Source organism: Notamacropus eugenii, chromosome 1, assembly GCF_028372415.1.
Source record: "Notamacropus eugenii isolate mMacEug1 chromosome 1, mMacEug1.pri_v2, whole genome shotgun sequence".
NCBI classification, from domain to species: Eukaryota; Metazoa; Chordata; class Mammalia; order Diprotodontia; family Macropodidae; genus Notamacropus; species Notamacropus eugenii.
Window position 1 is genome coordinate 441,633,940 of NC_092872.1, and position 72,089 is coordinate 441,706,028.

The window sequence follows — 72,089 nt, forward strand, 5'->3', positions numbered from 1 at the left end:
TTGCCCTAGACTGTGGGCTTCCTTTCCTTTAATTAGTTGTGACTTGGGTATAATTTAGGCATATACCCAATAACAGGAAGGAAGGTTAGCTGTAGCTGAAAAAAGTTCTGAGATTCTTATGCAGTCTTTATGTCTGTCACTATGTCTCCTCTTCAATCAATAGGGGAGACTGTCTAACATTGCTTCCTGCTTCCATGATGTAAGCAGGAAGGGGGGTGGTGGAGGTGTGTGAGTACTTCCAGCTAAAATCTGATCAGTCTCAAAATAAATAACCCTTCCAACTTCTGTCTAGAAGCTCTTCTCAGGCTCTGCTCTAGTAACTGTTTCAGGGCTGTCCTAGGGATTCACCATAACCTGATTCCACTGGGATACCCTTGTAAGGAAATGTTGGTGGTATACAAGATATGATTTGGCTTTTAGGGTTATTTTTCCCGAAGTATTTATACACATCATAGTAGAAAGAACCCTGGATGTAGAGACAGAAGACAGGACTGTGTTCAAGTTCCATCTTGGATGATGACTAGGTGTGAATGACACTGGACATGTCCCTCAGCCCCTCTGAGTCTGCCTTCCTTCTATAAGATGAGGATAACCATTTGTCCAGTCTCTCTCAAAGAGGTCTCATAAGGATTCAACAAAATAATAATAAAAAATAGTTTACTTTATATAGTGTTTCAAGGTTTGCAAAGCATTTTATGTGTATTATCACATTATTTTGGAAAACATTATTATCACAATTACAATTGCCCTATCAAAATGTTTCCTAAGCTTTTCCCAACTGGCAGCTCTCCTTTGGTTAAATGAATTCTGATGGTCTCGGGTGGCATTTTATTTTTCTCCAAATGGTCCCTCCATTGTTTCCTTACCTTCATGAACAGTTTCACCTTGTTCTTCTTCATCACCTGTGGGCCTACTCTGTTTCATCCCTTTCAGTCTTCCTTCTCCATATCCTTTCTTCTCCCCTTTCCAATTGCCCTTCATCACAGCCTTCTAGCCGGGGAGACCTTGCAGAACTCCCAGACCTCATAATATAAGCCACAATCTATATCAATAGATTGTCTGCTTTATGTACAGCTAGGTCTCAATTAGTGTAAACAATGAATTCCATGAATTGGTTGCATATACTCAAATTTTAAAGTTAAAATATGGTCATTGGTTCCAAACCAATGGAAATATGCAGTGCAAATTGAAATGATAAACCATTTCATGGGATTCATTATTTGTATTAATTGGGACCTTGTAATTAAAACTCACATTTCTCTAACACTTTAGGATTGACTAAGCACTTTTTTTTTCCACAATAACTATTATTGGCAAAGTAGATACTAGAACCCAGGTCTGTTTATCTCTTGAGAAATGTCATTTCCACTCCCCTCTTGTCCCTGAGACTGTCATTTCAGTAGGATTCATACTTCATCTTATTCTTACCTTAACTCACTCTCTGGTCTTCTTCTCCAGTAAGCACTTAATAAATGCTTACTCTGTCTATATCTATTCATCTATCCGTCTGTCTGTCTATCTAGTCAAGCAGGCCAGAAGGCAAGGGACAGAGAGTGCCCCAAGCTAGCATAAAGTAATTGCTGATTGCTTAAAAGAGCACACACCAACTATGAATTTGAACAGCATAATGGGGATGAGGGTGGGATGGGGATAATACTTCCATCCTAAGAGTCCCATGGTAGTAGCCAATTTACTGGACCCCAAACAGTTCCTGTGGTGATGGTGATGATGGTGGGGTAGAATTGTGAGATTACTGAAGTGAGTAAATTGAAGTTCAGAAAGTTCAATCATTTTTTGCGCAGGATTACATAGCTGGTGGATCATGTGACAGGGGGCTTGAACCCAGGTTTTTGGACTTTTTGACTTAAACCAAACCTTCTTCATGTCTAAGATGTAACTTGTTCTGTGTGGCTCAAGATAGAACAAAGAGCAGTAATTGGAAGTCACTGAGAAGGAGGTATAAGGAAGAATTTCCTAGTAACAGAGCTGTTCAACAATGGAATGGTCTGAGCCATTAGAGGTAGTGAGTTCCCCATCACTGGAAGTGTTCAAGCAGAGCCTAGATGACCACTTGTCTGGAATGCTAAAGAAGAGATCTATGCAAGGCTAGATGGCCTCTGAGGTTCTTTCCAACAGTGAGAGTGATTCTTTCCATCAACTTCTTTCTAAGTGTTTTCTTGTTCTGGCGTTCCTCTAAGGTCTGGCTGGGCCTCTGTAGCTCAGGTTTATGAGTTAGTTTCTATAATACACTTGAGGAAGACCGTATCATCTTTCACATAGGCATGTTTGGGGGACTGTAGTTTGTTCAGTGGGAAGAACATAGGGCGACCACTGGCTATGTTGCTTTCCCCCTGAGGCCTCTGGAAGGAGCCTGAGGCCGGGTCTGGGTGAAAGGAATCGGTAACGTGCTCTCTGTTGTTCTGGTCCAGCAACATGAATGTGACCTAGAGAATGATGGGAGAAAGACTGTAAGGTGCTGTGTTGGAGTCCTCAGCTCAACGCTAATCACTGTCTAAAAACCAGGCTTGCTGCAAGGGGAGTTACTGCTCAGTGGATGGAGACTTAGGGTGAGGTAGGAACAGAGGGACATGAAGAGTGAGACCATGAAGAGTGTTTTTTGGGTCAGGTAAGGCTTGACCTAGATGATACCCACATCCCTTCTATTCCTGGGAATCTATGCTCAGTGTTTAAACAGCCTCTGTTCTAAGATGCTGTTCCAGCTTTAACATTCTGTATTCTATATTCTCTGTTATTTGGTCACTCCTACCTTGATAGTTGATATTTTAAGGGACTTTTCTAACTTTAGGATTATAAAGATCATTTTTTCAGATTCCCTTAACAGTAAGAACTGTTCAAAAATGGAATAGGCTATCTTAGGAAGTAACGATTGGGTTATCACTGGAGGTCTTCAGATAAACCCTGCAAGATTGTATCAGGGTGAGTCTGTATATGTCTGTGTGTGTCTGTGTGTCTGTGTGTCAGCACTACATTACATGGCTGTTATTCTTTTCTACCTTCTTGCACCTTATCCAACTCTTATGCATCCTATATGGAACAGTTTAAATTCCATCTGCTTCGTGAAGTCTGCTCTGACCACTCCAAATCAGAGTGATTTTCTCCCTCCTTCCTCTGAAATCCTATGCACCAACTATCTGTGGGGTTCATTGGGCATCTATCCTACATTATTCTCCCTCATTGTCACACTGGTGGAAGACTTATCTTTTCTTCATCTCTCAACAGCATCAAGCCCAGGTGACTTAGCCACACAAATTAAACATGGGATCAAGGCTTAGGGTAGACTGAAGAAACATACAAAATCAGAGAATTTAGACCTGGAAGGAATTTCAACATCATCTGGTCCAATCTTGCCTACAACCCCCATTTAACCAGTGAGTCATTTGAGACTCATAAAAGTGATATGACCAAGCAACCGGCTGGCACAGGAACTAAGTAACCCAGGTTATCTGGCTCCCAGACCCTCCCACTTCTTACACCACTTGCCTTATTCCGGAAAGGCCACTCCAGGAGAGAGTCATATTCCCCCTTCATGATCACAATAAAGAGTGAAAGGTGTGTCCCCTTTCCTGTCCCATCTCCATTTGGGTAGATCCTAAGGCATAGTTTATAGCCATATCGGGCAGTGTAGAAAGCTGAAATCAAGAAAGGAGGCTGGGGTTAGTTCTGTGGGTGCTTGGTTTTCCCATATCCCTTCAAATAATACTCAAATAATCTCCCATAACAAATTAAAAATTAATTTTAATAATAGCTAACATTTATATAGCACTTAAAATTTTTGCAAAGTGCTTTATCTCGTTTGATCTCTACAACCCTGGAGAGTAAGTACTATAATTATCCCCATTTTATAGATAAGGAAATTGGAGCAGACAGAACAGACTTGTTCAGATCACCCAAGTAGAAAGTATCTGATGCAGAATTTGCACACATTTCTCCTTGATTCTAAGTCCAGAGTTCTGTCCACTGAACCACTAAGCAAATATTTATTAAGGACATACAATACATATGATGTGCTTGGGAGCAGGGATATAGAAATTAGATCTTGGTTGTGGAGAAGCCTACACTCTAATTAACGGGGCGGGGAGGGGAGGGAAGGGCTGCCGTGGTATGGCACATATACAAGGGGAAAAGGAGAGATCCAGACAAATATAAGAGGGCATTTTAAGTTCCAAGGCTTAAGGCCTTAAGTGGAGGGGCCATTAATGCCAAGCTAAAGGATTTCTATGTTACAGGCTAATTGGGAACCACTAAAGGTTTTTGAGAAAGGCAGTGACATGGCCAGACCTATACATTAGAAAGATTACTTTGGCAGTTATATGAAGAATGGATTGGAAGGGAGGCTGTTACACTAGCCTGGGAGAGAGACAGCGTGGGGCCTCTTGGACTTGGGTTAGAGAAACATTCCAACAGATGTCACTGTAAATAGCAGTTTCTAGAGGGCTGGGGGCAGAACCTTTGGTGGGCTTGGGGAGGGAGGAGGCGAGGAGGCCAGAGGAGAGACTGAGGCAAAGGTTTGACTCATCTCTAGTTTTTGAATAGCAGGAAGCCCGAGGCACAGTTTGTCTTTTCCCTTTTTGGCAAACCTCAACCTAAAAAACTGCATGTGTGTGGGGATTAGAGCTGTGTCCTGTCTGAGGCTGTACCGTCCCTGCTGCTGGGGCCTCCTACTCCAAGCTTGGAGCTGCCATCAGCTCTCTTGGCAGGACCACAGACTTGTATACACACATGCTTACAGACTCCTTCATACACATTTCTATACAAAAATACATATATGGGGAATATAGAGCAGTGGAAAGGGTCCTGAATTTAGATTCATGAGACCCAAGAAAGAATCCCTATTCTGTACAACTATACTTAGATGATCATGGGCAAGTCCCTTACCCTTTTGGGCCTCAATTTCTCCATTTCAAGATGAGGGGGTTGGACTAGATTACATCTAAGGTGACCTCTTTCAGCTCTAGCTCTATGATCACATGACCATATGATTATATATGTATATATATATATATATATATATAAAATATACATACAAACACGTATTTATGTACACTCATTCATTAGTGCATGTACATAGATGAATAGATTTCTATACATGCGTACATGCATATATAAACACACAAACATACATATATATGTGTATATATTTTTATATATATATATGTGTGTGTGTGTGTGTGTGTGTGTGTGTATTTGTATGCAACAACAGTAGGGCATATCTAAAGCTAAGGTTTCCTGGAGCTTAATATTTTCCCTGGTTTTAGAGAGAAACAGAAAAGCACTCACACTCGTTACGTAAACATAATCTATATACTCACACACATATAAATACATATATATGAGCATTCGTATACAAGCACAGAGATACAGACAACAACATTCAGACACCGCAGAGGCATGAGAAACAGGATGGTGCAGCAGGAAGGACAGTCGTCTAGGAGTCAGAAGACTGGTTCTTTCACTAATTAGATTGTGTAAGTCACGTCCTCCCTATGGATCTCAGTGTCTTCATCTAAATTGCTTTTCCTCCCAAAACCCTGTGAGATGGGTAGTGAAAAGTGTTATTATGGCCATTTTACAGATGAGTAGACATTTGTGCAAAGTTAGGTAACTTATCTAAGTTATCAAAAATGGAAGAGCTGGATTAAATGATCCTCCAAGTCTCTTCTAGCTCTAAATGCCTGTAAGTCTAAGGATTCACTCAGTCACATCACTTAGGGAATAGATAAAGCAGTGGGGGCAGTATATAACCTGAAATTCTGTAATCCTCAGACTCTTCAAGGTAGCATTATTATTTAACATTTATACTGCGATGAAATATGACTCATGCCATCAGAAATTATGAAATAAGCAGAACTAGGAAAACGGTAAACTCAATGATTACAACAATGAAGAAAAAACAAACTAAAAGCATGAAACTGACCAAGACACTTGAACCTGGAGAAGACTTTAGAGAATGTATCCCCCTCACTTCCTTCCTGAGGTGGGAAACTATGGGTATGGCATATTGCGTATATTGTCAGACTTAATTGGTATCTTTGTAGCTTTTCTTGAATTGCTTTATCTCTTTTTTTTCCTATCTTTGTTAAAAGGGATGGCTCCCTAGATAGGAAAGGGGGATATGTATGTATGTATGTATGTATGTATGTGTGTATATATAAAAATATAAACATATAAGTACATATATATGTGTATATATATGTATGTATTTGGGAGAGATGATGTTGCAAAAACAAAAGATCCATAACAATGTAATCTAGTTTAGAGGATCCTTAAAGCCAATCTCTGAATGATTGACTTTTTTGGCCAATGAGGAAGCATTGAGAGCCTTGAACAAGGGAATGAGGCCATCAGAGACTCATGTTATGCAGATTAATCTAGCGGTGGTATATGAGATGGATTGGAAGCGACAAGGGCTAGAAATGTGGAGACCAGTCAGAAAGCTATTGTAATATTCCAGGTGAGAGGTAAAGAGGGTCTGAACTAGGGTGGTAGCTATATGGATAGAGGAAGGGGGAGACAGATCAATAAAACTTGATAAAGGGATGTGGAAATAAAAGGAATAGGCATCAGAAATTACCCTGAAATGTTAATCTTAGATATCTGGGAGAATGGAACCACAAAGAAAACTAGGGAAGTGAAAAGTAAGAATGGGGTTATTTTTTTAGTGGTAGAATACAGGGGAATCATGAAGAAATATGAGTTTGGTTTTGGACATATTGAGTTTCAAGTGCTTATGGAAAAGGTAGGTGTAGAGATGTCCAATTAGGCAGCTGGAAGTCTGCCAGTCCCTAAACATTTCACTAACCACATTCCTAATAGGACAGATTTTACTCCTGGGCAAACTTATTAGCTAAGGATGATCTCCTCATCTTTTCCTTCCCAAAATCCCAAGTATATTCCCAGTGAAAAGTATCATCATGCTCTTTATTCCATTTGTACGTCCCAATTAATGCCACCATGGACATGTCCAGATATGTTAGAAAAGAATTTCAGAGATACTTGGTTTTTTGGTAGGAAGTGTGGTGTCTTGGAATCAGAAGACTTAGGCTTGAGCTGTGGTTCCATCACTTTTGAGTAAATCATTTACTACCTCTGGACCTCAGTTTTCTCATCTGTATAATGATATTTGTACCATCTATCTCATCAGGTTGTTGTGGAGAAAGCACTTTGTAAACTCTAAAGCACTATGGAAATGTGAGCCCTTATTGTTTTAGAACATGCTTCATACTAAAAAATTGTGAAGCTGTTACCTGGTGAGAACAGACTGATTATCCTTCCACATGCAGACTCATGGCATCTCCTAGTGAAGTTGGTGATCTTCCATAGGTAGACACCATCATAGGAAGCCTCCTCCAGGAGATGAAGGCTGTGCTCCAATTTGGTCAAGGCAAGGTCTTTCTGGGCCAGGGTCTGTTGCAAATCCATGACCTGGAATATAGGGACCCCATCCCAAATCAACCTCTGCAACTCTGGAGGCATTCCAATATTATTCATCATCTGGTGAGCCTCATGGCTTCTTGGGAGCATGGTAGAAGTTAGCAACATGGTGGTGGAAAAAAATACTGTACTTGGAAGTTAAACTACCTAGGTTGAAGTCTTGGCTCTCACCAGTCATGTGACCATGGACAAGTTTTAATTAACTTTCTGAGCCTCAGTTGCCTCATGTGCATAATAGGGGAAATAACACCTGTGAGATTGTTATGAAAAAAGAGCTTTGTAGTAAATTGTAAAGCACCAAGGAAATGTGAGTTATTAGAAAGGAAATGGAAAAAGTAGTGGTTCTGATCTAAGTTCAGTCTTATCTCTGCTTCTTTCTAGCTGTGTGACCCTGGGCAAATCATTCCCCACTCTGAGACTCCGTGTCCTCATCCACAAAATGGGGATAATAATATCTTCACTATACACCTTGAAATAATCCTGTGGGGAAAGTGCTCTGTGAGTCTTCAATCATCATAGCTGCATATGCCGTTGTTATTACAATTTCTGATACACACAGAGCCTAATTGGTATCATAGTAGGAGCACACATTCCTATAGCACTCGAAGGTTTGAAAAGTGCTTTCTTCCCAATTACTTCAAGAGTTGTATCATTCCAGCTGTTAGTTATCATATAACTTTTTGGGAGTCTATGCCTTGGATTTCATTAGTGTAGGAAACTCTAAGTAAGGAAATTCACTTTATCCGTTCAGAGAGGCAGCTCATCTGCAACAAGTTTTAGGGAATTACCTGGGGCATGGAGAAGTGAAGTGACTGACTCACGTAGGATCATACAGCCAGTATGTGCCAGAGGCTGAACTTAAACCCAGGTCTTCCTGCCTGAGGCTGGCTCTTTATCCTTGTGCCTCAATTATACAAATAACATAACATATATTATGATAACTCATGTTTACGTAGCATTTTCAGATCTACAAACTGCTTTCCTCACAAAAACCTTGTGAAGTAGGTAGTGAAAGTATTATTATGCCCATTTTATAGATGAGGAAATGGATTTGCCCAAAGTTATATAACTAGTGTTTGATTTGAACCCAAGTTTTTCCAGACTCTAAGTCCAGGACTTTTGCCTCTCAGCATTCTAACAACATTCAACAACTATTTTGTAAGTACTATATGTGTTCAGGGTGCTGTGCTACGGACTGAGGGAGATACAAAGTTTAGATAAAATATGCCTCTTTCCTCGGGGAACTAATAGTCTAATAGAAGTTAAAGCATAACTATGGTACATGATATTACATGATAAATGCTTTAGAAATGGCCAAGAGAAAGTACTATGTAAAGTCAGGGCTAGGATGAGGGAGGAAAAGGGGTTGCCAACTGAGGGCATAAGAGAAGACTTATCATATGTAATTAAAGTAATATAAATTATTTTATATGATGATTTTAGTTTTATAACTAGAATGGCCCTTGGAGGTCGTTTAGTTCTATCACATCATTTTACAGATGGGGAAACTGAGGTAAAGTCAAGATTTTAACCCAGACCACCTGACTCCAAATCAAGCATTCTTTTCCAATGCTACACTTCGTAACATGCAAATAACATAATATATAACACGCATTGATATGCAGTAGCATACACTATATAAACATACGTATGCTTGCATACAGGTGTGTGATTGTGTATACATACATATAGAATCATTACTTCTTTCCATATCTTATCTCCCCCAGGTCTCCCTTATCGCTGTGTCTCCCCCAGTGGTTGGCATAAGACCTTGTTGGCACCTAACAAAGGTTTTTGTGCCTAGAACAAATGAACTTGGCCTGCTCTAGCTTGTCTCTGGCTGGCCCAGACTGCAGGGCTGGACCAGCCGTGACATCTTACCCTCTGCTCTAAGCTCAGGATGAGGTCCTGGGTCAGTCCACTCTGGTGCAAGGAAGCAGTAATGGCTAGGTGGGAGGCCTCCACCTCCTTGTTCAGGACAGTCACAATATTCTCAAACACGTTCAGCTTCTCCTCCAGCTCTGCAAGCAGCTTCTCTTTCATGAACCTCTGAAGGGCTAGCTCCTCCTCAGAGTCAGAGGAGGCAGCGTGGAAATAGTCAGCCTCCAAGTCACCATTGACCTCCACAGCTCCTTGGAGTTGTAGGTCAGACAGGTTTCCCTCCAGGGGATTCACGCTTGGCTTGATGTGACTGAGACCTGATTTCCTTTCCCCTCTGTTGGGATGTGACTGGGCCTTCAGTTGGCTCACAAGCTGTAACAGCAAACTTAGGTGGTCCCTCAGTGAGGAAGCCTCATGCTCCTTCACCATTTCCTGGCTACCCTGCTGAGAGAAGGGAGGGAGGTGGTCAAGGTGAGAGGGTAGAGAAGACTGAGGGACAACTCACATCTGGGGAGATCCCCAGAGAAACAGCTTGCTGCTTTATTCCTAAGGGCAGAACTAGCTCAGGAACTGGGGTATACTCCCACAGGTGCAAAGAGAAGGGGCTGTGATTGAAATGGAGTGGGGGTATCAAGCATGCAGAAGAATGTCTGAATGAAGGAGTGAGACACTCTGATGTTATATTTTAGGAATGTTAAATACAGAGCATCCTATCAGAAATGAATAGACCGAAGATTTTCAATATTTAAAAGATCTTTAAAAGACTACAGAAAATGAGAGAAGTAGAACAAAGCAGTGATGTCATGAGGGATCTTCTAGATGACAAAGCAGCAGTGAAGCCTTAAATAATCTCAGCATTTAGAGTATTCTCTAGCACCTAAGTTCAGTCTTGGGTACCACATTTTAAGGACATTGATAAAGTGCAGTGCTTTCAGAGGAGGGTCACAACTGCAGAAGATAAGAAAAAGTAATAGTCAATTACCCAATTTACAGATAAGAAAAGTGAGGCCCAGAGAAGTTAAATGGCATTAGCAAGGGTCACACAGGTAGAAGGTAGCAGGGCTGGAGTCTGAACCCAGGTACTCTGACTCGGACGACTGAATAACAACAATGAAGGAACATCATCAAAGCTGTACTTTCAGATCAGTCTGGTAGCATGTGAAAGAAGGATGAGAGGAAGTAGTGGGGAGAAAGGGATTGGTCTTGGGAATCAGTGCTATTTGTTCAGCCTACCTATTCTTATGTTGGGATCCAAGTTCAAAATGATGCCTACCTTGAAGGAACAGCCAATATCTGCGAAGGAGCACCTACCCTGGACCTCAGCTGACACCAAACCATCCTGGAAAAAACAAAGTTCCATCACTTGGGTAATTTTCTTACAGATCCTTCCTCGTCTGTGGCAATCACCAGAAAGAACTACTGTTTTTGCATTTTTGGAAATTCCAGGCTCCTTCACGGCACAGGCCGAATCATTGTGAAACTCTCCCTCCAGAAATGGTTGCAGCAAGCTAGAGACAGCTCTACAAAGTCTAAGTGAGCAAGTGGATGTAAAGGATCCAAGGAAGAAAGGAAGGCATCTCAATGGTCTTATCTACCTTCTCCTCTGCGCTGATCTTGGTCACGGTCTGCTTGGGGTCCTTCAAGGAGATTCCTCCACATACATGTGTCTGTTCATAGGTGAAAAGGAGACTGTAATGAGACCATTTCGCTAGAGGGATCGTGGAAAAGAAAATTGTTGGAAATTAGGAACAAAGATTCCTTTCCTCTTCCCCACCCCACCCCCATCGTCTTTGGTTTATTTGTTGCTTCTTGCACCCAAGACAAACAGGGTTGCTAATACTGGGTTTATAACCAAGTCAGCCATCACAGAAAATGACTTAAGGTGTCTTCTAGTCAGTGGATAAAGCACTGGGCTTGGAATCAGCAAGAATCATCTTCATGACTGCAAATCTGGTCTCAGACACTTACTAGCTGTCTGGCTTTGGACAAATCACTTAACTCTGTGTGCCTTGGTTGATCATCTATAAAACAAGCAGGAGAAGGAAATGACAAAGCACTCCAGTATCTTTGCCAAGAAAACCCCAAATGGGGTCACAAAGAGTCCGTTTTGACTGAAACCACTGAATAACAACCATCATCATCTAGTCTAATTCCTATTTTATAGATAAGGAAACTGAGGCCCAGTAATGGAAAGGGACTTGTTGAAGGATCAGAGATCTTCTTATAGGCATCTAGATGATGAAATGGAGTTGGAGTCATGAAGACCCGAGTTCAAATCCTGCCATAGACACTTACAGGCTGTGTGGCCTTGGGCAGATCACTTCACATCTGTCTGCCTGAGTTTCCCCACCTGTAAATTAGGTAAAATAACAGCACCTACCTTATAGGGAGGTCACAGATCAAATGAGATAATGTTTTGTAAAGTGTTTTGCAAACCTTAAATTGCCATATCAATGCTAGCTATTATTTGTAAATAGACAAGCTGAAATTGAAACTAGTATTTTTCTGACTTCTATTCAGTGCTCTTTGAGGCACTAATGTCTGGATGCTCAAGGATCTGGCTTTTCCAGCAAGTTCTGATGTAGTGGATAGAGTAAGTCCTGACTGCCAGTTGCTGGCTGCTCAGTCTTGGGCAAGTTTACTAGACCTCGTCTGTAAAATGAGGATAACATTCTCTGCCCTATCTATCTCACTAGTCTGCTGTGAAATCAAGTAAGAGATACTTGTCAAAAGTGCTTTCAAAACTGACAGGAACTCTAGAGATGTTGAGTCCCTTGATAATCTGGCCCCCATCTATCTGTTGAACTCCACCTCCCATGAGGCCCCCCTCCACCTCTTACCCCCTAGTCTCAGTACAGCCAAGTCCGGTTGTTCTATAGGGCCCAGTCCAGATGCTACATCCTCTCTGCAGTCTTCCCTGAGCAGCCCTGCCCCCACTGAGCTCTCTCTCCTTTGAACTCCTATCCTATCGTGCAAAAGATGGCACTCATTGAGTGCTAGAGTATACCATGTCTGCCTGGTATTGTTTAATTTTCCATGTGCATGTCTTGTCTCCCTGACTAGTCTGTAAGCTCCTGGAGGGGAGGGGGCTGTGCTTTTCACATCTCTTCTGTACCCCCCTAATGCCCAACACATAGTTGTACCCCTAGTGGGCCCTCTGTAAATATTTGCGGACACGGAGCCTCTGGGGAAGACTGAAAACAAGGAAGGGGTGGAGAGGAAAGAGAAGGAACCAAATATTTTATAGGCTTTTAATTTGAACTAATCCATAGAAACACTGTTAGTTCTCCTTCAAAAGTGGAATAAGGAAAAAGCTCTGTGGACAATTAAGCAAAGTGGGTAAGGATGTGGAACCCAGCCCAGGCTAACTCGCAGGAAACCGTGTTTGGGTGCCTCCCCGTGGGCTCGGCTGCCCCTTCCAGGGACATGCTGTTCCCAACGCAGGAGCTGAAAACAGCAGGGAGCTCAAAACAGCTGTTCCGACGAGGCTTGGGGGGGTGGGCAGAGAAGGAGGGCAGTCGGAGGGGGTGGGGTTCGAGCCGAAGCAGGAAGTCTGCTATGCCTCAGCCAATCCTGGCAGGTAGTGGAGAGAGATGTAGGTACAACTGGAGGCTAATCCAAATAGTACCCTCCTCCAGAGGCGATGCCAGCACCGTGAGCAGCACGTATGTCTTTTTGCCCCCAAGGCACTGCACAAAATTCTGAAGGCACCTTTTGTGCCCTCCAAAAATCATTGGCATTGCTTCAGGTGAAGTGCCTAAAACCCATCTCTACTGAGCATCTTGAAAGAGCTGCTGGAATCGCAGCAGAACTTGATCCATACTCAGAGGGTCAGAGTAATTTAAATTTAGATTTGAGTCTAGAGTCAGTGACAGAATGATATGAGATAAGGCTAGAAAGGGAGGTTGGAACCACACTGGGGAGGACATTACAAGCCAGAAGAGGAGTTTGAGTTTGATTCGGTAGACAGCAGAATCATGGAATCGCAGCACTCAAGTTGGAAAGGAGCTTAGAGGCTATCTAATCCAATACGTACATTTTATAGATGATGGAACAGAAACTCAGGGAAGGGAAATGACTTGCTCAAGGTCACGTGGGTAGGAAGCGTCGGAGGCTGGATTTGAACCCAGGGCCTTTAACTCTAGCACTATTCCTCTTTACCTTTTGTACCAAAGTCCTCCAGAAATGACAGTGGCACACATTTTGGAAAGTCCCTGCCAGATGTGAGGCAATGTGTTTTACTGGAAAGAGGGGAGTCAGCAGACCTGATTTCTAATCCTGGCGCTGACACTAGTTATGTGTGATCTGGGGCAAAGGCACTTTATCTTCCCATAGGGGAGTGTATGTAAGGTGAATTTTAGTGTGAGTAAGGTGGATTTGAGTGTGTGCAAAGTGAATTTTTGCTATTATCTCTCAGAGTTCAGTTTCCCAGGATCCATAGCCATAACAATCTTCTGTTCCCAGGTACTAGATAGGAGTTCCTATAATTATGGTTCAAAACATCTCCTCCACGCTTGCGCAGAGTTATATAATTGTAAATAATATGAACATCCACCACAGCTGAGCAGTAAGATACAGAGATGGGGAGATATACACTTGTGAGGCTATTGCTAGCAATATGCCTTCTTTGTCTGATGCCCTATAAAGCAGGTAGTCACTAGTCAGTGAATGGGGAACCCTTAGGGTTGAGTGCACAAATGCTGTGTGTGCCTCAACTGACCCCCATTGAGGCTTAGGGGGATTTAGGGAAAGCACAACTTGTACCTGTCTTGATTGACCCCATGAGAGGTAGGGGTAGTTGCAACCCCCTTCTCAACCCCTATGAGAAGAATGATTAGGAAATATTGTAGGAGTCATGCTCCCATTATCTATCTCTTCTGAGAAAACTAGACTAGAATAAAGATTATTAACCCCTTCTTAGTGTCTTTCCTGTCTGACCAGATCAAGAGTGAACCTGTGTGCTGCGTTTATCTGTCTTACAGGGAGGCAAGACCAAGGGAGTGAGAGGAACTGGGCTCAAATCCCACCTCTGTAATGTTAATGAGTTAAAGATCTTCCTCACCCATTAATGGGCCTGCCCATTAAGGGAAGTTTGATTAGGGGAGATTTGTTTTGTAGGAAGGCCCACACCCTTTGTTAATTTCTAATACTGCACTGGTTCTCAAGGGTTGTGATGCCTTCTCCGTCTGAAAAGTGTGTATATGCTCTGAGATGAGGTTTTGTTTTGGAGCTGACTCTTGAAAATATTTGTTTGGCCAGATAAGACTCTGGGTAGCCACTAAAGACTCCCCCTCCCCCCCGCCACACGCCGCCCCTGAAAACCCAGATGTTGGTGCTTCTCTCTCTGGTAACTATGTATGTATATAATGGTCAGACAGTCTGTTGATCTGTGATGTATGTATTGCTTATGGTCACAGTTGGAAGCCCTTCTGTTGGTCTTTATTTCTGTTTGCATTTTCTCTGAAGTTGAGAGTGCTGATTTTTTTCCCCTGAACTAAGTGAATGATCTATGTGCTTGATTAGATTGTTGACCCCTCAAAAGTCGCTTTCCTTTTAGAGCAGATCTAAGAACCTAAGCAGATCCTCCTGTGTATGCCAGGGTCTTTGCTGTTATAACCTCTGACATTAACTATCTGTGTAACTTTGAGCATGTCTCTTCACTTCCAGGCATCACTTTCGTCATCTCTAAAATGAAGGGATTGGCCTCTTAACCTAAGACTTCAGTCTATGATCCTATGACCCTTCTGGGTCAGGTCTCTTTCTCTATAAAATAAGAAGGCTTAACTAGACAATCTCTAAGATTCCTTCTAGCCCTAGACCCCAGATCATTTGTCACAGCTAAGAGGAGAGGAAACACTGAAATATTTTTTCCTTTATATCCTGAGATATATGTGGAGTTTTGGGTCAAAATGTGGGCGGGGGAAGAGCCAATCAAATGTATCTTTAAAAAAAAAGTTTATGGAATCATTAAAAAAAAAAAAAAGAAAAGGGGAAAAAGGAAGGACAGAGAATGTTTTTTATCTCCTGGGTAATGGGGAGCCATTAAAGGTTCTTCAGTATGGAAATGACATATGCTTTAGGAAGATCAAATCTGGTATCCTTTAGAGAATGATTTAGCTTTTGTTCAAACCATTATAATCTTTCAGAAGGGCTCTAAACCAAACCCTAGAAATTCTAGCTCTTAATGAGAACAAAATGTTCCTGTGGGCCCCATCTTCTCTCCCCCATTCCTTGGCTCTTCCCATGACCATGCTGTCTGGAGCGCTACACATTTCATTTTCAGCTACTTGTGAATACTGTCCCTCTTGTAAGGGACCTGGAGCATACACAGGGAAAATGTCCTCCTTGGGGACTGTGCTTATGGCACATTAGCTCAACGTGTGAAAGAGCTTGATTTCTGAGCAAAAAGGCTTGGCCTCTTACCTTTTCAAACAGGAAACCACAGATACCAATAAATAGAAAAAAAAAATGTAGTAGGCAGCAACACCAGACTGAGGGATTGGGAACGAGGAGAAGAGCTAAGTATTTTTAAAAGGGGAGGGGGCTATCAAATAACAAAAGCTGGGAGAAACCTTAGAACACATAATATCAAAACACAGAATGTAGAATTTAGAATGGGTAGGGTCCTTAAAATATTCTAGTTCATCATACTTTTTTCACAAATGGGGAAACTGAGACACAGGGAGGGATTGATTTGCTCAAGGTCACACAACTAGCTAGTGTCAGAACCAGGACTAGAATCTACAAAGTATATACTATCCTTCTAATCACCAAGATTGGTAACTATGGTATCGGGCCTCAATCCCTCAGTTTGACTGACCTCAGATATCTAATCAGTTTCCATATTTTGTCCTTTCTAGCTTCACAGCATTTTCCCTGGATGGCCCCTTCTTTCCATTCATGCAGCCATCACCCTACCTCTACTGTGTCTTGCCTGGACTATGGAAGGAGGCTCCTAATTTGTCTCACTGTCTTTTTCACCAACCCAAGTCATTTCTACAGCCAGAAGATTGAATGTCCTAAATTGCAGGCCTGGTTATATCACTTTATGGTAACTAGCATGTAGATACCATGCTAAACTTTACAAAGCATTTTACAAATATTATCTTGTTTGGTCTTAAGAACCACCTGGGAGGTAGGTGCTAAAATTATGCCCATTTTACAGATGAGGACAATGAGGTAGACAGAAGTTAAGTGACTTGCCCTGGGTCACACAGCTGCTAAGTGTCTGAGACCAGATTTAGACTCAGGTTCTTTTGACTCAAGGTCTAGCACTATATCCAATGAACTGCCTAGATGCCTCAAGTGGCTCCCTAGTTCCTCTGCGATCAAATATAAACTCCTTTGTTTTACATTTAAAGCTCCTCAGGACCTGGCTACTACCTTTCCAGATTTGTTAAACCTAACAATCTGTCTTTCTTGCTTTTCTTCACGCAAGACACTCTATCTCCCTTCTCTGGGACTTTGCACTGGTTGTCTTCCCTGCCTGCAAAGGTCTCCCTCCTCCCTCCACTTTTTGGAATATATAATTTCCTTCAAGACTCAGCTTAAGCACCCCCTTTTGCAAGAGCTGTGCCTTCCCATTTGGCAGCTAGCTCTATATGTACATGGCAGCTGGGTGGTACAGCAGATAGAACTCTAGGGCAGAAGTCAGGAAGACTGGAGTTCAGATCCAGTCTCAGACACTTACTTAGATGTGTGACTCTGGGCAAGTCACTTAACCCTGTTTGCTTCAGTTTCCTGATTTGTAAAATGAGCTGGAGAAGGAAATGGCAACCTACTCCAGAACCCCAAAAGGGTTCACAGAGAGGCAGATATGACTGAAATGATTAAATAACAATTATATGTGCCTGCTGTCTTTCCTGATAGAATATAATCTCCTTAAGGCCAGATACTATTTCATATTTGTCTTTGTATCCCTAGCACAGTACCAGACACCTGAGTAGGGGCTTTCAACATGACTGCTGACTGATAAATAATTCTAATTGAAAGATAATTGATAGATAATGCAGTCTACTCTACATGGTGTGATTTGAGGACTTCCAGGAAGGCTGGGCTATTGCAAGTATCCCTAGTATATACTGGCATATTAATGTTAAAACTGGCTTAAATTAGAATGATTATTAGAATGTCATTCCTTGAGATTAAAGAACTTGCTAATAATTAGACCTATCCACAAGTAAAGAGGATGATTTGTAAGATAGTGAGCTCTGTCCCTGGAAAGGGTCAGAGAGAGGTTGACTGTATACTGGTGAGGATGTTGTAGGGAGGAGTTCTGCACTGGGATGGAGACTGGAGTAGAAGACTTCAGTCTCTGAATAGCATGTGGATAAGTTTTGGGAAAGGGAGAGATTCCACAGAGGGGAAACAACCTCCTGTGTGATCCACGTCTGTACCCAAGTGAACTTGCCCCAACTTCATGTTAGATAAATCAACATGTGGATACATCTACTCTGTGCCAAAAAGAAACCAAGGATAAGAATTCCCATAGGATCATAGTTTTAAAGTTGGGAGGAAGCTTAGGGCTTATTAAGGCCAGCCCTGAAATTTTCCAGATGAAGGAAATAAGACCCGGAAAGATTATGTTACATATCGAGGGTCACACAGTAAGTGTGTGAGGAGGGGCTAAAAATCAAGTCTTCCTGATTCAAAATCTAAGTCCAGTGCTCTGTCTACTCCATTATCCTGCCTTCCTCTGCCTTTGCTAGTATCTCTTGTTTTCTCACCAGTTTCATCACCAGTTTCTCTGGTGGTGGTTAGATAGCCTGCCAGACTTGGAGTTAGGAAGACCTGAGTTCAAACCCTGCCCTTGATATTTTTCTAGCTGTGTAACCCTGGGCAAGCCACTGAAATTTTGTCAATTTTACTTTCTTCATCAAGGATAATAATGAAATAATACTCATAAAGTTGTAAAACACTTTGTAACCCTACAAGAGCTATGTAAATACTAGCTATTTTCACTGATAAGACTGTTCTGGGAGTGAAAAGTACAGGAAGTACCTTAAAGGTGAATGAGCTGTATTAGGAGATAAGAGGTTTTCTATCCCCGGAGGTCTTCAAAAGAGGAGGCTGGGAGTAGTTACTTGCCCACTGTAGATGGGAATTATTTTAGGAATGGGATGAATTAGATCATCTCTGAGATCCCTTTCTATTCTGAGACCCTGGAATTCTGGGACTACATTGAAGCAACCTTCCACGCACTCTACTGACCTCAAAATTCTTCATGAGGCCAGTCCAGCTGCACCCAGAAATCACGCAATGCACGCTCAGCTCTGAGATCTCCTTATTAATGGCAGCATCAATGAAAGCCTGGGGAATAGAGAAGAGTAGTGACAATGACAAGAATCATAACCCCTTCCATGAATACTTTTATATTACTTAAAACACCTCTGCATCCATTAATTATCTCTTTGAATGCTTAACCAAACCCAGACAGAGGAGGCAGGGCAGGGTGGAGGACACACCTTCACTCCCCAGCAGGGCAGGGCAGGGCAGGGTGGGGCAGGACTGTGAATCTGTGGGCACTGCTATGTGACGTGACGATGTGCAAGACCTTCAGTTTCCTTCTTTGGAAAATGTGCTACCTACCTCAATTCAACAATTTAAAGTTCAATTCAGCAAACATCTATAAGTTCTTGCTGGATATAGAACACTGCACTAGGTGCTGGAGATCTAAAGACACCAAAGAAATAGTTCCTGCCCTTAAAGGTCTTGAATTCTACCTGGGAGATACTTCATGTACTCAGGTAAATACTGAGTACTTTACATACCTTTCTGAGTGGTAGATTACAATCACAACTCAGGTTTCTAAAACCCTTTAAAGTTTACAAAGTCTTTTCCTCACATCTCTTTTAAGGTAAATAATATTGATATTATTATCACATGTAACTAACTCATCCCCTTCATTTTTACAAATGAGGAAATGGAGGCACAGAGAAGTTACTTGCCATGGGTCACTCATTAAGTATCAGAGTTGAGACTGGCCTGATTCCAAGGCCAGTGATCTTTCTATTACACTACAATTCCACTCTGAACCTTAGACAGATGTATATCAAATAAACTCCAGGACAAGTTATTACGATGTCAGTAATGATTGTTGCCAGTGGTGGTGATGATATTGTCTTAGACTGCTTTATGAAAAGAAGCAGCACGGAGGTTTAGGAGACCTGAGTTCAAGTCCCAAATTTCACACTTAGAATAGCCTTGTAAACTCTCTGGGCTCCAGTTTCCTCCTCTCTAAACCAGATGATCTCTAAGGACTCTTCTAACTTTAACAATATTTGAGGTGCAGAAACTTGAGGACACTGAGCCTTCTGCCTTAAGAAAAAGGGCCTCAGGATTCTGGATCCTCCTCAGGATAGATACTGCCATTATGTCAATGGGGGTTGTGCTCAGGGCCATCAGCTGTCCCGGATACTTAGAAATCACTAAAAATAAAAGTCTGGGTGGACTTGCTAAGGTGAAAATACACACACAGACACACAAGAACATACAGAAAACATGTTCTTCTGTCTAAGCTATTCTGAATGACAGGCTCCCAGCATGTTCTCAGCAGTCCTGGAGAAAGCTACGGTTTCAGGGTCTGCTGGAGGGGGTTGGCCAGGAGTGCCTTGCTTAGGCAGGGCTGTTGCCTTGATGAATACTAGTATTATAAAGCAAAGGGAGTGTCAATACTGCTTTTGTACAGACTCAGCAACGGTACCTGTCCCCAAAGAGAATGGAGGCTCCTTGGCCCCATGCCTGAGAATTTGTCTCTCCAGAGCTGTTTACTTTGTTTGGGAACTGCCAAGGACTTTAAGGACTTCTCCTTTTTGGAAGCCCCAGTGAAGTTAATTTGGTGCCATTTCAAGGGCAAAGGAGCTCCAGGAGGATTGTGTACCTCCTGGTTAGTGCTGTCCCACCTGTACCCCTGAAAGCTCAGACATTCCCCTCTGCCCAGCAAAATCCCACCTAGCCTGTAGGATCTGGCTAAATGCTCCTGTCCTCTATAAAGCAGCCTGATGGAGTGGAAGGGAAATTGAAAGAGGGAGGTTCTAACCATGGCTCTGCCAGAATTTCAGTGATGGGCCACTGAGAGGACTCAGTTTCTTCATCTGTAAAATGAAGGGGTTGAACTAAACAAGCTCCAGGATCCCTTCCAGAATTGATATTCTATGTTCTGATATTCCATATTCTAAGCTCTCATCCGGTACTGACATTCTGGGTTCTAAGCTCTCTTTCAGCTCTGTCATTCTATTTTAAAACCCTTTGTAGCTCTTTTGTTCTATGTGCTGACATTGTGGGTTCTAAGCTCCCTTCTAGCTCTGACATTCTATGTTTAAGTTCCTTTCCAGCTGTAACATTCTATGTTCTATGGTCCCTTTTAGTTCTAACCTTTTGATATAACCTGTGATCTAAGCTCCCTTCCCACTCTACCATTCCATGTTCCTAGAATACTACAGTCTTCCCATGGAGTCAACCAAAAGTCAGGTTTGGTGGAACAGCTTAATAGACTTCACTATAATGCTTTGCACCATTAGAATGGACTCTGCTCCCAAAAATCTTGTCTAAAGGGGTTTAATTACTGAGGTAGAAAAAGCATCTTGTTATACAAAGAACTATATTTTACTTAAGACCTGACATAATACTTATCCTAGGATAGATTTAAAGCTTAAAGGGGCCTTAGAGATCTAGTCTACCTTCATCATTTTACATATGAGGAAACTGAGACCAAAACATATAAAGTAACTTTCCCAAGGTCAAAAATAGTAAGTAGCAGAAGTAGTATTCAAAGCCAGATTCCAAATCTAGCACTCTTTCTGCTACAACATTTTGGTTCTAAAAATCTCTGGAAAGAAGGTGCTCTGACTAAACATACTTCCCTTTTGTTCTACAGGAACTCTTTCTCCCTACAATCTCTCAAGTCTTCCTGTCACTTTCCCTTTTACTTTCTCTGGGGCCACTTGTAGTACTTTCACCTATGAGGAGGGAAAGGAATAAGCATTTATACAGTACCTACTATGTGCCAGGTACTGTGCTAAGTGCTTTACAAGTATTATCTCATTTAATCCCCACAACAATCTTGGGAGTGCTATTATTATCTGCATTTTACAGTTGAAAGAAATAGAGGCTAAATGACTTGTCCAGGGTCACACAAGCTAGGAAGTATCTGAGGCAGGATTTGAACTCAGGTCTTTTCTATTCTAGTACAATCACTCTATTCACTATACTGCCTAGCTGCCTCTAAGGGGCCATGATCAGAGAATGCCCAGCCTTTGTTCTTCTAGTTCAGAGACTGTTTTTTAATTGTTGTTTAAAACTAAGCTAGGTGGTAAAGTGGATAGAATGCCAGACCTGAAGTTGAGAAAACTTATCTTTGTGAGTTCAAATCCATCCTCAGACACTTACTAGTGTAACTTAACCCCAGTCACCTCAGTTTCCTCATCTGTAAAATAATCTAGAGAAGGAAATGACAAACCATTCCATTCTCTTTGCCAAGAAAACCTCAAAAGGGGTCACAAAGAGTTGGACACAACTGAACGACAAACAAAACTGAGCTAAGCAACGTGGCCAAAATAATTTCTCACTATTCAACTGAGTTTTCAGAGGGAGAACTTCAAAAGACAATCAGAGGACAGACCTGACCTTGTCTAGTCTAATGCCCTGACCCCCAATATTGGAAAATGAATCACAGGGACCTAAAAGGTCACCTAATTTAACTACCCAGTTTTGTAAATAAGGAAACACATACTCAAAGAGAGAGAGAGTGGTCTAAAATCAGACATCTAGGCAATGACTGAGCTGGGATCAGGATTCTAGTGTTCTCATGGCCATCCTAGAGCTCTCTACATCACCACTTTGAGCCCTACATGGTGGAAGCCAAGGCTCCTCGACTTTGCAAACAAATTTTCAACATCATTTGCCCATTTAATAAGGTTTAGATCTGGAAAAGACCTTAGAGGCCATCTAGTCAATGGGGTTCATTTTTTTGCAAGGCAATCAGGGTTAAATGACAACTAGTAAGTGCCAAACGTCTGACGCTGGATTTAAACTCAGGTCCTCCTGACTCTAGGGCCAGTGCTCTATCTATACCACCTAGTTGCCCCAAGTCAAAAGGTTCTTAACATTTTTGTGTAAGTAATAGGTCCCTTAGGCAGTCTGGGGAAGCCTTTTCATAATAATGTTTTTAAATGCTTAAAATTCATAGAATTGCAAAAGAAACCAATTCTATTGAAATAGTTATAAAATACAGATATTTTTAAAAAAAGCTCAGATCACAGGTTATGAATCTTTGTTTTGTCCAACTCTTTTATTCTCTAGATCAAAGAACTGAGGCCCAGAGAAGGGAAAAGCGCTTGCTCAAAATTACAGAGGTAGCAAATGACAAAGGATTCGAACCCAGGTTTTCTAATTCCAAATCCTGTGGTCTTTCCAAAGTACCATACTGTTTCTTTTGTGAGCCACACAAAGTGGGGGAGAGGATGAAAAAAGCAGTCACATGTCTCAGATACATGGAACAGTATGGGTCTCCTTGAAAAAAGCAGTTCATCACTGGTCAGATCTCTGCACAATGTACACCCTATCAGCTACTGGAACATTATTTTAGGCAAACTGACAGCCTGAAATTAATCCTTTCATGTCTGTGTCCTCTATTCAGCCAATCACCTTATGAATTCTAAGTACACTTAAGAGCAGAATTAGCTTAATGAGATAAGACGATAAGGAAAAACTGATAACCACCTGGTAAGCTATGACTTTTCACAAAGAGGTTAGTCTAAGCCACACGTATGTGGACTTTTCTGTGCTTTGATGTTGTAATGGAAAGAGGTAGGCTTATAGACAGCAACCCTGGCTTTAAAGATTGCTCTAGTTACTCTGGTAACTTTGGGCAAGTTGCTTAACCTTTCGAGGCCTCAGTTTTCCTCCTCTATCAAATGAGGCAGTTGGAGAGATGATCTTCCTTTTGTGTCCTGTTCAAAGGGACAGACTAAATCCATTATGCAAAATACTGTAATACAGTCTTGTTGCCTTCAAATCCTTAAATGTCTCACCCAAGTATAGGCCTGGGTCAGGAGTCAGAGAAGTCCCTGGTACTTCCCCACAGAGTCTGTGACTAAGACTACACCATTGGTTTCCTTCATACTCACCCAATCCAGAATGATGGACTTGAGCGTAATTTGGGGTTGATTTAAAAAAAAACTGTCCCCTTCCTCCTTAGCCCCACACTCAAAATATCTCTCTGAACAATCTGACCACAGTGCCTGGGTTTCCCCCACTAGTATCACCTTTGAGCGAGGCCCTTGTCAAAATGCAACTGGCCTACCTGGCCAGAACAGCCCATTACTAGTCACTCAGTCCTCAGTATGGAAGTAATTTAACACATGAACAACTTGAATCATCTAGCAGGGCTTTGAGAGAACAGGACATAAGATGGCAATCCAGAGCATGGGGAGGGAACGGAGCCCTGCTAGCAGTTTGGCATGAGAATTGGGAGACTCAGGTTTTACTCCTGATTCTGTCAGAGTCTCCTCTCCCACTTAACTCTTAAGCTTCACTTCTATTAATTTGGCCCTCCTCTGAGATTGCCTGGACATGGTCTACACTTATGTACAAGAAGCTATATTCCCAACAAGCTAGTGTGCGAACTCTAATGTGTGTGGAGGGGAGGGTACTGAGGAGGGAGAAAGTCATATCACTTCTCTGGACTTCAGTTTTCCCATCTGCAGAATGAGAGAGCTGGAATAAATTATCTGAAATGATTCTGCCTGCTCTTAAATAATTATTTGAATTAAAAAGTTCCCTTGAAAAGCAATTATAAATCTCTCATTTCCCCTTCAGTGCTCACTTCTCTCTTTGTACTTTCTCTCTGTCTCTTTCAGGAAACTAATACTGTGTGCCGTACCCAAAAGTTCTTTGTTCTCAGCTAAACTTTCATTTTTGATAACGTGTTCTCCATCTAGAAGGTTTTGTATTTTAATAAGGAACACAAAACTTTTGATTACCAAAGGAATAAATAGTGATAGTATAGGCACTGTGACTGTTGATGAGATAAGGAAGGCCTGTCTCATACCCTTCACCATACAAGACAAAGGCAGCATAGACATCTTTTTCATACAAGCATACCTTCTCTTCCGATAAGAAACTTTCATCTCCCACAGCCTGCAGATTTTCTTCCTTGCATCTTGAACACACAGGGTTCTTGCTGATCCTGGCAAAATATATTCAGCAAGTTTTGTTTATACATTGACAGCTTGTCCTTCTCATTACCTGTCCTGATCTCAAACTGGAAAACTTGGAAATCACCCTCTGGAACAAATAAAGATGTATTACCACTCCAGACCCTGTCCAAGGAAGATTTAGAAGCACCAAAGCTATGAAGCAAGATCAAACTCTGGGCCAAAAGGCACTATGGGGTTGTTGGGATCAAACGAGATAATAATTGTGAAGTGTAGTGCCTGAAACATAGTCAGCATAAACAAAAATTCATTGCTATTATTATTATTCAACTTGAAAATTTAAACTCATAACATCGGAACAAAGTCAAGACTAGCTCTTGATCACCCCATAGAATTATAGAAATATAGAATGTTAGAGTTTAGAGGGACGTTAGAACACAGTGTTACAGTACAAAGAAACTTTAGACAATAGACCCTTAGAGTTGGAAGAGACCTTAGAGCATTGAATGTTAACTTGTTTATCAGAGCCGTAATATGAGGAAATAGGATCCATATATTGGGATGACTTCCTCATGGCCACACAGCGTGTGGTAATGCCAGGGCTAGAACACAGATCTTTTGACTTCAGCTCTGAGGAGGAGATGTAATATCAGATATTTATAGCTGGGTATGAATAAAAGTCAGTGAGTTCCCTTTCTCAGAGACATTTGCATCTCCTAGATTATGGAGCAGGAAAAGATCTCAGAATACAAATGTTAGGATGCAGAATATCAAAGCTGGAAGTCGCTGAAAGACAAAGAATGTTGGAATACAGAACATGTACAGTATTGGTTTCAAGCACTGGTATGTAGGATGGGGGAAGGAGCCCACTGTCTCTTTTCAAAGATTGTCTCCATTAAAACCTTAAGCTAATCCATTTTCTCCCCTTCCCCTGATACCCAGGGCCCCGGAGAGATAGACAGACCGAGAGACAGACCAACCAGTTCCTCCTCCATTCCTCCCCCCTCACCTCACTATCCAGGAGAGACAGGCCGCACAGTAGCGGTGGCCACATGGGGTCTGCTGGGCCTTCTTCAGAACATTGTGGCAACCACAGCACAAGTACTTGGGCTCAGGGGTCCTCTGGCAGATACTGGTGGGATATCCAAAGGGGAATTCATTTTCATCAGGGGTAAGGCGAGGGCCGCCTGAGGTAATGTCAGCAGGGTTCTCTGCCATCTGGGGAGCTCTTGGCAAATGGAGACACCGGTCGCAGGGAGCAGGCAAGCAGGTGCTTGGAGGAGAGGTGATTCCTGTCACCTTCTGTCTGGTGAGGTGAAACGCTGATGTCTTTATTCAGCCACTTGATGAGTCTTAGCCTATGGTGAAATGTCATGGGGGGAGGAGGAGGGAGTCAGAATGAGTATGAGTAATAAATTACCCTGCTGGGTGGAAAAGTCCCCTGGACATTGAATTGCAATGGTTAAAAAAAGAAAAAAAAGTCCAGTCTTCCTTTTGATTGAAAAAAAAATCTGTCACAGACTTTAGGAACCAAGTCATACCGTCTTAGAACCTCGACCAGAGCCCCTCCTTGCTTCAGCAGAATCATTTCCCCTGAGCAGGAATTGGGCTAAGAAAGTCCCAGACAGCATCAGGCCAGAACTCCCTGTAACCACGCAATAGGTAACCCAAGAGAACTTTCCAGCCAAATGGTGATCTCATCAGTGGGGGCTGTGGCATTAAGAATATTTGAAAATAGTGATTCTATGACTGACTGTATTCTAAAGTCCCTTCTAGATCTAGTGTTTAATATTCAAATTCTAACATTCTGTTTTCTCAAGTCCTTTCTAGATCTGACAGTCATTCTCTATGTAAGGTCTTTTTCAGTTCTAACACTATATGTCATATGATCCTTTCCAGCTCTGACATTCTGTATTCTAATGACTCTGTATTCTAATAACATTTTATGTTACATGATCTCTCATAACACCAATATTCTGTGTTTGAATTCAATTCAGCAAGCATTTATTAAGCACAAACACGGTGTTAGTTGGTGGGCATATAAAAACTTAACAGTAACCCGTTCCTGTTTTCAAGGAGTTTACATTCTATGGGGATTGAAGGGGGTGGGGACATGAAATATATGCAGATAAATGGAATACAAGATTTAAAAGTGCATTAGGAAAATTTGAGGAGGAAGCTGTGCAGGGAGATCAAGGAGGGTTTCTTAGCAGAGATGGCGCTTGCACTCAGCCTTGAAGGAAGATAAAGACTATGAAAGACAAAGATGAAGTGGGAGCACATTTCAGGCATGGAGAAGGGCTTGGGTATCACGCAAGGGATAGAATGTCAAGTTTAGGGTCTAGCTAGCTGTCCAGTTTGACTGGAACATTTTCTTCCTTGGTCATCTACTTTGTTTTTCTGGATTAAAATCTTTATTTTTTTTCCTCCAAAAAAGTACAAAAACCTTAGAGGTGAGTATATCGCTTTCTAATGCTTCTCACAAGAGTGGAGGTGGGGAAGGACCTACACAAAGATCAAGGCAGTGCTTCCTTCCCATTCCCATCGAAAGAGGCATGGCTTTGAGGCAGGTCACTCTGGGTCCACAGCAACTCTTCTGAGCTGGAGCTACCAAAGTCCATGGACCCAACCCCTCGAGGAAAAGGTTGAGTTGCACAGCTAATCACGATCATCTGATATCTTTATATCTGGACTGGCATCTTCCCCGAGAGGCATGTGCTCTATTCATGCCCTCTGGGCTGAAGAGCTATAAGGAGCCCTGAATAGGGGCTTACTTCTCAGTCAGGGCCTCCTCAAGTCCCTTCCTTCTCTATTGTTCCATTTTCTAACATTCTAGGTACTAAAACGCTTTGCTGATCTAATATTCTATGTTCTATTTAAAAATTCAAGTGGTAGATCAGGTTGAAAAATCCTCTCTCAATAAGCTGACAGGGGTGATATGCCAATGTAATTTTACTGGTTCTCCAGTTCCGATAATCAGGTCTCACTATTTTGTACACAAGTAGCCAGCCTGTAGGCAGCTAGGTGGCACAGCTGATAGAGTGCTCAGCCTGGAGTCAGGAAGACAAGTTCAAATCCAGCCTCCGGCACTTACTAGTTGTGTGACCCTATGCAAGTCATTTAACCCTGTTTGCCTCAGTTTGCTGATCTGTAAAATGAACTGGAGAAGGAAATGGCAAACCACTCCAGTATCTTTGACAAGAAAACCCAAATGGGGTTATCAATCATCGGACGCAATTGAAAAACAACTAAACAATAACAAAGCCTGCCTGAAGTGCCTCCTCTTAAACCACTACCATTGTTATTCTAAGCAGCCCTGCTGCTTTCCAGGCTCAAGTCAACTCCTAGAGATCGCAGATTGCCGTCAGATTTTTATCTCTGTATCCATCTAGCACAGAGCCTTACACAAGGTACACACTTAAAAACTTTTTAGATTTGCCGAAAGAAGTAACTGAAACACAAAGCAATACAGCAAACATGAAAAATAACCAGGTAACAAATATGATAAACTACTCACTATTGAGAATGTGAGCAGTATACTTCGAACATAGACTAAAGTCCGAGTCCATTAAAGCCTAAATGGTTCCCATGCCTACCAAGGCTTCAAACTGCACTAAGACTTTGGGGACATCTTGTATTTAAGTAATATATGCGATAAAATGTATTAAATCATAATAGGAAAAACTTTAACAATGTAAGAACTGTGCTGAACGACAGGAGACACTCCTGTGGGTCTGGGGAGGAAGCACCGCGGGGGTAGTGAGTTCTAGTCTTAGTTTTGTCTTTAGTTTCCCCGTGATTTTGGCCAAATTTCTTCCTTCCTCTGACCCTTGGTTTCTCTCTCGGCCAACTGACAGTGTTCCATTGCGAAAAAGTTAAAAGATTTCTGCAGCTGAAAAATGAGATTCTGAAGGAGGTGGGGGTGGCACGGGGTAATTATGCATACTTGTGATCGTGTGAAGGGGGTGTTCTCGCAGGTGATGAGCAAAACCAGCTAGTTTTATTTCAGCCTAAAATTTTTGCCGGTTTGGTGACACCACCTGTCAAGAGCCGGCCTAATCCACATCCCGAGTGGGGTAGCTCAGGAGGCCAGAATAAGGGAGGACACAGGATTAAGGTCACCCAGATGGGGTCTGGAAGTTGAGTGGGGGTAGGGGGAAGGGTCGACAGTGGACGGAAGGAGACCAGATGTTCAGCGATAGGGGAAGTCAAGCGAGGAGGCAGAAGTCCAGATGTGTAGGAGGACGCCTTCAAGCGGGGAACAAGAGTCCAGGTGTAGCCTCTGGGCGCGACCACCGGTGTCCAGATGTAAGGAGGAAGTTGGGGGGACATCGAGGGGAGTCGTGCTCAGTCGGAGGGGGTTGAAGGGAAGGCCAGCTGTTGTCCCGTGACCTTGAGAGCACCTCAGAGGGACTAAGGAGGAGTCCCGAGGGAGCTGTCACCCCAACCCTTTGCCCCTGCTGGGATCGGGCTTACCTGGAGCATTTGCATCTCGGCCATGTGCCTGTCACAGCTCCCGGCGGATTCCCCCGTGGACCTCCCCCTCTACCCCCTTCACACCCCAACCCCCTTCCGGGAGGGTGCGGCCTGAAAAAAGGGGGCTGGGGAATGTGGAGGAGGGAGGGTTGGCCCCACTAGTCTATAGCAATCCCTGCCACCCCCAGGGAAATACCCCTTTCCACGAACTGCTCCTTTGCTGCGGTTTGTGTGGCCCCATGGAGTGGAGCTTCCCTGGCATCCGTCAAGTCCCAGCTCAAGTGGCTCCGTGTGCGGGGAGCCTTCCTTCATCTGCTAGTGCCCCCCTTCTGAAACCATCTCACCCGGCGTAATCTGGGTCCATCTTTCACCAAGCTGTTTGCCTGTTGTCTTCCCCGTTAGACTTGTGAGCTCCTGAAGAGCAGCTTGGGCTGGAGGTATCCTCAGCGCTTAACTCAGTGCCGGGAGCGTAGTAGGGTCTTCATAAGTGCTAACCATTAACCGACTACTGCAGTGAAGATCTCCCCAGACTAGGAGCCAGAAGAGAACGGGATCCTAGCCAGGGTCCTGGCATTTATTAACCCTGTGATCGTGGGCAAAATTATTTCCTCTCTCTGGGCCTCAGTTTCCTCATCTGTAAAATGCTAAGATTGTACCAGCAATTGTCTAAGGTTCTTCTAGCCATGACAAACATTTTAAAGTTTATTCCAGTGACTTTCATGACTCTGATTGTCAGGAGTGGGAATCAAGAAAATTGGCTTTATTTAACTGGTTAAATAAACTGCCTCAGCGGTGGGGAATTTGTGGCTTCCAGGTCACATGTGGCCTTCCAGGTCCTTGGGTGTGGCCTGTTGACTGAGTCCAAGTTTTACAGAACAGATCCTTTTATTAATCCAAACTTCGAAGTTTGGATTCAGTCAAAGGACTGCATTTGAGGACCTTGAGGGCCACATGTGACCTGGAGGCTACAGATTCCACACCCCTGGCTAGGTCATCTGACTCCAGTGCCCTTTTTTGGCCCCTCCAGTGCTATTTTTCAATACTTCCAAGATGCCATAGTTTCATTGGTGTGGATCTTCCTGTTGGCTAGATAGATAGGAACCCTTTCTCCTTCCCCCTTGCCCCTTCCAAACTTTAATAGATGGTCATCATGATAGGCTGTGGCTAAATACACCAAGAGTTCAGTTCTCTGGGACTGAATTTTCACATTTAGCTGAGCTGACCTTAAAGGACAGACATTCAGTCTGTCATCAGGCCTATTTATGAAGCATTTCCTTGGTAGATCCTGGTCCACCTTGAGCTCCTCTGGCATTGCTTTTGGATAATATATGTAAAGTGTTTTACAAACCTTAAAAATGATCATGTTAGCTAGCATTTTTATAGCACTCTCAAGGTTTGCAAAACATTTTACATATCTCATTTAATTTTCATAACTCTATGCAAGAGGTTCTATTATTAATAATCTCTGAATTGTAGATGAGAAAACTGAGACTGGCAGACTGTGCCTTACTCAGACTTATAGAGATAGTAAATATTTGAAACAGAATTTTAATTTAGGTCTTCCTGACTCCAGGTTCAATACTCTATTCAGTACCTCTTAGTTGCCAACAGACAAGCACTATATGAGTGGGGGGAGGCACCATCTTAGTGGATGGAGAACTTGATGGCCTCCTAGATTCCTTCCAACTGTACATCTGTGATCCTTTGAACTTAGAGGTCCAACACATATCCCACAGTCCCGGGAGGAGAACTATTGTAGAGGCTTTAAAAAGTGAACATAATTAATTTAATTAATTTTTTTTTTTTAGAGATGAGGAATTTTAAAGAATGTTACACCAACTCTTTGAAATCACAGAAGATGGACGATGTGGACTCATCAGATCAGGGAATCATTGGGTTAAGGAATATAACTGAACTTTCCTCTGAGACCTATCATTTTATTGGGAATGTTGTCTGCTTTGTAAAAAAAAAAAAAAAAAAGCCAGGACAAATACTCCCTATTCCATGTTTCTTTTGGAAACTGGAAACAAACAAACACATCTTATCTGGAACTACAATGATGTCTTTCAGTTCTTCATCTTCTGTGCAAGGCAATAGATGTTGGAAGGCCACCAAAATACCTTGACCATTTCCATTTCCATTTCTCACAGGAACAGGGAAGAAAATAGCTCAGAGAGAATCCAATTGGTATTCTAAAGACCCTGGATTCTTTCAACATCCACTAGAGATGAAAAACATTCATCAAACCAAACCAAATAAAAAGTGTTTATGGGGGACTGGATGGTGTATCTTTCCCAGAACATAAACAGATTGCCAGCTAGTCACTTTCTCTTTCTTTTTCTTTCTTTCTTTCTTTTTCTTCTTTCTTTTTTCCTTTTCTTCTTTCTCTTTCTTTATCTTCCCTCCCACCCTTCCTTCTTTTCCACTGAAATGAACTTGATAATATTCACTCCTACATAACAATTGCTTTTAAGATAATAACAAATAGCCCATTTACAGAATGTCAAGGTTATAGAATCATAGGATGTTAGAGCTGGAAACAGACCCAAGAACACAAAATTTTAAGACATCGAATGTTAGAGCTAGAAGGAACCTTAGAATATAGAATGTTAGAACATATAATATAAGACTTGGAAGATCATCATTTCTTCAACTGATCCTCCAAACAACTACAAATGAGTATTCCTAAGACATGAGTCTGATCATGTTTTTCCATCCTCAGAAACCTTCATTGACTCTTTTCAAAGCTGCTGGATCAAATATAAAATTCTCTGGTTAACATTCAAAGCCCTTCATAACCTTCTTTCCCTCCTTTTCCAGTCTTACACCTTTCTCTCCCAATCCACTTCCCGCTACCCCCACCACCTCTGCCCCAAGTACTCTGTCATTCAGTGACACATGCCCCAACTAACTTTTTTTCCTTCCAAATGAAATACGAACTCCTCAGAATGGCTTTTAAATCCTTGAACAATCTGACTCCTCCTGACTACCTTTCAAGTAGATTTCATTTTACTCCCTAAGCACACATTCTATGTTTTAGCTAAACTGTTCTGCTAGCTGTCCCCTGACTTTGACATTGCATTTCCTGTCTCTGCTCTGTGTCCTTGTATAGGCTGTCCCCATTGCCCAGGATGCCCTCCTTCCTTTCCTTCACCTCTTCCAATTCCTAGTTGACTTCATCTGGAGTGTTATCTCTTTGCTTTCTTCCTCCTTAAATTATCTTGTATCATACCATCCCTCTCTCTAACAGAAGAAAGGTAAGTTTCTGGCAGTCAAGGAGTATTTCATTTGGTTTTTGTATCCCCAAGACCTAACCTTGCATGCAGTTGTAGAGTTGGAATGGGCCTTAGAATATCGGCTCTTAAAGCTGGAGGGGATCTTAGACACCATCTTGTTCCAAGGTCCTTAACATGTTTTGTGTCATGGACTCCTTTGACAATCAAGCCACTCACTTGGGCCCCTTCTCAAAATAGTGTTTTTAAATACATAAAATAAGATACCAAGGATTATCAGAGAAATACAGCTATTAGTCTGATTCTTTTGATTTATAGATCACTCACCCTAACCCCAATTAGTCAGGTGCATTTAAGTGTTTACTATGGGGCAAGCACTGTGCTAAGCACTTCAAATACAAGCAGAGAGGACTTCAACCCCTGGCCTCAAGAAACTTCCATTCTGAGGGAGGACAATACATTAAAAGGAAGCTGAATAGGGAAGGGTACCAAGGTAAGGTCTGGGATACAGAACAGTTCTTAGGGAGGACTAGCTTGTGAAGGGTGGGAGGAGGGGACCCTAAGGATCTTTGACTCCCTAGAAACCTAAGTCTAATAATCATGCCTTTTTTTGCCCTGCAACCTTTATAGTATACAAAGTGCCTCCATTTGCTCATTTGATCCTCACAAAAGTTCTTCTGTGGAGAAGGCAAAGTAAGCATTACTATTGTATTTTTAATAGATTATGAAACTGAAGCTCAGAAAGGTTGACATCTAAGAAAACATAGCTAATAAGAGTCAAATCCAACTATTTTCCCTATTTTTTCCAGGTGGAGGGATCAGCAAACATCTCCTGGGTAAAGCATGTTTTTAGCCGGGTCTTAAAAATGGATAAGGTTTCAACAAGTAGGTTTATGCCGGGAAGAAAGAGTTTTCCAGATTTAGGGAATAGAATGAAGAAATGTCTAAAGGCAGGATGATAAAAGATCTACCTTCTAACAAACATTAGAATTCTGATTCCCAGTTCCTAGAAGGGAGGATAGAAAGAAATGAGGATAGAAGAGTACCTAAAAACAAGAGTAGTAGACTTCACAACTTTGTAGAGAGAGATGGTTTGACTGGGGTCACCATCCATCCATCCATCCTCTATCCATCCATCCATCCACTATAAATTTATCAAGTACCTACCAGATGCAAGTCAATATACTTACTGCTATAGCACAGGAACCCTGTCCTCAAGGTCATTATATTCTAATAAGGATTGAAATAGGGTTGTCACTTACTGGTGGGATTTGAGGGGCACTGGAAAGTTGCCACCTCAAAATATTTGTCCTATCGATGCCTAAAATTCTAACCATAGAAATTTACTCTTTTGGATTAAATGTTGCCTTATCTAATTATGGCCCTGCTTGTTAAAATAATTATTCCTGTAAGTATAACATAGCAAATTATAAAATCTGGTTAGACCCTTACAGGATCGCACAAAATAATCCAGGGTTTGGGGAACAAACTTTGCTCTTTCTTAGTTGCTTTGTCCCTTCAGTTTCTTCAGTCCTTAGACCCTTCCATTTTATGCTAGTCCAAGTGGACAGGTCTTTCCAATTTCATATGCCCTCCTACACTGGCAATCAGTGGTAGCTAGCTAGACCTTTAGTCAAGATACTTAGAGTCAGAAGACTTGAGTTCAAGTTCTATTTCTAATACTTATTTGCTATGAGACCCTGACTTTAGCTATCTGAGCTTCAGTTTCATCATCTGTAAAATGGGAATAATGATAGCTGTCTGTACTACCCAACTGATAGGGCTGTTGTGAGAAAAAACCTTTAAAAATGTTAAAACTCTATGGAAATGTGAATTATGATTATTAGGGGACATCCTAAGAGTTTTCACTGCCTCTGCTGAGTCAATTTCAGGCCCTGTGGGAATCAGTTTCTATTCTATAAGCCATCCCTTGTCTGAGCTCTTTGATGCTCTCCTGTTTCACCCTCCTCTATTTTAAGGACCCCCCAAGATTAAGTTGAGAAATTCAACATGAGTTTTTTGGTACTTTCCAAAATTAAACTATTTCCTCTGGTAAATTTCCTCCCACTCTCCCCCTCCCCATAAACTTAGTAAAACCAAAAACAGGATGTGGCTTATAAAGAGATTAAGATGTCATTGTGGCTATAGTGAGCTCTGATAATTGAGCACCTCTCTGTTCTGTGCTAGGTGGGGCACCTATCTAGGAGGAGTGGAAAGGGTCTCATGATCTACATTCTAAGGAGAAACCTTTGTATTGTGAGAGAATTGTTAGATTTGGGAGCAGACTCAGAGTTAAAATGGGTCTCAGAAATCAGACCATCATAGATTAGAGCTAGAAGACATTATAGAGGTGATTGACTTCAATCTGTTCATTTTTACAGGTAAGAAAACTGAAACTGAGAATAAGTTGACTTTGCTCAAGGTCACACTGTTTCACATAAACAGAAAGAATGGGGACTTGGATCCATGTGATTTGGCTCTAAATCCATAAGTGACTTGCCCAAGGTCATTCAGCTAGTGAGTGTCAAGTGTCTGAGGTGAGATCTGAACTCAGGTCCTCTTGACTCCTGGCACTGGTGCTCTATCCACTGCACCACTTAGCTGCCCCACAAGATGCCCAAAGTAGTGCAAGTATTTATTATTGTGTCTATTTCATAGAGGAAGAGACTGAGTTTTAAGTGATTTGCTTGTGGTCACATAGCAAGTGTTGGAGAATAGGATTTGTAGTCAAATGGTAGCATCTCCTGTCTCCTGATGCAAAGTCCATCATGCTTTCCCCTATACTGTCATAATAGCTCTTGGTAGCCTATTACATTTCCTGGAAAGACTTATGGATTTGATGATGTCTTCTCCATAGTGGTTGACTGGATGATCCCAGCTCAGAAATCACTCTTAATTTAAATGTATTCCTTTCTTCTTGGGGTATTTATGGCATCTTGTGGGGCAGCTAAGTGGTGCAGTGGATAGAGCACCAGTGCAGGAGTCAAGAGGACCTGAGTTCAGATCTCACCTCAGACACTTGACACTCACTAGCTGTGTGACCTTGGGCACTTAACCCCAATTGCCTCATCCTGGGTCATCTCTAGTCATCCTGATGAATATGTGGTCACTGGATTCAGATGGCTCTGGAGGGGAAGTGAGGCTGGTGACCTGCACAGCCCTCCCTCACTCAAAACAAGGTCAAGTGCAAATCTTGTCATTATTTCTCTGATGGCATGGTCTTCTTCAGCAATGAAGGATGAACACACACACATTGTGGCATCTTGTGCAGTGACTGTTTCATCTAAAAACTAAAAGTGTATCATGAAGTCAAGGCAAATCTCCATGGACAGCCCCCCTACAGAAACTAGAGTCCTCTTTTGAAATCAGAAATACATTATGATACCATTAGTGGTTAGTTTTGCTTTGATCTTCTTAAAAGAAAAGCGTCATGTACAAACTTCTAATAGCAGTCTTGAAACTTCCTATTGGAGACAAAGATGGAAAGGGTCTGGATTGAAGCATAGGGACATTGATGTTACCCCCTATAAGAATGGAATGGTCTGGGCAATCAGCCAATCAATAAACATTTATTAAGTGCCCTACTATCGTGCCAGGCATTGTGCTTAGGATGGACTGCTCTCTCCTCTGATGATTGAGAACGAATATACTCATTGAGGGGAATCAGAAACACACATGTTCAAATGTGGTCACAAAAATACATGTATTTGTTTCACAAAAAAAAAATCCACATATGCATTTGGGTATACATACATATAAATGTAAATCTTAATACACATCTCGAGAGAGGCTGCCCTTCTCTTTCTTGAGTAACAAGGTCTGTACTTAGGAGTGGAAGGCTTCTTGCTCCATTGTTTTCCCCTCCCTTTTTGGGAAAACTTAAAAAGAACCATCCCAAGGCAATTTGCATGAAACTACTGTAATGGTAAGGCAATTTGGAGATCTTTCCTGTCCATTAATAGGCCCAACTTTGAGCTTTGGGCCCAGCCCCACAGCTTGAGTCACATGAACGCCCTTGGTGGTAGGAGCTTGTTGAATGTGTGGAGCAGGAAGGGCAGAGTTGAGGGAGAGTGAGGCAGAGCTGAGAGAGCAGGCAGAGCAGAGCAGAGGAGCTAGCATCAATGAGAGAGGGAGTAATTTTTGTCTAAGGGAGCTTGTTTGTAGGGAGGCCTGACAGAGAAGTGTTGGGGATGACCATACTCCCTGCATTGATAATGTGTATAGATTTTCTTTGTTACCATGATGGATTTGGCTTTCTGGTACCTGAATAAATATTTTGGTTTTGTCTTTGAGGAAGAGAGTTTATATTTTGCGAATTTACTCTGGAAATACACATGCATATCCCTAGTGGCTGCTGTGGGTATCACACTGGCATTACACTCACCCAACTGCCCATAGGAAGATGGAGACATGGAAAGAAAAGTGTAAAGAGAGTAGGACTGCCTTTCTAAATCTCCAAAGACGTGGTACAAAGGGCCTATATGAATGGGAAGCACACATTCTGGCAAGCAGGAGAAGGAGGTGCTTAAATAATTATGAACTCCCCAAAGTGGAAAACAAAAAACTTGTTTGAGTGGGCCAAGAAAGAGACTTTTCCTACGTTGACCCAAGAAAGACCATTTTGTAGGAAGTGAGGCTGTGGGGGGTCATGAGTAAAACAGGCCTTGTTCTGAATAGTCTGAAGGCACGTGATGCCCGAGGTGGAGAAGCAATGTCACGTTGCTAACTTCAGCTAAAGAGATCAAAGACATGTGAAGCAGCCAAACAGCAGTAAAGAAAGTGAGAGTGGTGAGAAGGAAGCACCCTGGGACCAGTTGTATTTCTGCTGCCCCCATTCTGGTGGTGAAGCCCAAATGGGAGGAGAGTTGTTGATGAAAGGAGAGTGAAAGGAGAGTACAGGAGAGTGGAGGAGGGAACCCAGCCTTCCCTCTTACTGGGACCCACCCAGGGTAGAACTGTAGATGACAGGTATTGTCTGGGTTGTCAGAGTATGACCCATGGGAGACGGTGGGGTGCTATTCTTTAGATTTTTCTATTAGCTCATAAATGAGTCTTTTGCGTGTGCTCAGTTGTGTAAATAAAATTGTTCTGTTCTGAGTTCTTGTAAGCCTAAGCTTGAATGATTATGTTGTGACCATGGGGGAAATGTCAACTTCTGCAGTCCTCATGACCCACTTGTGTTGGGACCAATGAGTTAGATAAGCAAGAGCTCTCCAAAGCGTACATGGGCCTTTGTCAGAAGGGATTCTTTCACACAGGTGTCACCATGAATAACATACATGTGCATGCAAATACACATGTGCACACCATACACATGCTTATGGACACATGCTTCCATATCCATGCACATGCAGACAATGTAGATGCCTTGTGGTGTAGTTGAAAGGGCATCCGATATTGAGTCAGATACTTTTTCATACACAAATATGCATAACTCCATATACCTGAATGCTCACACATGCGGGGTATATATAATGACCTTACATACCATGCAACATCTATGCTCGTACATGATCCATGTTATGCACCATGAGCCAACATATACATGTACACCCATGCATACACGTATACAGGCACCCAATCCATTCATAAGCATCCATACCCAGAATACGCAGCATGCATGTGTGCCTCACACACATATGCACAAGTATATCCACTCCTTCCTGTGCACATATGCACACAGAGGCCTGCGCACAATGTATAATTCCATGCATGCACACACATACATAAGCACACATAAATACACACTCAGAGCCTACAGTGCAGCAAAAACTGGGCTTGGACTCCAGGCAGTTTCCCCTGGAGTATTTGCCAGCACTTTAGCTGATGGTTTCCTGGAAATTACTGGGCAGCTGCCGGGTCCTATTCTATCAGGTTCAGGAAGACAACTCAGCACTTTTGCTTTTCAAAGTCTGGGACTCATAAAAGTAGCAGCTTGGCCTCATATTTTCCACTCTAATGATGTCTGGCTCCCCCTCCCCACTCCCCAAACTCTTTGGAAGGGCTCTCCCAGAGCGCCCTCTGCCGGGGCCTCAGTCTCTGACCACGAAGAATCTCCCCAGTAGAGTAGAGAGGAAGAAAGGGCCCCCAGGGAGACACTAGGAGAGTGAAAGCTGGTGCTCAGAGCTGGAAGGGACTGTCTAGAGCAACTTCTTCTGGTTGGGAGGGAGGAGACTGGGTCTTGTGGACGTGAAAGGCATTCTGGGGCTCATACAGCTGCGTTGCTGGCAGTCAGAACTAGCACGCAGGCCTCCCAATTCCCAGTCCAGTGAGTTTTTACGTTGTACTATGTATTGTTGCTTCTATTGCAAATAAGTGGGAATTTCTGTATGAAATGAATAATGCTTTCACATACTAAGAATCACCCCAGTTTGTATGGTTAGAGTTGATTTTTTTGCATGTTGGGATTTCCTTAAGTGGGTCTCATCTGTGTGTGTGCATATGTGTGTGTGTGCATGTGTGTGCGCGTGCGCACGCACCCTTTGCAGTCAGAGAGCCCTTTACATTTTACAAACAATTTTCATTTTGTTACCCTCATTGGAGCTTTGCAGCAACCCTAAGAAGGAAACAGGGTAGTCACTATGATCTCTGATTCAGAAGTGAGGAAGTCCGGGCCCAGATCAGGAAAGTGATTTTGTCCATTGTCACAAAGGAGCTTAATGAGGAGGACTTGAACTCAGTTTTCCCAGTTGGTCAGCGCTATCTTTGCTAGAGTACATATTTTATTTTATGTGTGTATTAAAAGTCCTGGAAATGCTTCATCTGGAGAAAACATGACTTGAGGAGGATGTGCTGGGAACAAGAGCTACTTGAAGAGTGTTCTTTGGAAAAGGGAATGTATATATATATACATTATATATATATTTTTTTGCTTGGCTGCAGAGGGTGGAACTAGGAACCAAGGAGGGGAGTTCCAAGCAGGTACATTTAGATTTGATGCAATGCCATTAGATTAGACTGCACTGCTTTAGGAGGTACTGAGTTCCCTGTCACTGGCAGTCTAGAGGTGGACGCTCATTGGTCAGGGTTGTTGTAGAAGAGATTTCTGCTCAAGGATGGGTTGGACTAGTTAACTTCTGAAGTCCCTTTCAGATATTATATTTTGTGATTCTTATTGACTAACTTGCTCTATACACAGGTAAAGCAATGTTATTTACCAACTTGCCACACTTGCTGCTTGTGGACATCAATATTCAATGAAAGATCTTATCCTTTTTCATAGGGTCATAGATAGAGTGCTGCAAGAGACCTCAGAGACCGTCTAATCCAAACTTTTCATTGTATGGATGAGGAATCTGACGTCCAGAGTGGTTAAGTGACTTGCCCTAGGCCACACAGATGACTATGGGCCTACAGCCAAAATTCAGAGCCAGGTCCTTAGGACTCCAAATTCACAAAATACTGCTTTCCTTTTCCAAGGCTATGAATTGTAAAATACATTTTCTAGAAACCTATAAAGGAAATGGATCAGCTCATTTGTTGAGTTCCTGTCCAGAACCATTATCTGCAGAAGTACCCAGACCTGCCATGATTACTTTTAACTCAGCTCATCTCCTTCCTCTCTGGCCTTTTTACACTCATTCCTTTACATGTTATTTTCCTCCATTAGAAATTCTTGAAAGCAGAAACCTTCTCTCTTTTTGCTTATATTTGCATTCTTAGCACAGTGCCTGGCACATGGTAAGCACTTAATTGCTTTGTCTACACTTTAATTAATTGTCTACCCCACAGGGGACTTGCAATCATTCAGGAAGAGAGATTACTACCACAGTCCAATCAAGACACACAGGGTTGAGACATGGCACCTAAAGTTGGAGGACCCATGTCCAAATTCTGGTTCATCTGTGTAACCTCGTCCTCCCTTCTATGGTCCCCTATTTCCTTATATGCACCCTTATGGGGTGCATGGGGTATTCAGGGAGGACTAGCACCTGAGGTGTGAGGGCTTGCTGAACTCTTCTCAGGGATGCTTATTTACCTTTGGTGTCCACCTGCCACCATCTGTGACTTCAAGAGTCTGTAGCATGAGCAGCAGACGCAACTTTCTGTCACATGGGCTAAACCAGGTTGAGGGTAACTGACAGGCTGCAAACCCATTGTTGAGTTGGGGAGGAGTGTGTGTTTATCTCAAGCATATAAAAACTTCCCTCAACAGAATGGACAGATGGGAGCAATTTGTTCCAATGTCCATGAAGACAGCTGAAGCAGACACTGTGAAACGCCTGAGGTTGGTCAAACATTGAAGACACCAAAGTCATCCACTACATCCTGGGCCATCGTCAGTTGTCTTGACTTTTGTCCTGTCATTGGACTTTGATGACTCAGGAAGAAAAAGTGAGACTGATAACTTTGTGCAACTGTGCCTCACTTAAATCCAGTTCATGAGCAAGTCAAGATATCATCAGTCCTCTTCAAGAATGAAGGATGAACATTTCCTTATCTGTACAGTGGATTTAGAGTGGATGAAGTTAGACTAGTTATATTTGAAATCCCTTCCATCTCTAAATCCTATGATTTTTAGGGTACCTCCCATGCTTTTCTCTACCCTGATCCTACCTAGGAGATGAGCATTCAGAAGCAATCATCCCTTGAAAAAGTCCAATTGGTGGTACTTAGTCACAGGTTGACTCAAAGTATACCAAACCTACAAACACAGCACTGAGTGGTAGAAATAGCCTTGGATGGGACATCAGGAGACAGCGGAGTGCTGGGATTGACAACCTGGACATGGGACTTCCCCTTCTTGCTCCTCAGGTTTCACCTCTGTAACCTGGAGGAACAGGAGATGGTTTCTAAGGTCCCTCTTGGTTCTAACATTTTATATACTTCTTTAATTCTCATGGTTGAGGGACAAGAGGAAAGGAGGAGGGGACAGGGCTGAGTGAGAGGCTATCTACTTTTGATAATTTCCTGTGTTCCCCTCCTGCCTGAAATCATTTCCCCTGGGGCCAAAGCCTCTAATTCTGCCTGAGGTTTGTCAGAGGAGGGAAGATGCCACAAGAGTTTGGTAAAGGATGGAGAATATTGAGTCTGGGGCCACCCAGGACAGGCAGCCTCTGTTACCTTTCCCCACTGCCTAAGGGCTGTCTGGGAGTTTGTGCACATTCCAGTGAACTAAACATGCTTTGATATTTTTGTTACTGAGGAATATATGTGTGTATGTATATGTGTGTGTATGTATATGTGAAGAAGAACCAGACTTTGGAGCTCATCCACACTGGAGATGGGCCTCCTTGTCTCTCTTCAGGCAAACAATTAGTCTGGTGGGTTTAGGGGTTATTCGTGTATGGAAGAGGAAGGGTTGTGGATCTAGAAAGAAAGTGGGACCTGCTAACAAAAGTTTCCTGAAAGGAAAAAGGGTATAGTGGAATATATTATTGTTATTATGGTTCTACTTTTAAAAGTAAAATTTTTATTGATGTCTTTTGTTTTTTAATCACCATAATTTCCCGAGTATCTCTCCCCTTCTGCCTCCCAGAAAAGAAAGAGGAGGGAGATTTTGGTTCAGTATAAAGAAAAATGTTTTCTTCGTTTGATTTTTCAATTTTTGTTTTGATGATTTTTACCTTGACTTCAAATTTATTTCTACATATATACCTTTTCATCTAACCTAGAGATCTTTTCCTTATAAGAAAGCAAAAAGAAGAAAAATCAGTTCAATGAAATCAATCAATATATCAGCTGTCTGATAGTTTTTGCAATACTCCACACCAGTTGTCTCCTACCTTTCCATGACGTCAACAAGCATTAATTGAGTACTTACTATGTGCCAGACATTGTGCTAAATTCTAGAATTACAAAGTAAGCAAAAGAGATTCCCTGCTCTCAAGGTATCCACAAGGAGACATATGCAAATACCTATGTTACAAACAAGCTGGATGAGATGAACTGGAGCTAATCAACAGAGGAAAGATACTGGCATTGAGGGGGACTGAGAATGACTTCTTGTAGAAAGTGGGATTTTAGCCAGGTCTTGAAGAAGAGGAGGAAGGAAAGAATTCCAGATATGAAGGAGATGGAGTATATTGTTCAAGGAGTGGCAAAGAGGCCACTGTCACTATCACAGGGAAAATGAGGTAGTCTGGAAACGTAGGTAGGTGTGGGCCAAGTCATGAAGAGCTTTGAATGCCAAGTGGAGGATTTTATATTTGACTTGGGAGGTGACAGGGAGCCTCTATTTAAATAGGGAGAAGATGGCATGGTCAGAACTGTGTTTTAAGAAGGTTAATTTGACAGCTGATTGAAGGAAGAACTGGAGGAGGGAGAAGTTTGAGGTAGAGAGACCAACTAGAAGCTTACTGCCAGAATCCAGGTGTGAGATGATGAGTGCCTACACCAAGGTGGTAGCAGGCTCAGAGGACAGAAAGGTGTGTATGTAAGAGATATCTCAGAGGTAGAATCAACAGGACTTGAGTAACTGATTAGATATGAGGGGTGAGATAGAGTGAGGAGTTTTGGATGACATCTAGGTTGTGAGCTTGGGTGACCAGGAAGATGGTGGTGTCTTTGACAAGAATAGGAAAGTTCAATAGAGGGTTGGAGTTTGTGGGGAGGGAAAGATAACAAGTTTAGTTTTGGACACGTTAAGTTTAAGATGTCTATGGGGCATCTCATTCAAGATGTCCAAAAGACAATTGGAGATGTGAATCTGGAAATCAGGAGAGAGATTGGACCTGGATAAATAGATCCAAGAACCCACTAGACAAAGATGATAATTGAATCCATGGAAGCTGATGAGATTGCCTAGTGAAATAGTATGACTAAGGAGAAGAAGAAAGGGCCTAGGATGGAGCCTAAGGGACACCCATAATTAGTGGATGTGACCTGGATGACAATCCAGGAAGCAAAACTGAGAAGTGGTCAAATAGGTAGGAGGAGAATCAGGAGAGAGCCGGGTCATGGAAACTAGAGAGAAGAAAAGCATTAAGTTGAAAAAGGTGATTGACTATGTCAAAGGCTGTAGAGAGGTCAAGAAGGATGTGGATTAAAAAAGGTCATTAGAGTTGGCCTCATTTTTTCTTTTGTTGTTGTTGTAAATAAGAGGAAATGCTCCCACGTTTATTTCTATTGGATCATTTCTTTGCCCCTTAGAGTGCAAGTGGAATTGGAAGTGTGAGAGGAAGTGGAAGTGGAATTCACCAAAAAGTTCACCAAATCTTGTGAAAAATATATTTCTGGAGTAAAATAAAATTTCATCTTCATGGATATTTTGCATTATTTTATAAACTTATTTTTTATTTTTCTGTTTTTAGCACTTATAGTTTTGTTTTCAAGATAATATAGCTTTGCTTGCATCCTTGCTGTTAAAATATCTGAGAAACTTTGTCATGAACAGATTTTAGAACTAATTAGAAATATCTCATCAGACTCATCCAATGATGAACCTTTGGATAGCGAACATGATGATGTTAATGAGACAATTGCATTATATAAGACAGAGAAAGAGTATTCCTCATCTGATTCCAGAGGCTATGGATCTATCAGTGAAGTTCCTTCTACAGTTTACAATCTAGAAAGTGATGAGCAGTGAATTCACTTTCTCTTTGGACTCAAATGCACGACAAGAGATGCAGAGCGATAATGTCTGAAAGTCCACAATGGGTGTGGCTGCTTCTCAGTCAGTGTGAGGGCACGTGCACAGCTAAGTATTGATAATCTATACTTCTCTCTGGACCCATGATATAGTCTACAACCCTGGTCTTCTTTTTGCATTTTATTTAATGAGCCAACTCTTAGAAACACTCAGAAATGTACAAATGTGGAGGGCCAACACGTAACAGGCGATGCTAACTGCTTTGTTACATGAGATGAATTAGAACATTGTCAGCAGGAAAAAGCTTCCCAATAAAAAGCACATAGAGTAGCTCCTGGGGGTCCTTTGTTCAATAAAATTATATAATGTTATTACGTCGTACGTACAGTTACAGATAATAATTGTTACATATGATATATTATAAAGATGCCCTGTGTTCTATATAACATTATACATAATATTATATATTATGGTTGATGAGCAATTTCTGCCTTGCGAGGCAATTTATTCAACGTTTGTCAATTAAGCAGACAAATGGAGCCTCAGATTTTGGTTGGCAGTAGACATTGTAAATAAACACATGTTCAATGGATTCCCTTTGGAAAAAGATGCTACTAGGAGCAATGATACCACTGTACTTACAGACAGAGTGCTGAAGCTCATGAATCACTATTCAACAAAGGTTATAATATAATGTGTTGTTCAGTCATTTTTCAGCTGTGTCCAACTCTTTGTGGTCCCATTTGAGGTTTTCTTGGTAAAGATATTGGAGTGGTTTGCCATTTTCTTCTCTAGTTCATTTTACAGATGAGGAAACTGAGGCAAACAGAATTAAGTGACTTGGTCAGGGTCACCGGCTAGTAAGTATCTGAGGTCAGATTTGAACTCAGGAAGATGAGTCTTCCTGACTCCAGGCCTGGCATTCTATCCAATGCATCATGTAGCTGTCCCCTAGCATAACCTGTGACAATTATTTTATATCCCTCAATCTTTCTTTGAGACTTGCAGAGCAAGGGTGCAGAATAGTTGGGACTATTCATCAGAACCATAGAGAACCTCTAGAAGTAACTGAGACATCAGGGCCACTGCATGAAAGTCTGGTTTTGAAATTGACAGAGAAGCCTACAGTGACTTCATACCAGTGTAAGAGATCCAAATCTATAACTATTATGAGTTCCCTCCTTCCAGATGTCCAGATTCCAGCCAAGGACAACCCACAGCAAAAGCTGGATACTATCCTACTTTACAATAAAAATAAGGTTAAGAGTTGATATTCTTGACCAAATGACAAAGTGTTACTCGGTTAAAGAGGCAAGTAGGAGATGGTCTATGCATTTTTCTACTGTGTTCTAGACATGACCCTCAGCAGCAGCTGAATAATGTATTAAGAAGTTTGTAATTCAAACAGCTGTTGAGAGCGCCCCCAAAAGGGAAGAGAGGAACTTCCTGGAGATTGTCTAACCAGCGAATCAAAGGTTAGAGGAGCCATGCTTGAAGGCAAGGATGATTTCCACTCAAAATGAGGCTCGTTTTTGATGCTACAAACAGGACAGAACTATCATTTGCAAAAGGTCCACTTGTAGCAAATGCTCGATAAATAAGCGATTACAAGGAAATATATTTGATAATAAATACTTTCTCTTATCTGTGCACATGCACTGTAAGCACAAATAACTAGGCAGATATTATCATTTTACTGTGAAGTAAATATTTTCATCCTGCTATCCCTGTTTTCTTTGCCTTGTGCATAAAAAAGATGCAGTCAATTAACATAGCTTGATTCTTTGAAGTATTCTTAAATTCCAGTCCTTCTAGAGCTAGGATATCATCAGTAACTCTGGAAAGAATAGTTTCAAGTGAGGTTTACAGGTCGTAGAGATTTAAGAAGAGAGTGAGTGGAGAGGAAATGAAGGTACCAAGTGTTTAGCCACAAAAGGGAGACAATATGGGATGATAGCTCCTGGGAATGGGCAGATCAAGTGAGGGTTTTTGGAGGATGCGATGATAAGCAGCCCATAGAGAGGAAGAGATTGAAGACAAGTGAGTAGGGAGGACAATGGTGGCAATCTGCTAGAGATGATGGGATGGAATGGGATCATCATTTTTTTCATGTAGAAGGGTTTGCCTTGGCAAAGATTAAGGTCACTTCTTCATGTGAGACTGGGGTGAAGGAGGAGATGGTTGCATTAGGCATCTGAATGATGGGAGATGAGGAATATTTTCAGTGAAATGTGAAACATAATTCTCAGTTGATAAGGTGGGAGGAGGCTTCAGGGGAAATGTCTAGGCTCATAGAACCAAGTTTGATATGAACTTGGTTAGGGTACTTCTCTGGGCTTCAGTTTCCCCATCTGTTAATGAAGGTATTGAACTAGATGACCTCTAAGGTCCCTTTAAGCCCTAAATCCTGGGAGCCTACTCCTATAAAAATAGTTCAGCCTAATTTTCTCATCCATAAGGAGATATAGCTGTGGAAGTCAGTTTTGTGTGGCCTAGAGTACATAGGTGCCTTTATTTTCCTGGGCTCCTGGGCATATCCGTGTTTACAATGGTATTGAGAGTTAAGTGGGTCCTCAGAATTACAATCATCATTCTTGGACTTGTCTGGAGCTGAGCTGTCAGTGTTCTTTCCCAGTAAGATGTGGGAGTTACTCCATGTCCATGATTTCCAGGGAAGTTGCGGTTGCTCCTCAGATTTGGATCCAAGGCTAATATTCAGTAGAAACTTAAAACTTATTCCCTTAGAGTTGGGCCTAGGGGTCCTGGGAATGAACTGGCAGTAGAGAAGGGATAAAGCCTCCCAAGCGAGGGAAAGTTCCAGAACAAAATTACCATGGTGAGAGAGAGGAAACTTTCTAAAATATAATCATAAATTACAGAGAGAGGAAACTCCAGGAGGTGGGTTTTTTTTTTCTTTTTCACTAGAAAAAAAAAATTCTTGTCCTGGCAGATTTCCACATGTGAGTCAAAGAGGAGATCGAGAACACGTTTCACCAATAGATAGTCACTACCCAAGTCTGGCCAGCTGGCTGCAGTCCAGGTCTCCCTGACACGCTCAGTAACTGAAATCTCTAATGAAAATGCAGAGGAATATCCCCGTCCTTTCCTCAGCCTTTCTGATACATGACAAAATTCCCACCATTAACTCCTTTACACCATGCTCGATAACAAATGAGCTGTGCAAATGAAGCAGGTCAGTACTGTGTGTGTGCGTGTGTGTGTGTGTGTGTGTGTGTACAAGCCCCTATATTTATGTTTCTGTTTCTGCTGATGTGTCTATCTGTATGTTGTTGTGTGTCTATGTGTTTGTGTCTGTACTTATGAGTGGTAGTGTGGCATCACATGGCATGGCATGGCATGGTGTGGCATGATAGAGTGGCAAGAGTGGTAGACTTGAACAGCAAGACCTAGATCTTGGCTCCATCACTTACTAGTTCTGTGATTATAGACAAGACACAGTCCTTAGGACTGTTTATTTTTCTCTAACATGCAAGGATAAGTTTGGTTGATTGTTAAAGTTAAGGCTGCAGGTAGGGGTTCATGAGGGATTTGAGAGTGTGGACTGACAGAATGCCTCTGAACTCAAGGTTTGTAGCAGACCACAGAGTGACCTAACCTAGGAGTATGAATTGAGAGGATAACTCCTGGGGAGAGGGAAGGAAGCAAACATCTATCAACAAACCCAATACGTATCAGGCACCAAGCACTTTACAAAGGTATCTCATTTTATCCCCACAGAAATCCTGGGAGGTAGGTGTTATTATTATCCCAATTTTACAGTTCAGAAAACTGAGGTACAGAGAGGTTAACTAGTTCAGGGGTGGGGAGCCTGTGACTGTGAGGCCACATATGACCTTCTAGGTCCTTGGGTGCAGCCTTTTGACTTAAGTCCAAGTTTTACAGAACAAATTCTTTTATTCAGGGGATTTGTTCTGTGAAGTTTGGATTCAGTCAAAGAGCTGCACTTGAGGACCTAGAGGGTCAGGTGTGGCCTTTAGGTTGCAGGTTCCCCACCCCTGCACCAGCGAATGTCTGAGACCATATTTGAACTCAGGTCTTCCTCACTCCGAGGACACCTAGCTTCTTCTCTGGAGAATATGTTAAGTGTATATACTTGTATAAGTCTTTGTGTCTCTAAGACTATTACAAAGCTGGCACTCAGCAGCCACTTAATTAATGCTTATTGATTGATTGGCAGTTCTCTAATGAGTATTTCTGTGTGTGGGTGTTCCTAATTCAAGTCTCTACTGAGTCAGTTCCTGCTTTGAGCCTCCCTTTTCTTATTTGTCCTACCAAAGCCTTAAAGTGCCTAGGAATAATGAAGGTCTATACAGATGGGAAGCAGTTTACCAGCCAACTGCCTCTTCCCCTCACCTGTCCCTCCAAGTCTCCCTCAGGCAGTCCCTTGAGTCTGGGATGTAGCCTGGAGACAAGAAAAGTCAAAATGAGAAGTATATTCCTTGGAAATGGAGATAGGCTGGTAGGGCCATGGAAAGTACCCTGCTTCTGGAGCTTGCTTAGAAGGAGACAATAGGGTCCTGCCTATGGAATTATACTGCCCTGGGACTCACAAGATCTGATGATTGCTGTGTCACATTGGGCAAGCTGCTACCATGCTCTGGGCTGGAATTTCTGCTCTTGTCAAATAGCTGGATGACCTCTAAGTCCCTTCCATTTTCATTTTTGGTTGCTCTAACATTCTATCCCTCAGATTGTTGTTTTTTGGGCCTGTTTGGTTTTTTAGGGGTGTGTGTGGGTCTCCTCAGCAGTTAGCACAGTACCTGCACAGAGTAGGCACTCAGATGCTTGTCCACTGAGTGTTTGCTTGATACTTCTAAAGGTGGCTTCTAGTGCCGAAATTTGATATTCCAAATTCCAGTTCTCGTCCTGCCAATACTTCCTTAGCCACTCTGCCCAAGTCTCTCCATCTTAAAATAATAATAAAACATAACACCAGAAAAGAGAACACAGTGTGTATTTAATTCTCTTGTCTGTTTTCTCTTTTTGACTCTGGAGTCGCTGGAGGGCAGAAGGAGCACAAAAGGTCACAGTTCGTTTTCTTTTTATCTTGGGAAATGGGGCTTTATGGGATTTGGGAATCTATGTTCAGCTGCCTGCTACCTATCTTCCTCCTCCTCTTCCTCTTTTTCATTTCCCTCCTCCTCCCCTTTCTTATCTGCCTGTTAGATCATTCAGCACCCAAAAAGTAGTTTAGTGTCTGGGATCTCAGGAAGAAAATTACAGAATCTCAAAGTTCAGTGGGACCTCAGAGGTTAGCTAGTATAACCTCTTACCCAGTGCAAGAATAAAATCTACAATATCCCTAACAGGTGGTCATTTTGTCTTTGTTCAAACATATCCAATGACAGGGAACTCACTACCTATAAAGGCAGCCCATTTCATTTTGGGGCAGCTCAAATGATTAAAGTTTTTTTCTATTTGAACTAAGATCTCCCTCCTTGTCAATTCCACCCCTTAGTCCAAATCCTGCCTAACCTCCTTCCCCCTAGATATAACTTAGCACAGAGCCTGGTACACAGAAGGCACTTAATAAGTGTTTATTGACTGACATAGAATAACCCTGACCTTTCTTGGAGAGAGAATTCCATCGCTGATAAATCTGAGAGAGTTCAGCTAGGGCAGGACGTTTGTGCAACTGTTTGTTATTTCATTCTTGAAACAATTGGTCCTCTTGAGTCCCAGCTTTGATTGCTTTGGCTTGGAACAGCTGCCACATAAAAGCATCAAAGCTGCTTTTCAACAGCTGGATAGTCATGGAGATGCAGCTTCTCTTCCCCAGATGGGCTCCATTCAGGAAAAGCAGGAAGAGCATCTTGTATCCATGCTGACTTATGTATGTAACTGCATAAAGGGCTGCCTTTACGAGGATGAGGAAGAAGGAAGAAAGTGGACCCAGCTTAGGCCTTGAATGAAAAGTCTCTCCTTCCTGTGCTGCTGTTCATCTCTCCAGTGACTCATGTGAGGAAAAGGATCAGGTTCTTCCACAGTCCAAACCCTAGCGTAACAAGCAGTCTTGGAATCCAGGGAATATAATGTCTTTACCCTGGAGAATGTAAATTCCTTGGTGGTAGACACTTTTTAAAAATCTTTGTACTCCTAGGGCCTTGCAAAGAGTAGGTATTTAATAAATGTTTACTTTATTAAATTGAAAAATATGAGAGATAGCTATCATCATATGAAAGATATGATTAAAATCAACATTCATAAAAATATATCGTGGAAAATTATACTGTAATCTACTTTAATGAGAAGCTAGATGGCATCATAAAAATAGCCGTGGAGTCAAAGGACCTTTGTGACCTTGGGCAGCCCATTTTATCTCTATGAGATTCAGTTTCCTCATCTTTAAAAGGGAGAAGTTAGACCTCTAAAGTCACTTCTAACTCTATCGCTATGATCTTACAATAAAACCCTTCTCAGTCTGTAGCTCTGAAGTCTCTAGGTTCAAAGGGGGAGGATGTATAGCATTACTACTGCTAGGTTTGTATTCCACAGAGATAATAAAAAGGGAGGAAAGGATCTGTATGTATAAAAATGTTTAGAGCAGCTCTTTTTGGGGTGGCAAAGAATTGGAAATTAAGGGGATGCCCATCAATTGAGGAATGGCTGAACAAGTTGTGGTTATATAATTATAATGGTATATTACTATGCTATAAGAAATGATGAACAGGTGGACTTCAGAAAATCCTGGAAAGACTTACATGAGCTGATGCTGAGTGAAGTGAGCAGAACCAAAAGAACATTGTTCACAGAAACAGTCATAGTATTTGATGACTGATTTTGAGAGACTTAGCCCTTCTCAGCAATGCAAAGACCTAAAACAATTCCAAAGGGTTCATGATAGTAAATGCCATCCACATCCAGAGAAAGAACTATGGATCCAGGATGCAGAGTAAAGCAGACTATTTTTGTTTTGTTTTGTTTTTTACTTTCTTGTGGTTTTTCCCATTTGTTATAATTCTTCTATGCAACATGACTCATATGAAAATGTGTTTAATAGGAATGTATGTGTAGAGTCATATCAGATTGCATGCGTCTTGGGGAGGAAAGAGGGAGAAGGAGAATATTTAAAACTAATGGAAGAAAATGTTGAAAACGAAAAATTAGCAAATTAATTTTTAATAAAAGAAATGATGAGCAGGATAATTTCAGAAAAACCTGGAAAGGCTTGCTATGAACTGGTACAAAGTGAAATAAGCAGAACCAGGAGAACACTGTACACAGTAACAGCAACATTGTATGATGATCAACTTGTGAATAACTTAGTTATTCTCAGCAATACAGTCATCCAAGACGATTCCAAAGGAACTGTCCACCTCCAGAGAAAGAACTGGTGGAGTCTGAATGTAGATCAAAGCATACTGTTTTTCACTTTCTGTATTTTTTGTTTTTTTCTTTTTGGTCCATGTCTTCTTTCACAACATGACTAACATGGTCATAAAAAAATCAATTTTTTTTTTCAAAAAGGAGGAGGATTTAGTCAGTCAATCAATCAGTGGTCTTTGACTTAGTCCCTGCTATGTGGCAAGGGCTCCAGAACTAGAAACAAGGACAACTGGTGCTGGATCACTTAATCAGGGGCTTTGTATTTCCCATGACTGTAATAAATCAGTTTTGTGGTGCATTAGAATGACTAATCTTTCTGGATGAATTTGAGAGTCAGTATTATTCATCTCCACATGCTCATGTGGACTGTGGGAACTAACCTAGGACCATATCATGCCTTGGTATCTTTAGCTTCATACTGCAGAACTAATAGTGATCATCACCAACAATCCTCCACTCCACTCTTCATATCCCAGTGTCTTGCTTCCATTTTGGGAATGTGGGGTTCTAGGATCTCTGCAGTCTTACAGAACCCCTGATATATGTGTGTTCGTCCTTCATTGCCAAAAAAGACCATGCCATCAGAGAAATAATGACATGACTTTCACTTGACTTTGTTATGAGTGAAGGAGGTCTGTGTAGGTCACCAGCCTCACTTCTCCTCCAGAGCCATCTGAATCTAGTGACCAGATATTCATCAGGATGACTGGAGATGACCCAGGATGAGGCAATTGGGGTTAAGTGACTTGCCCAAGGTCACATAGCTAGTAAGTGTCAAGTGTCTGAGGTGAGATTTGAACTCAGGTCCTCCTGACTCCTGCACTGATGCCCTAGCCACTGCACAGCCTAGCTGCCTGTGCAGAACCCCTATGACTCAGAGGAAAGTTTTCCATTGTTTATCAACCATCTGGTGGACTTGAAGGCCTCTTGCTGCAGGTAGGGTTGATAGCAAACTGGCTCTTAGTGATAACACTGATCTGCGTTATATTATTTCCTGTAGTAAAAAGTCTACGTATTAAAAGGTGCAGGTAGATTGTCTTCAACTGCCAAATTTAGTTCCTAGAACAGATACCCAAAACATAAAATTGTTGTGATTAGCAGCTACTGACATTTCTTTTGAGTTTAAAAATGATGATTTGTTCAAAGGTCAACAGATTAAACACCTGCTAAAGTAACAGTAGCTACTATTTATATAATGTGCTTGTAAAGCGGTCTATTCACATTTTCACAACAGACCTAAGAGATGAGGAAATGGAGGTTCAGAGAGGCTAAGGTTCTTACCTGTGAGGTGACATCTGAACCCCATTTTTCCTGATTTGAGTTCTAGTACTTTACTACACCATGTTGCTTTGTGTGTGGAAGGTACTATGCGGGGTTGTAAAGGGCAATGAGACTGTTCTATGCTTTTATAGAATTTATAATCTGGTTGCTAAGTATTTGTTCATAAAATACAGGTATTACCCCACTTCTCTTTTAATTCATGAATTGATTATGTGGCACATACAGGGAAAAATAGCCCTGTGGGAGGTAGTAGATTCCATAGAAACAATGCTCTAAGTGGGATATTAAGCAGAAAAATTCCCCGAGTTGTTAATACTAATGGGGCATAAGCTCAACTTGTTACTGATTCTCTGAGTTACATCCTGACTGAGGATTACGTTAAGCAGGGTTTTATATCTTAGCACTGAGGTTTGGTTATAATGATGAGTGCCGCTATTCTGTCATTATTGGCATTCAAAGTCCTCCACCATCTGGCATCACCCTATAATTCAAGACTTCTCGCATTTTTCTTTCCTCCATGCTCTCAGCACATCACTTCTGTTATTCTATATACCTGGAATGTACCTCTTCCCTTTCTTTGCCTGTCAAATTACTACTAATCCTCTAAACCCCAACTCATAGGCTATCTCTCACAGGAAATCTCCTCTAATTCTCCCCCTGTAGATAATGGAATGATCTTCCCTTTTATAATCCAATTTTTACTTTATTTTATAAATCTCTAATGCACTTTATTATTACATGTTAGGAGGATTTCTGTTTACATCTTATCACCCATTAGGTTGTTGGCTCTCTGATGACACTTTCTCCTTCTCTAAATTTTTTATTTCCCTCAGTGTCTGGGGTAGTGCTCTGTACTAGCAGGTGTTCAATAAATGTTTGGTAAATTGCATTATCGAATTGCAAAATGTAACACTGGGGAGGAGAGGCCACTTTATGCTGAGTGTGCTTGTGTATACAGAAAGATAACATCTGCACCTGGACCCAACCTCCTCTCCTCTTCAGAACCCAGCTCAAAACTCAGTTACCACCTCATGTGTGTCAAATATTGATAGCCTCACTTGTGGTGGTTGCAACAGCCTAGAAACAAAGTGGGATCCCATTGATTAGGAAATGGCTGAACATCCCATGATATACAGTTGTAATGGAAAATTATTGTGCTGTATGAAATGACGAATATGAGAAATTCAGAGAGACATGAGAGGAGGAGTAATATACACAATGACTTCAATAACATACACGAAAAGAACTTTAAAAGGAAGCCAAACTCTGAGTCATTGTAATGAGCAAAATTTGGGTTTTGAAAAACAGTTAATGAGCCAGACCTCTCTCTCTCTTCTAAATAGACAGAGGACGGACAGTTTGGGGGAGAGGAGTTTGGGCAGCAATGATTACAGTGCTGGATATGGTCATTGCTTGTGCTTAACTGTTTTTCTTTGTTACTGGAGAGGGTTCAGTGTTGAAGTAGAGGGAGGGAGTACTGGGTCTGGAAACAACTGTTATGTAGGATCAGAAAACATTGATAGGACTAATTGTATTTTATTTTCATGCTGGTGAATGTTTAATACCTGACTCTCTCAAAAAAGTTCAACATATTTTAAAATTTATTCTGTATTATTATTAACATTTTTTCTACCACTTTCTTCGGTCTAGATAATCAGTAAGATGATAAATCAAATCCTATTTTGTAGTGTTAACTGATTTCTGACATACAAGCAACAGGTTTGAGAAAGGCTCTAATGTAATTCTGGCACTGAGGTAAAATTCAAACCTAGGGCTTTGTGATTCCAAATAATTCACTGGATCCCTCCCCTATGTTATACTGCCTCTCAAGAGGAGACAATGAGAGACTGTTGTGTTCTCCCCCAACCGAATGTAAAACACTTGAAACTAGAGGCTGTTATTTATTTAATTTGTTTTCAGTTTTCTACAATCACTTCCATATATCTTAGATTTTCCCCCCTCCCTCTTTTTTCTTTCCCCCCCTCTCCCTGAGACAGCGTGCAATTTTATATAGGTTCTACACATACATTCTTATTAAATACATTTTCACCTTAGTCATGTTGCACAGAAGAATTAAAATGAATGGGAGAAACCATTAAAAAACCCAAAACAAAACATAACACAAGAGAAAATGATTTGCTTCATTCTGCAATCCAGTTCCTTAGTTTTTTCTCTGGATGTGGAAGGCATTTTGCCTCAAGAGTCTATTGGGAATTTTTTAGGTCTTTGCATTGCTGTGAAGTCTACTGGAAAAATTCCTTGCACATTGTTGCTGTCTACAAAGTTCTCTTGGTTCTGCTCATTTCTCTCAGCCTCAATTCATATAAGTCTTTCCAGGTTTTTCTAAAGTCTTCCTGTTCATCATTTCTTGTAGCACAATAGTATTACATTACATTCATATACCATAACTTGTTGAGCCATTCCCCAGTTGATGGGCATTCCTTTGATTTCCAGTTCTTGGCCACCACAAAGAGAGCTGCTATAAATGTTTTTGTACATGTGGGACCCTTTCCCATTTTTATGAGCTCTTTAGGGGACTGTTTCTTTTAGTCTCCAATTCCCCAATACCTCATCCATTAGAAGGGATAGGAATTCAACCTCTGATTGAATTTTCATAAGCAACTACCAGGCAAGGAAGGTCCTTTATTAATGCAAGAAAGCACTTTCTCTGACATTTATAATCTTAGAAAATTTAATAGGGCTCATTCTTATAAAAGGAAAGTCTTCTACCTCTGTTGGCATCATCCATTCTGATGATGCTTTACCTCTGGGATTCCTTTATACGTTCATGTTCAGCTTGTATTCCACTGATTTACACTTGTTTATGGCTACCTAGATTTAGAGCTGGAAGGAGCTTTGGAGATTGTTTGATCTCATCTCTTCATTTTAACAATAACCCAGAGAGGTTGAGCAATTAGATTGGGTTGTAAGTTCTTTTATTATTTCAAGTGTGCCTTTTTTCCCCTCTGCCACCAGTCTGTTAATGTCTGGAGAGCATGAGTTATATTTTCCATTTCTTCCTCCATCCTCTTCACTCATTAGTGACAAGTGTGGTGGCCCTCACACAATGGGTATTCCATGAACGTTATTTATTGATAAAGTGTGGGGGGAAACAATTCTGGAAGAAAGTATAGGTCATATTCTGCCTGGAGGAGAGAAGAGCCTCCTGGATTACTGTGCCCAATTCTAGGTCAACATTCTACTTTTAGGAGAAGATTGAAAGACTGGAGCATGTCCTGAAGCCAGGGAAGACAGGAGACAGAAATGAGGAGAGAATTCCAGGCATGGGGACAGCCCGTGAAAATGTCCAAAGTGAAAGATGGAATATCATACTTAAGGAATAACAAGGAAGCCATTGTGTCACAAGATCACAGAGTAAACAAAGGAGAACAAGGTATGAGAAGACTGTAGAAGTAAAGCAGGCCAGGTTATGAAGGGATTTGAATGAGAAAAAAAGCATTTTGTATTTGATCCTGGGGGTGATAGGAAGCCATTGGAGTTTATTGGATAGGGAAGGGGTGACATGATCAGACCTGTGACCATTTCTACAACTGAGTGGAAGATGTCCTGAACTGAGGAGAGACTTGAAGTAGGGAGATCAATTAGCAGGCTATGACAATAATCCAGGCACAGATGATGTGGGCCTAAGCCAAGGTGGTGGCAGGACAGGGGAATATCCAGGAACACTTATGATACTGAGGGCTGATTGGAAGAAAGGGCATGGTTTAACCTGGAGGTGTGAAGACTTAGGGAGGATATGATAATTGTCTACAAGTATTTAAATAGCTGTTACATGGAAGCAGGATTAGACTTATGTTTCTTTTCCATGGGTTGGCATAAGAACAGTGTGATGGGTGGGGGAAAGAAAAGAGGAATCAGATTTTGGCTTAATGTACGGAAAAATTTCCTGACAACTAGAGCCGTCCAAAAATGAAATGGGTTGCTTTAATAATCAATAGTAAGCTTCTCATAACTGGGGGTGGAGTGGCGTTTAAGCAGAGATTGGCAACATGTCCTGGCAAGAATGCTGTTGGGAGGATTCTTATATTGGGTTTTTACTAGATGTCTCTTGAAGGCTTCTTCCATGAGAAATATATTTATATCTTCTAAAGACACTGATGAAGAGACAAAACACTATAAAATCTGAAGATCTGAAAATGAATATGATTCAGAGGACATGGACAGGCACATAGAAGAGGTAAGTAGACTGCAACATACTACAAAGGAGAATCTTGGAGGAGTAAAAGATCGAAGTAAAGAAATGCAAAAAAACAAAAAAGAAAGAAAAGACAATGGGTGGGTAACATTGTGGGAGTGAGCACTAATCTATAGAGAGCCTGTGTGCAAAACCAGATCACGGGTGTCCTTGGGATGTCAAGTGAAAGTAAGAAATAAATAAAATAGATAATATAATATGTATTATATAATATAATAAATAAAAAATGAGAAAGACCTTTAGGATGTTGGATGGAGCCCTTTTGGCAAACTTATGGGAGAATGTGGACAAAATCACACGGGATGGACAGGTAGGAATGGGTCATGTTCTTCATGTTGGAGGGAATACTTATATTGACAGGATCACAGATCTGTTTGAGAGTTGAATATCTGAATCTTCTCAGAAATAAGAAAACATTCTCTGGATCTTGCAGATCACAGTTTCAAAATACAGTTTGTTATTTGATCCTGGCATCTTTGGCCCTGGAAAAGACAAAGAGAAGCTGACTGAGATTGATGTGTTCAAATCCAAGCTTTTCTTCTGTCGTTTTGATGGGAATGGGTGAACAGGGGATGCAGGCAGCAATGTCTCTATAGGGTAAGGATTTTCCTAACCTTGTGTTATGGTTCCCTTTGGAAACCTAGTGATTCCTAATGGATTCCTCTTCAGAGTAATATTTTTAAATGCATAAAATAACATCCACTAGATTACAAAAGGAACCCAATTTTATAGAGATGCAGTTGTCAAATTTTTTAAGTTCACTAATCCCTGGCCAAGAACCCTTGCTCTAAGAAAATGGGGTGATCCCAAACAAGGACCCTTGAAAGTAGGAAGGAGGTAAAAGCTATATTTCATGGAGTTTAACCAATGACCAGCCAATGTCAGTGAACATAAATTGAGGGATAACCTTGCCAGAGTGGCCACTGGTTTGCTGACCTTTATGATAGAACTGCAGCACTGGCATAGCTACGACTCTTTTTAGGCAGCTCTTTGGCTAGCTAGTTCTGTAGGAGCCAGGGAAAGGAGAAGAGGCCTCTGATGAATGCATTTTACTTTGAATGGGGGGCTCCACACCATGAGCAGAGACAGGAAATGATGGGTGGAGGCGAGTAGGGAGTGGTACACGGTTTGAGGAAGTATTCATGAGTGCCTCATTTCAAAGTGACTTTCTAGGAATCTTTGGAGTTTTCTTGTTGGGACACAGAGTCTGGAACACTGGGTAATTTGAATGCCTCTGGACATAAACCAGGCAGCAACAGAGAACTACTTTATGTAACTCAGCATGCAGATCAGATCTGCCAGGCTGAAAAGGACCATGGCAATGGAAACTCAGTGGAGGAGGGGGAGGTTCCAAGACTGTCCATTTTAGAAGCTCGGCAGCATAGCCCTGCTATATTCCCATGAAGCAAGATTCTCTTCTTACCTTCCCAGGGTTTCTAAGGCTGGGGGCCCTTCAAGGATTCTGTTTTCTCTATGGCTGTTGTTGGATAATATCTGCTCCATGGGTCTGAGAAAACTGGGATGGTACAGTGGAAAGAACGTTGAACATCATAAAGAGAGAAAACATCGTATCAGAAAGCTTTGAACCTCACCATGAAATTAGCTACAGGAAAGTCCCTCAACCTCTCTGGCCCCCCTTTTCCTCCTCTATAAAATGTGGATAATGTGAATTGTACAACCTGCCTCACAGGCTACGAGTGAAGAAATCACAATAAATGATTCAATCATTGGTAGATGAGCTCTCATTATTAGTGTTGTTTTTCTTAAGATTGGTCTCTGGCTTTTTCAGACTGGAACTGGGGGCTACTCATAGGCCCAGTCAGATTCTGCAACTTTTCCCAGGAGTTTTGATCTTCTTTGTTTCTGAACTGGGCTAGTGCATCTCTCTTTAGGCAACTTGATAGCCCCACTCCCCACCCCCACCCCTGTTCTCAGAAACTCACCCTAATAATGCCAGATTTAGTGCTGACATCTGATCTGCTTAGCCTTTAGAGGCTTGGAACTCTCAAGCTCAAGAGAACAACTGGCTCAGTCTTCCCAGTTTGGGGATTACAGGTGTGGCCCATGCACAGCCTTGTCTGGCTATTATCATAATTATTGCTGTTGATATTATTACATTACTACTACTATTCATATAGCTTTAAGTCAATTTCTTCACAACTCTGAACTTTAGCTTCCTCATCTTTAAAATGGGGATAATAATATGGAGAGACCACTTTTCTGCTATCCAGAATTCAAGACAGAAGTCAGCAAGGTTTTTTCTGGCACACATGCTTAATAAGAGCAGTTATGTGTAACTTGACCTTTTAAAGCAAGTTATCAACATCCTGAAAATGAGAAATGAATTGAGGAAGAAAATATTGACATTTACCATAACAATTTTGTAAAGAATTTAATGTATGTGTATATGTATGCCAATCGGAGAGTTATGGCAGCCAAGGGCAATGCTGGCTGCCAGAGTAAGATTACCTAAGATTGTGAACAATATATATTGCCTTGTAACAAGAAACAATGAGAGGAGAAGGATGTTTAATGAAAGTGCGGTGAGAGACTCAACTAAGGGTCAGATTGGAGGGATAACAAACAGATATGTGAGGGCCCTCCCCTGAATAGTATGGGGCATGCCTGGGGGCAGTGTGGAAGACCTGGACATGGCACTTAAAACAGTCAGGGAATCCAACTCCCCTATGTAAAGTAGTTTGGAGGGACAGAGTCAAGATGGCTGAATACAGGCAGCAACCTGGCTGAACTTTCCAAACGTCGTAAAATAATGCCTCAGATCAAATTCCGGAGTGGCAGTCAACAAAAGGTGGGGTGAGACATTTTTTCTAGTCTAAGAGTAGAGGTTATCAGGAGAAGTCTATGACACTGGGGTGGAAGATCAGTCCAGACTTCATGTGGTGGCAGCACTAGTAGTGGGTGGGTCTTAGAAGAGGCTGTAATAACTTCAGGAACTCAGCCCAGGAATAAGAAGGTCAGACAACTGGTCAGAAAGAAATTACCTGGAAACCTTTGCTGGCAATAGGTGCAACTGGAATTAATTGGTAATATACAGTTCCAGAGTGGAGAGGATAGCTTCTGGTCCATCTCAAGGGACTAGGGACCCAGGTCACAGTTCCAAGACAGAGAGAAACATCAGCACTTATGACTGCAGGGAATCTGGTCACAGTTTTAGGATCAAGAAGAGCACTAGCACTTATGGCTTCAGGGATCCTTTCTAAGTAAGACTGGGGTATGGATCAGGAAAGAAGTGACCACAGCTCTCTCTGGATGATACCACCTTGGAAGCCCTAAAAACTTGTAGACCTCCCAAACTGTCTCTGAAAAGAGCAGTACAAAAAATCCTGAAGCTTGGGTCAGTGCCTCCTCAATCCCAGGTGAGCAGAGCCCAACTTTAACATAAAGTTCAAAATCAAGAAATAGTGTGGAAAAATGATCAAACAACAGCAACAACAGAAGAAATTGACCATAAAAAAGCTACTATAGTAGCAGGGAAGACCAAGACATAAACTTAGAAGAAGACAACAATGTGTAAACACCTACAAACAAAGCTTCAAAGAAAAGTGCTAATTGGACCCAAGCCCAACAAGAATCCTTGAAAGAATTACAAAGATAAGACTATTAGAGGAAAAAAAATGGGAAAATAAATGAGAGCAATGAAAAAAAAATTATGAAAAGAGAATTAACAGCTTGGTAAAAGAGGCACAAAAATATTGAACAAAACACTTTAAAAAACAGACTTGGCCTAATGGTAAAAGAGGCACAAAAATTCACAGAAGAAAAGAACTCCTTTAAAAGCAGACTTGGCCAAATGGAAAAAGATGTATAAAAGCTCACTAAAGTAAAGTGAACAGAACCAGGAGAACATGTACACAGTAACAGCAATATTGTATAATTAAGAACTATGAATGACTTAGATATTCTCAGCAATACAGTGATCTAAGACAATCTCAAAGGACTCACAGTGACACATGCTGTTCCTGAAGAGAAAGAACTGGTACTGTCCGAATACAGACTGAAGCATGTTATTTTTTCACTTTCTGTCATTGTTTTAAATTGAGTCTTCTTGTACAAAATTGTTAAGTTCCCAAAGATCTCATGCCTGCATGAGATCTTTCTTCGGGGCGCAAATGAATGAGGCAGGAGCAAGGATGGTATGCACTCCGTTTATTCTCAGCTAGCTCAGAGTATATATATAGGCATTCTACTTCCATTCATGCAAGAGGTTTGTAAAGACTGCGTGCTGAGCTTACGTGCTTGGCTGTTGTTGTTCTTGCTCAAGATAATTGTGAAGGTTGATTATTGCATGAGGGTGGTCCATCATGTAAGTCATGCAAGGACATGTCATCTCAAGAGATTTCTCCCAAGGACACCATGACCCTGATAACCCGAGAGTTCCAGACCCCTTACACAAAATGATTAATATGGAAATGTTTTACATGACTGTACTTGCATAAACCATATCAGATTGCTTACTATCTTAGGAAGGGGGAAGATAGGAAGGGAGGGAGGGATAGAGTTTGGAACACCAAACTATATATTTTTTGTAAATAGTATTCTATTTTTTTCCAATTACATGTAATGATAGTTTTCAACATTCAGGTTTTATAAGATTTTCATTTCCAAATTTTATCCCTTCCTCCCTTCTCCCCCCTCTCCATGATGGCAAGCAATCTGATATAAGTTATACATGTGCAATCATGTTAAACATATTTCCACATTAGTCATGTTGTGAAAGAAGAAATAGAGCAAAAGGGAAAAACCTCAAAAAACAAAAAAAGGTCACAATGGTATGCTTTGATCTGCATTCAGATCCCATCGTTCTTCCTCTGGATGTGGATAGCATTTTCCATCATGAGTCTTTTGGAATGGTCTTGGATCATTGTGTTGCTGAGAAGAGCTAAGTCAGTCATAATTGATCATTGTACAACATTTCTATTACTGTGTTCAACGTTCTGATTCTGCTCATTTCATTTTGCATCAGTTCATGTAAATCCTTCCAGGTTTTTTTTCTCTGAAATCTGCCTGCTCATCATTTCTTATAGCACAGTAGTATTCCATTACATTTATATACCACAACTTGTTCAGCCATTCCCCAATTGATGGGTATTCCTTCAATTTCCAATTCTTTGCCACCACAAAAAGAAGGACTAGTAAAGTATACTTTTCCTTTTTTTATGATCTCTTTGGGATACAGAACTAGTAGTGGTATTGCTGTATCAAAGTGTATATACAGTTTGATTGCCCTTTGGACATAGGAACTAAAAACTTTTTAAAAAATGTTAAAATTTGTTCCAACATGTAATTGGGGGAGGGGGAATAAAGTGTTATTTTTTAAAAACTCACTGAAGAAAATTATTCCTTAAAATTAGAATAGGACAAGTGGAAGCTAATGACTCCATGAGACTTCAAGAAACAATACAAACAAAGTCAAAAGAATGAAAAAATAGAAGAAGATGTGAAATAGTTCATTGGAAAGACAACTGACATGGAAAGTAGAAGAACAGGAAGAAGGAGGAGGAGGAGGAAAAGTCAGTTATTTATAGTCAAATGAAAAAATGTTCTAAATCAGTGTTGATTAAATACAATTACAAATACAAACACCTATCAGAAATGACAAAAGCTGGAGGGGATGAAGAAAAATAGGTATACTAAGTAGAGCTGTGAATTGGTCCAACCATTCTGAAAAAGAATTTATAGCCCAAAGGGCTATAAATCTGTACATAGCCTTTCATCCAGCAATACCTCTACTAGGTCAGTACCTCAAAGAGATGAAAAAGAATGAAAAAGTACCTATATGTACAAAAATATTTATGGCAGCTTTTTTTGTGGTGGCAAAGAATTGGAAATAGAGGAGATGCTCCTCATTTGGGGAATGGCTGAGCAAGTTGAGGCATATAATTGTGATGGAATACTGTAAGAAATGACAAGGAAGGGTTCAGGAAAAAAAAAACATGGCAAGACCTATAAAAACTGATGTAAAGTGAAGTGAGAAAAACCAAAAGATCATTGTACACAGTAACAGCAGTGTCACAATAATGAACAACTGTGAAAGACTTGGCTATTCTGATCAACATAATGAGTGATCTAAGGCAATTCCAAATGATTCATGATGAAAAAATGCTATCCACTTCCAGACAGGTTGCTGATGAACTCTAAGTGTAAATTGAAGTATAATTTTCTTCCTTTTTTTGGCAAAATGACTAATATGGAAATATGTTTTGCATGATTTCACATATATTGATATAATTTTGCTTGCCTTATCAATGGGTGGGGGAAGAATAGGAGAGAGGGAGAAAATCTGAAACTCAAAATTGAAAAAGAAAAGAATGCTTAAAATAAATAAAAAGTACAATAAATTAGAAAAAAATTCTACTGCTAAGCATACTCCCCATGGGGCTCATTGATAAAAAGAAAGACCCTAGATACACTAAAATATAGCAGCATTTTATGTGGTAGCCAAGTTTTGGAAACAAAGTATATGCTCATCATTGGAATATGACAGAGTAAACTCTGGTCTAAGAACAATATAGTACTACGCAGTAAAACCCCGCAAAGACAACTACAGTGGAGCATGGAAAGACTTGCACAGACGGATGCCAAGTAATGAACCAAGAAAACTACACGCAAAGTCATTACATGATATACAAATGTCAACAGAAAAAACATGACAAAACCATCAAAATGAACATTACCAAAGTACCAAGAACAAGCAGGGCCCTAAAGTAGTGCCAGAGGATCCATGATGGATGCCAAAGAGGGGAGGTTGACGGAGTGGAACATCACATTTATTTTCAGATTTTTTTCAATATACTGATCAAATTTTTAAAAAATATTCTCTTATTTCTATTTTTTTAAAAATCCTATTGTATAGAATAACTCTCTGATAGCAGTGAGGAAGAGGGATAAAGCAGAAAATGTAGACCATATAAAAACAAAAATAACAATAAAAATGTATTTTTAAAATGTGAAAAATAAAAAGTATAAAGAAGTTTAGAGTTCAGTAGTACCGTAGTTTGTAGAATGCCTATAAAGGCAAATGGAAGCCATTAGGCCTGGGTCCTCTGTGTAATAAAGATCCCAGTTCTGTGTAGTTTGGTACCGGGTTATAGAAATATACATTTATCTTGCCCCATAGACAGGATCTGATGGGGTCTGGCTTTAAATGCTCAGAATCCGTCCAGCCTAAAGTGACCGTCTGCTGTAACTTTCCAGTGCTGTCTCTCTCTCTGAGGTTTAATGTCTCCTCAGTAGATCATTTAAGTCTGGAGGGGTCAGGGTAGGGGGCAATTTATTATCAGTTACTTCACTTTCTCTCTCTAGTAAAAATACCACGAACAATTGTTTGGGGTAGGGGTGGGTCATGCCTTTTTCTCTCAAAGGACAAAAGGAGCCCCCTCTCCCAAACCTCTCTTTGCTGCCACCATTAATCATGCCACATAAGAATTTAGTGATGACCTAATTTTTTCCATTTATATAATAGGGAAGTAGATTCATAAATAACAATAACAGTGGTTAGCAATTGGAACAATTTGTTTTTAAGAAAACAGCTGTCTGAGCTGCTTTCGATGAGGCACAGAATTGGCTCCTTTGCTTAATTCTTCTCTCTTCAGGAAGGGAGAACAAGAATGGGGGGGGGGGGGGGGGGGCGAGCCTTTCCTGCCAGACAGAGAGGAAGGGAAAGAAAGGTGTTAAGGGTTTGGGGTATATATTTGTGTGTATGTGTGTATATATGTATGTGTGTGGATTTGTCTGTCTCACCAGTCTTCACTTTGGGCTTTCATCTGGCCAGTTGGCTAATCTCACAGCTTTAATGCTACTGACCTGTATTCCTGGACCTCAGACCCTTTTTAGATATTTCAGTGCAAATTGGGAAGATGGATACTTTTCCTCCATCTTCTTCCCACAAGTGCCACTCTCATGAGATTAAATTCCATGTCACCAAACTGGTGAATTCTGGAAAAGAGCCTGATATCTCCATAGCAATGCTCAGCATATGGTTCTGCCAACAAAAAATTTAAGACTTATAAAAACTTTTATAACAAAGAATTTTCAGCATTAAGGAGAGTGGAGCCATCGCACTTGGATGCTAACAGCAGAGTACCAGATGTGCTTCTTGTGGAAATGATACCAAAGAAAACAAAGATGGGAAAAGCAGTTAGATTTGAGCAAGCATGCAGCAGAGGTTCATGTTAGAAGTGATGAACTCTAAAAATGTTGAGGGGGTAGATTCTGAAGGAAAGGAAGATCTTCAAAACATGACAAAACTCAGGCCTTCTGATAGAAAGGAAAAAGGAAGGAAGGAAGAAAAAGAAAGAAAGAAGGAAGGAAAGAAAACAATGGAGAGAACACCATTAGTAATAATATATATACCTACTTTTCCATCTATATAAAATTTTTATTAAAATAATCTTTACATTCATAAAAAGTCAAAAGACTGAAAATTAGAGGAAAATATCAAATATCTGAAAGGAAAAACAACTGAATTGGAAAGACAGATCAAGGTGAGATACTTTAAGACTCATTGCTTGACTTGAAAGTCATAAAAATAGTCAAGACATACTGTTGCAATAAATTATAAAGGAAAACTTCTCTGATATCTTAGAACCAGAGGGCAAAGTAGAAATTAAAAGGAACCACCAGACACTTCCTGATAGAAACCTCAAAATGAAAACTTAAGAATATTGTACTAAAAATCCAGAACTTTCAGATCAAGGAGAAAATACAAGTAGCCAAAAAGAAGTAATTCAAGTACTGTGGAGCAAAGTGAAGATCACACAAGATTTAGCAACTACCACTATAAAGGAATGGAGGGCTTAAAATATGATATTCTGAAAGGCAAAGGATCTAGGGTTACAATCAAGAGTAACCTATCGGAGAAACCAGATATATTAAACAAGGGGAAAAAATGGACCTTTAATGAAACAAAGAACTTCCAAGCATTTCTGATGAAAAGACTGAAGCTGAATAACACATTTGACATGTAAACATAGGAATCAAACATTAAAAGGTAAATGTCAGTGAGAAATCATAAGGGACTTAAGAAGGTTAAATTGTTGACATTACATATAGAAAGATGATAGATACATGTAACTCCTCACAATTTTATAATCATTGAACAAAGAAAAGTTTACACAAAAAAGGAGGGTCAATGGGATGTAGTGGTTAACATTTGAACCTCATTCTCATCTGAACTGGTTAAAGGAGGAAAGAATACACATATACATACATACACACAGATCAGTACAGAAATACATCTTACCCAACAAGAAAATAGCAGTAAAGGAAGAGGGGAAAATAAGAGGGAGGGTAGATTAAGGGAGACGTTAGTCAGAAGCCAAAAAGGCAGGGAAGAAGGGAAGGATAAGTACAAGAGAATAGGATGGAACAAAATACCCAGTTAACAATCATAACTGTGAATGTAAATGAGATAAACTTACACATAAAATGGAAGAGGCTAGCAGAATGAATTAGAAAACAGAATACAAGAAAATATTCTTTAAAAATATATTTTCCAATTACATGCAAAAACAATTTCTGACATTCATTTTTTAAAAAGCTTTCATTGAGAAGGCAAGCAATTTGATATAGGTTATACATGTATAGTCAAGCAAAATATATTTCCATATTAGTCATGCTGTTAAAGAAAACACAGACCACCTCCCCTCAAAATCTTCAAGAAAAATAAAGTAAAAAGGAGTATTCTTCAATGTGCATTCATACTCCATCAGTTATTTCTCTGGAAGTGGATAACATTTTTCATCATAAGTCCTTTAGTATTGTATTGGTGAGAATAGCCGTGTCTTTCCCAAATAATTGTCATACAGTATTGCTATTACTATGTACAATGTTCTCCTGGTTCTGTACACTTAACTTCACATCAGTTCATATAAGTCTTTCCATGTTTTTCTAAAGTCATCCCTAATTATCATTTCTTATAATGCAATGGTATTCCATCACAATCATATACCACAACTTGTGTAGACATTCTCCAATTGATGGGTATCTCCTGAATTTCCAATTCTTTGCCCCTATAAAGAATGCTGCTATAAATATTTTTGTATATATAAGTCCTTTTTCCTTTAAAAAAAATCTTTTTGGGACACAGACCTAGTTAAGGTATTGCTGAATCAAAGGGAATGCACAGTTTTATAGTCCTTTGGTCATAGTTCCAAATTTCCCTCCAGAATGATTGGACTAGTTCACAACTCCACCAATAATGCATTAGAATCCCAGTTTTCCCACATCCCCTACAATATTTGTCATTTTCCTTTTCTGTAATAGTCAATATGATAGGTGTGAGGTGGTACTTCAGAGTTGTTTTAATTTTCATTCCTCAGGTCAATAGTGATTTAGAATATCTTTTCATATGGCTATAGATAGCTTTGATTTCTATGAAAACTGCCTGTTTATGTCCTTTGATCATTTATCAATTGGAAAATGACTTGCATTCTTATAAATTTGACTCAGTTCTCTATATATTGATGAAATGAAACTTTTATCAGAGAAACTTACTATAAAAATCCCCTCCCCCCAGCTTTTTGCTTTCCTTCTTATCTTGGCTGCATTGGCTTTGTTTGTGCAAAACCGTTTCAATTTAATGTAATCAGAATTGCCCATTTTATATCCCACAATGCTCTCTGTCTCTTGTTTGGTCATAAATTCTTCTGTTATCCCTAGCTCTGACAGATAAACTAGTCCATGCTCCCCAAATTTGTTTATGATATCACACTTTATGTCTCAACCATGTCCCATTTTGACCTTATATTTGTATACAGTGTGATATGTTAGTCTATACCTAAGTTTTTGCTAACTTGCTTTCCAATCTTCCCATCAGTTTTTGTCAAATAGCGAGTTCTTGTCCCCAAAGCTTGGATCTTTGGGTTTATTAAACACTAGATTGCTATGGTCATTTATTACTGTGTATTATGTACTAATCTATTCCATTGATCTACTACCAGTACCAAATAGCTTTGATGACTGCTGCTTTATACTAAAGTTTCAGATCTAGGTCACATTTCTTTGCATTTTTTTTTCAATTGGTTACTTTGATATTCTTGACCTTTTGTTCGTTTAGGTGAATTTTGTTATTTTTTCTAGCTCTTTAAAATAATGGTTGGTAGTTTGATTGGCATGACACTGAATAACTAATTTAGGTAGAATTGTCATTTTTATTATATTGGTTTGACTCATTCATGAGCAATTACTATTTCTCTAATTATTTAGATCTGACTTTATTTGTGTGAAAAGTGTTTTGCAATTGTGTTCATATAGTCCCTGGATTTGTCTTGACAGGTAGACTCTCGAGTATTTTATATTGTCTGCAGTTATTTTAAATGGAATTTCTTTTTCTATCTCTTCCTGCTGGACTTGGTTGGTGACTGTATAGAAATTTTGATGATTTATGTGGTTTGATTTTACATTCTAAAACATTATTAAAGTTGTTAATTATTTTAGTATTTTAGTTGATTCTATAGGATTCTCCAAATCATAGAAACAATTAGTAATTTCATTAATGGGAACAATGAGATAACATACCAAAATTTGTGGGATGCAGCCAAAGCTGTAGTCATTGGAAACTTTATATCTCTAAATGCCCACATTAATAAAAGAAAGAATTGATCAATGCATTGGGCATGCAACTAAAACATGAACAAATTTAAAAAACCTTAATTAAACATCAAAATAGAAATCTTGAAAAACCAACCAAGAGATTAACAAAGTTGCAAGTAAAAACAACAAACTGAATTAATAAATAAAAGTAGAAGCTATTTTTAAAAAACTCAATGAAATAGATAAACCATTGGTGAATTTTATTTTTTTAATTTTATTTATTTACTTACTTGTTTTCAGTGTTCCATAATCACTGCCATACAAGATTTTTTCTTTCCCTCCATCTCCCTTCCTACTCCCCATCTCCCCCCTCCTTCCCCGAGATGGCATACAATTTTATATAGGTTCTACACACACATTCCTATTAAATACATTTTCACCATAGTCATGTTGTATAGAAGAATTAAAATGAATGGGAGAAATCATATAACAAACCAAAATGTAATACAAAAGAAAATGATCTGCTAAAATCTGCGATTGACTTCCATAGTTATTTCTCTGGATATGGAAGGCATTTTGCCTTAAAAGACCACTGGAAATTTTTTAAGTCCTTGCATTGCAACGAAGTTCTAAGTCTACCAGAAAAAGTTCTCGCACACTGTGGTTGTTGCTGTGTACAAAGTTCTCCTGGTTCTGCTCCTTTCACTCAGCATCAGATCATATAAGTCCTTCCAGGCCTCTTGGAAGTCTTCCTGTTTATCATTTCTTATAGTGCAATAGTATTCCATTACATTCATATACCATAATTTATTCAGCCTTCCCCAGTCGGTGGGCATCCCCTTGATTTCCAGTTTTTGGCCACCAGAAAGAGTGCTGCTATGAATATTTTTGTACATGTGGGACCCTTTCCCATTTTTATGATCTCTTGGGGATACAGTCCTAGAAGCAGTATTGCTGGATGAAAGGGTATGCACATTTTTTGTAGCCCTTTGGGCATAGTTCCAAATTGCTCTCCAGAATGGTTGGATGAACTCACAGATCCACCAACAATGAATTAGTGTTCCAACTCTCCCACATCCTCTCCAGCATTTATCATCTTCCTGTTCTGTCATGTTAGCCAATCTGATAGGTGTGATGTGATATCTCAGAGTTGTTTTGATTTACATTTCTCTAATCAGTAGTGATTTAGAGCATTTTTTCATATGACTATAGATATCCTTATTTTCTTCCTTTGAAAACTGCCTGTTCACATCCTTTGACCATTTATCAATTGGGGAATGACTTGTATTCTTGTACATTTGACTCAGTTCTCTATATATTTTAGAAATGAGGCCTTTGTCACAGACACTAGTTGCAAAAATTCTTTCCCAGTTTTCTGCTTCCCTCCTAATCTTGGTTGCATTGGATTTGGTTGTGCAAAAACTTTTCAGTTTAATGTAATCAAAATTATCCATTTTGCATTTCATAATGCTTTCTATTTCTTCTTTAGTCAAAAATTCTTCCCTTCTCCATAAATCTGATAAATACACCATTTCTTGCTCCACTAATTTTTTTATAGTATCAATCTTTATACCTAGATCATGTAGCCATTTGGACTTTATTCTTGTGTACAGTGTCAGGCATTGGTCTATGCCTAGTTTCTGCCACACTTTTATCCAGTTTTCCCAGCAATTTTTGTCAAACAGTGAGTTCTTATCCTAGAAGCTGGGGTCCTTGGGTTTATCGAACAACAGATTGCTATATTCATTGCCTACTATCTCTTGAGTACCTAGCATATTCCACTTGTCTACCCTTCTGTTTCTTAGACAGTACCAAGTGGTTTTGATAATTACTGTTTTATAATACAATTTGAGATCTGGTAGGGCTAGGCCACCTTCCCTAGCATTTCTTTTCATTAGTTCCCTTGCTATTCTGGACCTTTTGTTCTTCCAGATGAATTTTGATATTATTTTTTCCAACTGTAGAAAATAATTATCAGATAGTTTGATTGGTATGCTAAGCAAATTAATTTAGGTAGAATTGTCATTTTTATTATATTTGCTTGGCCTACCCACAACTTTATTTGTGCGAAAAGTATCTTGTAATTGTGTTCATATAGTCCCTGGATTTGTTTTGGCAGGTAGACTCCCAAATATTTTATATGGAATTTCTCTTTCTGTCTCTTGCTGTTGGGTGGTTAATTTGATTTTAAAAAGAAAAAAGAAAACTAAATTGCCAGTATCAAAAATGAAAGAAAGGTGAATGTACAACTAATGGAGAAAAATATGAAAGCAACTATTAGGAGCTATTTTGCCCAACTGACAATCTGTGAAATGGATGAATATTTACAAAAATTTAAATCACCAAGATTAACAGAACAGGAAACGAATGCTTAACTTAGAGAAAGAATTTGAAGAAGTCATAAATGAACTCCCAGGGAGGGGGCGAGATTAGAGGGGTTGGGGCAACCAAGATCAGATGAATTCACAAGTGAATTCTAACAAGCATTTAAATAATAACAATTAACTCTAATACTATATAAGCACTTTCCCATGCCCTGGTCATATGAGTTCCTGATGTCTATGTCCCATTTATAAAATTTTGTTGTTAAGGTGTTCTGAATATGTATGTTCTTCATGTATTTTTCCCTTGTAATCTGTGCCCTTGACCTGTGTAGCTTCCCTGGTGATGTGGTAACCCATGAGAGACTGTAAGCCATGATATGTATGAGAGAGGAATATGTTCTTATCACTTAATTTACTGTGCTGTTTGATTTCATATCGTTTGGTTTTGAGCTTCTGGTTGGCTGAAGAAAAGTGAATATGTTAATGGAAGCTTATTATCCTTGGGTCTGAGTAGGTATTGACCTACAGAAAGCCTCAAATTTGGGATAGTGTTGTTGGGTCCCACATGGGAGAGGTGCCTCATATGCCACATTAACAATATACCTATACTATCTATCTCGACACATCAGCTCAACTTAAAGATCTGTACCTTCTGACTGAAAGAACCAAAAGCTACAACACTCAGCCAACATCATGAATCGGAAAAAGCAGACGAAAAGTGAAAAAACCATAGAATCTTTCTATGGGGATAAGGACCAAAACACAAACACCAAAGAGGTTAGGGCTGAGACTGTACTTCCATCTGAAACCTCAGATGGGACTATGAATTTCTCGCAAGCACAACTAGATTACCTGGAACGTCTGAAGAAGGATATAAAAGAAAAACTGGCCAATGATTTTAAAACTATAAAAAAAGAATTCACTGATGAGAACATCACCCTGAAAAAGAAAATTGAAGAAATGGAAAAGGAAGTTCAAAAATTAACTGGAGAGAATAATTCCCTAAAAGGAAGAGCTAATCAAATGGAAAAGGAAACCCAAAACCTAATTAGGAAAATTGATCAGATGGAAAAGGAAACCCAAAACCTAACTGGGAAAATTGGTCGATTGGAAAAAGAAGTACAAAAATTAAATGGAGAAAATAGCTCCCTAAAGGGAAAAATTGGTCAGATGGAAAAGGAGATGGAAAAGCTAACTGAAGAAAACACTACGATGAAGATTAGAATTGGCCAAGTAGAAACTAATGACTCAATGAGGCAACAAGAATCAGTCAAACAAAATCTAAAGAATGAAAAGATAGAAGAAAATGTAAAATATTTAATTGGAAAAACAACTGACCTGGAAAATAGATCCAGGAGAGAAAATCTAAGAATTATTGGCCTGCCAGAAACCCATGATGAAGAAAAGAGTCTGGACAATATCTTCCAGGAAATCATCAAGGAAAACTGTCCAGAAGTACTAGACTCAGAGGGCAAAATAGTCATCGAAAGAATCCACCGTTCCCCTCCCGAAAGGGATCCCAAACTCAAAACCCCAAGAAATATAGTTGCCAAATTCCAGAGCTATCAAGTGAAGGAGAAAATACTACAAGCAGCCAGAAAGAAACAATTCAAATATCAAGGACACACAGTCAGGATC

The 72,089-nt window shown here is 40.6% G+C and overlaps 1 protein-coding gene across 3 annotated transcripts; it reads right to left on the reverse strand.

Annotated features, from left to right (window-relative positions):
- Positions 1 to 640: 640 nt before the first annotated feature.
- Positions 641 to 29,020, reverse strand: TRAF1 (TNF receptor associated factor 1). Of its 3 annotated transcripts, none has more exons than XM_072631770.1 (10): positions 28,965 to 29,020; positions 25,498 to 25,846; positions 24,436 to 24,520; positions 18,544 to 18,642; positions 10,929 to 11,000; positions 10,607 to 10,672; positions 9,334 to 9,774; positions 7,266 to 7,443; positions 3,502 to 3,650; positions 641 to 2,444 (listed from the first exon to the last, which is right to left on the reverse strand). In XM_072631770.1, the coding sequence occupies exons 2-10, from the start codon at positions 25,704 to 25,706 to the stop codon at positions 2,226 to 2,228; spliced, it is 1,518 nt and encodes a 505-aa protein (XP_072487871.1). In that variant the 5' UTR covers positions 25,707 to 25,846; positions 28,965 to 29,020; the 3' UTR covers positions 641 to 2,225. The 3 variants fall into 3 exon arrangements, with proteins under 3 accessions (XP_072487871.1, XP_072487869.1, XP_072487870.1); XM_072631768.1 differs by having other exon boundaries at positions 9,334 to 9,777; XM_072631769.1 differs by lacking the exon at positions 28,965 to 29,020 and having other exon boundaries at positions 9,334 to 9,777; positions 25,498 to 26,375.
- Between the last annotated feature and the right edge of the window lie 43,069 nt (positions 29,021 to 72,089).

Excerpts from the sequence above, each read along its gene's own strand:
- TRAF1 (XM_072631768.1), bottom strand. The coding sequence starts at position 25,706 with ATGGCAGAGAACCCTGCTGACATTACCTCAGGCGGCCCTCGCCTTACC. Across the intron at positions 24,521-25,497 it reads TGTCTCTCCTGGATAGTGAG|GATCAGCAAGAACCCTGTGT; the intron begins GTGAGGGGGGAG and ends ATATTTTGCCAG. Across the intron at positions 11,001-18,543 it reads GCCTCATGAAGAATTTTGAG|ACACATGTATGTGGAGGAAT; the intron begins GTCAGTAGAGTG and ends ACCTATGAACAG.